The 71,669-nt window shown below is 34.9% G+C and overlaps 6 protein-coding genes, 2 long non-coding RNA genes and 1 pseudogene across 11 annotated transcripts; 7 read left to right on the top strand and 2 right to left on the bottom strand.

Annotated features, from left to right (window-relative positions):
- Positions 1–20,946: 20,946 nt before the first annotated feature.
- Positions 20,947–23,350, top strand: LOC122197428 (uncharacterized). 2 transcript variants are annotated; one of them, XR_006191045.2, is made up of 6 exons: positions 20,947–21,272; positions 21,360–21,409; positions 21,522–21,665; positions 22,092–22,163; positions 22,239–22,697; positions 23,171–23,350. It is a non-coding gene; the product is annotated as an uncharacterized LOC122197428 (long non-coding RNA). The 2 variants fall into 2 exon arrangements; XR_006191046.2 differs by having other exon boundaries at positions 23,175–23,350.
- A 487-nt stretch (positions 23,351–23,837) lies between these two features.
- LOC111884917 (40S ribosomal protein S19-3) lies at positions 23,838–25,127 on the top strand. Its single transcript, XM_023881212.3, has 4 exons — positions 23,838–23,996; positions 24,266–24,356; positions 24,444–24,627; positions 24,967–25,127. Exons 1-4 carry the CDS (start codon positions 23,913–23,915, stop codon positions 25,040–25,042), a joined length of 435 nt encoding a protein of 144 aa, XP_023736980.1. The 5' UTR covers positions 23,838–23,912; the 3' UTR covers positions 25,043–25,127.
- A 6,561-nt stretch (positions 25,128–31,688) lies between these two features.
- Positions 31,689–33,157, top strand: LOC111884919 (40S ribosomal protein S19-3-like). The gene is made up of 4 exons (XM_023881214.3): positions 31,689–31,847; positions 32,116–32,206; positions 32,291–32,474; positions 32,998–33,157. Exons 1-4 carry the CDS (start codon positions 31,764–31,766, stop codon positions 33,071–33,073), a joined length of 435 nt encoding a protein of 144 aa, XP_023736982.1. The 5' UTR covers positions 31,689–31,763; the 3' UTR covers positions 33,074–33,157.
- A 3,893-nt stretch (positions 33,158–37,050) lies between these two features.
- Positions 37,051–38,050, top strand: LOC111884921 (40S ribosomal protein S19-3-like). Its single transcript, XM_023881215.3, has 4 exons — positions 37,051–37,134; positions 37,496–37,586; positions 37,674–37,855; positions 37,973–38,050. Exons 1-4 carry the CDS (start codon positions 37,051–37,053, stop codon positions 38,048–38,050), a joined length of 435 nt encoding a protein of 144 aa, XP_023736983.1.
- A 1,082-nt stretch (positions 38,051–39,132) lies between these two features.
- Positions 39,133–40,243, bottom strand: LOC111884922 (uncharacterized). The gene is made up of 4 exons (XM_023881216.3): positions 40,116–40,243; positions 39,981–40,032; positions 39,707–39,780; positions 39,133–39,465 (listed from the first exon to the last, which is right to left on the bottom strand). Exons 1-4 carry the CDS (start codon positions 40,229–40,231, stop codon positions 39,372–39,374), a joined length of 336 nt encoding a protein of 111 aa, XP_023736984.1. The 5' UTR covers positions 40,232–40,243; the 3' UTR covers positions 39,133–39,371.
- A 9,678-nt stretch (positions 40,244–49,921) lies between these two features.
- On the top strand, positions 49,922–52,325 carry LOC128133343 (uncharacterized). Of its 2 annotated transcripts, none has more exons than XR_008231979.1 (6): positions 49,922–50,247; positions 50,335–50,384; positions 50,497–50,640; positions 51,067–51,138; positions 51,214–51,672; positions 52,146–52,325. It is a non-coding gene; the product is annotated as an uncharacterized LOC128133343 (long non-coding RNA). The 2 variants fall into 2 exon arrangements; XR_008231980.1 differs by having other exon boundaries at positions 52,150–52,325.
- A 457-nt stretch (positions 52,326–52,782) lies between these two features.
- Positions 52,783–54,072, top strand: LOC111884918 (40S ribosomal protein S19-3-like). Its single transcript, XM_023881213.3, has 4 exons — positions 52,783–52,941; positions 53,211–53,301; positions 53,389–53,572; positions 53,912–54,072. Exons 1-4 carry the CDS (start codon positions 52,858–52,860, stop codon positions 53,985–53,987), a joined length of 435 nt encoding a protein of 144 aa, XP_023736981.1. The 5' UTR covers positions 52,783–52,857; the 3' UTR covers positions 53,988–54,072.
- A 3,098-nt stretch (positions 54,073–57,170) lies between these two features.
- LOC111884926 (40S ribosomal protein S19-3-like) lies at positions 57,171–58,173 on the top strand (annotated as a pseudogene).
- A 1,261-nt stretch (positions 58,174–59,434) lies between these two features.
- Positions 59,435–66,136, bottom strand: LOC111884932 (uncharacterized). 2 transcript variants are annotated; one of them, XM_023881226.2, is made up of 9 exons: positions 65,939–66,133; positions 64,430–64,481; positions 61,740–61,813; positions 61,452–61,553; positions 61,170–61,301; positions 61,008–61,059; positions 60,734–60,807; positions 60,403–60,492; positions 59,435–59,601 (listed from the first exon to the last, which is right to left on the bottom strand). In XM_023881226.2, the coding sequence occupies exons 1-9, from the start codon at positions 66,067–66,069 to the stop codon at positions 59,553–59,555; spliced, it is 756 nt and encodes a 251-aa protein (XP_023736994.1). In that variant the 5' UTR covers positions 66,070–66,133; the 3' UTR covers positions 59,435–59,552. The 2 variants fall into 2 exon arrangements, with proteins under 2 accessions (XP_023736994.1, XP_023736995.1); XM_023881227.3 differs by lacking the exons at positions 61,740–61,813; positions 64,430–64,481 and having other exon boundaries at positions 65,939–66,136.
- Between the last annotated feature and the right edge of the window lie 5,533 nt (positions 66,137–71,669).

Here is a 71,669-nt window from a genome sequence, read left to right on the forward strand (position 1 = left end):
GTTTGGTCCAAGTGCTCAAATTTGCTCTTGTGCCTCGCGGATGAACTTGACTCTCCTGTCTTCTTTCCTGACTTCCTTGAAAAAGTTGACTTCAATTCTTGTAAGGGCGTCTTTTTCTTGTGAATTGCAGACTCGGGATCTTTAAGTGGTGGCACCAAGGGTGTGTTTGAGCCTCTGGTCATGAACTCCTACAACTTGCTAAACTAAAAACGTAAAACTGAACTAAAATAAGAAAATACTAAAAAACTGAAATCACAGCTTTCACGTCGTGAGTTTATTAAAACTCACGTCGTGAATTTTGTGACAAAAACAGAAAACAAATTTTTTGTTGTTATATGCTAATCAACTAAGCTAAGATAATAAACAAAAATAAATAACCAATTAACTTTTTTTTTTGCAGATTTTATTCCACAAAAAGGGGTCGATTAATTTAATGCAACTAAATAAACTAATAAATGTGTCGTTCCCCGACAACGGCGCCAAAAACTTGATGTGCACAAAAGTACCCACTAATTTTAATATTTATAACCTAACTAACTTAAACTAACTATGCACTTATAGGCAGTGTACCTAATCAGATTACAGTATAGCTTGGGTAAGGCGGGTGTCGATCACAAGGAACGGTGTTACTATTTAATCTATTTACTATAAAATTAACCTAATTATTAACAAGTTTAAAAGGGGTTTTATCTGATTTTACAAGATCAGATGAACTTAAATCAAATTCAATAAGTAAAAACACACTCTTGTTTAGTTTGAATCCACTTCTTCCTTATGGCTAGCTAATGATTATGGATTATTAAGTTGGTTTTTAGTTGTTTTAGTAATTTAGTTCTAACTTTACCAATAATTAACTAATTCATGTCAAACCATGTATGTTCACACATAATTAAACACATAACTAATTATGAATGTAAATATGCTATGTAAGATTTGTTATATAAACGCAATTATGGTCACAATACACGTTCTCTAGCACAACTAAGCTTATTTTCTCTAATTACTAACTAAGATTGGTCAATCCTAGCTCTAACAATTCAATGTTCACTAAATCGTTAGGTAAACAAGTTCATGCAGTTAATGGTCACTAAGCTACACAGAACATGCAATCAAGCAATTAGAAAACAAACATAAGCATGCTAGGTAATACCAATCAAACACAAGCAATTTTCACCAACTAAACATAATCCATAAAAATTGAGCTATTCATAAGTTGGAAGTTTCATCTAGCTAAACGAGAGTAGCTAGATTCAGCTGCTCATCATAGCAACTAACAAACTAACACAATTCAAAGTGTAATAAAACATGTTCTTAATTAACAAAATAAACTAAATTATGGACCTTCACTCTTTTTGATGTTGAAAGCCTTTTCCCAGAGTTTTCCTCTCCTTAAAATCGTCTTCTGGAACTCCTCTCTCCAGCCAAAAGTTGCCTCTATTCGTAATGGTCAAGGATTTATATAGTTGCTGATATCCATAAATTCACGTTGTGAATAATAAGAAATTCACGTCGTGAGTTGTAGATAACCGTGTCCGTCAAGGATTCCTTCACCCGCGTACATATCTTCTAGAACCAACGATTCACGTCGTGAATCCTTTAAATCTCACGTCGTGAATAATCTTTTTCCAGATTTTCTTCACTTTTACTCTTTTAATTCCCAAAGTTTATTTCTTTAACGTTTTTAGTCCCTTTTCTTCAAAATGTCTTCTTTTTTGCTGTAAATAACATTTAAGCTCATAAGTACCATTATTCTAAACAAATTACCAAATTTTTAATAAAAATGTACTTAAATATTGCCTAAAATTAAGTATAAATATGGCAATATCAATGTGTATTTATGTGCTTATTATTTAATTATAAATGTATAATTAATAAAGAATAAAAATAAGCGTCAAAATCAATGTGTGAGATAAGCCCGATATCTCTACATAAAGTTGCAGTGGTTGAAACAAGGATTCCGGAGATATAAAGAACGCCGAAATCCGAGTTATAACGAAAAAGTTATGACCCATCGAAGTTTCGCGACAAAACCGGCACGATACAGGGGAGCGTAAATAGTGAATTTACGATAAAGCGAGATTTAGCCTTAGCGATCTAAACGAAATTCGTAGAGTATGTTAAACTGAGAGCGTCCATAAAAAAACGCCCAAATCTGACTTCGTATGAAGACGTTATGATTTTTAGAAGTTTCGGCTTAGCAGTGTACAACCCGAAATTCAAATATTAGATCGAGCGGTTTTTAGCCGACACAACCTAAACGAGAATTGAAGATCTCGTTATTAGTAGCATAACGATAAAAAGACAGACGAAAACGGACGTCGGATGAAGAAGTTATGAATTTTTAACGGACCAATCCTGTCCCGGCCTGTTAATAATATAACTTTTAAAATAAAGTCAAAATTAGCCGACGGAGTCTAAACAAAAGTTGTAGAGTACATTCCCACCTTTGCGTGGATATAAAGAACGTCGAAAACGGAGCTCGTACGCAAAAGTCACGAATTTTTAAAGTTTAGACTTGAATTTGCGAAACTTGTTGCTCGATTGATGACGTGACATGATCTGGACCGTCGCTTACTGATCATGCCTCGCTTCAGATGGATGACACGTCGCCCTCGCATACGCCCCGCGTCCGAAGTCAGTACGCCCTGCGTACCCTCGCCCTTATCTCTTCCGATGTTGCGAGACAGCTGGTCCGAGTTGGCGATCTTATCCGAAGACTACGCCTCGCGTAGCTTCGGTACACCCAGCGTGAATCCGAGGATGCTGGCCTATAAATAGCATGCGAACTCTTCTGAAATTTTCACACCAATTCACTTCTCTCTCTAACTTCCTTTCTCTTTCTAGCCTATTTACCCCCTAAACCCTAGGAAAAATCCCTTAGCTCCTGAGGGAAGCCACGAGGCTCTCGGAGTCCCGAGAAAAAAGTTCTTTCGGTTTCGGAAACGCTGCTCCGAGCAAAGCCCGGTTTTCTTTAAAATCCGCTGTAAGTGAGTTACGCTTACACAATTTTTAATATGGCTTTCAAATAATTATAGTAATGTTATTAGGTCCTTAAAATAATTATTTGGGCCATTATTATGAGTTATATTGAGTGTTATTTAACGCTTATATAATAGTAATAATAGTCAGACTATTAATTTGTTGCGGTTATCGTTAGACTAAACCCTAGTGGTATTGATACTAGGTTTTATCAAAGGAAAATTGTTTTGAGAGTATCGAAGCGCTATCCGAGTGCTGAGTCACCACCTTTCAGGTGAGTGCATAGTTACTTTCAGTTTACACATAGATATGAAGTATTTTATCTAAATTACGTGCTATGTGTGCATATTATCTGAATACTTGCTATCTATGCTGGATGAACATTTTTATACATGTTTTCAATGATTTAAATTGTATATATATTTTATATCTACGGAAATGTTGGGGTAAAACATGGTTACATGTAATATGATGTGTGATAAAATGATGAGAGACCTCGATGTTGTTGTTGATCCAGTCATCTAGCGGAGTATAGATGACGACCACGGACTCTTCTAGACAGTTCAATGGAACGCTGGTAGGCTCGCAACCTGTAGGTGTTGTGAACGATGTGTTCACCGGTGTACTCCATCCTCCTCATGGTTGCCTTTAGGACATTTATTGCTAAGGAACCCCCTTAGCAGTAGTGTCCATCCCGATGATGATCCTTAGGATAGGTCCCTTATGATAGGTGTTTAGGGACATAATGTGAGTATAACGGGAACGGGTAATTGGGTTATTATTTGTTGATGAAATTAATAAACTTATTTATTGTGGGTTGAAAACCCTATGTGCTCACCAGGCTCCCAAGCCTGACCCACTCAGTTTTATGTATTACAGGTAGTGGCTCTCGAGCATAGTTGTGATGTGTTGGGATGAGGGATTATGGATATAGGCCTGTAGATATGAAATAATGTAGTAAGGCTTATATTGTATTGTTTATACTTATGTATTGTATCGAACATGACATCCCGAGTCTTTTAATGAAATAAATTTCTAAGGAAATGCTTTTGATAAATATTTATCATATTATTGTTTTGGGACAAATTCCGCAATTCTTTTATTAAAAGGTTACTCTGATTTTAAAATAAAGTATAAACAAAATCGGTCTTTTCTGGCCGTGATTTTGGGGATGTCACAGTCAGCGCGGCCACCTTGAGGCCTTCCGAGCCGAGATTGTTGCAGGTAAGTTAGGGGCTCCTCTAGAGCCCAATGGTTATGGATATTTGGGATACCTCGGTAAGGATGATCCTGTTATTGACTCTTGTCATCAGGAATCGAAGGTGGGTTACCTACCTTGTCTCCAGGAGGGTTCACTACTGAATTGGATCATTATGGAGGTTTCGCGAGCCGTATGCGAGGAGTTACCCGACATTATTGAGCGTGTTACTGGCAGGGTAACCGCTAGGTTTCAAGGTCAGACAGTGACTGTGCAGGCGGTTGATGGGGTAGTCGGGGTAACTCGGGAGCAAGAGATTGGGTTAGGTGTGCAGTTAGGGAAGAGGAGCGGACTTCTAGTCAGGCTCAACAAGCTGGGCAGTCGGATTCTGCCATAGCTGAAGCTAGAGACCTGAATGGTCATAGTGGATGCGAAAGGAGTAAAGGGGAACATGAGAATGGCCGTATTAGGTCTAAGTGCGGCAGGTGCGGGCTGAAGGGTCACAACGTTGGAGGTAGAGTTGTGCCATCGTTGTCATCAGCCCGGACATATCCGGGCAAGCTGCACCCGTATAGTGGTTAATGCAGCTCCGGTTTCATCACAGATACTTCGGCAGAGAGAGGGAGCTCAGGTTCCAGCGCCCATGGTTCCGCAGGAAGACAAGATCGAGCCGCAATAGATCGTTGGTATGTATTTCAAATTTAGCTTTTTTATGATTTTAATTGCTATGGTACTGCATCGATGTTAGTAAAGAGCAATTCGCAATGCAGAATATTATGTTTCCTGCTTATGATTCAGTTATATGCCATCTGCATACCATGAATGTGAGAGTAGTAGTTTGAAGATGTTTCCCTTTAGGGCAGGTTCGCAGGATGCAGTCACTGTAGCAAGTGTGAGTCGGGATCGAGAGGCGTTTTGTTAGTCTGCAAGAGTGGTTCGGGTTTGGTATTGGTTAGTTTTAGAGCTCTAGCAGTGGTAAGCGTGGTTGTTAGCAGATCGGCCTTTGCATGGAGAAAAGGATTGGGAATCCTTCCCAAGCTGGGACTTGTAAGGATCTAGTTGAATAGAAGTGGGGGAGTACTATCCTAGTAGTCAGGAGCTGGGGTAGGAGCGCAACTTGGATGCTTTCACATCCTTGCTAAAAAGGAAAGTAGCCGAGGTAGCTGTTTGGATAGAGCAACGGGAAGTCGGGAGTTTGAGAAACATCCTGACATTGAGTTCATGTATTCGGAGTAGTAGAGGATTGGTTTAGGAAACCAGGTTGATGTTTTTCCCAGTAGCACGCGAGTTAATCAGGATGTTAGATTGTGGAGCGCTCGTTGTTGGACGTTTCCAGGCTGGCAGCCAGTAGTTAGACAATGTGGGAAAGTGTTGTAAGACTGTGGGATAGTCGTAGCATTCATTAGCAACTTAGTTAGAGGAGTGTTGGCAGGGGGCATATCTCCTAGTTAGCGGAGTGTGGGCGAGGCCCGTATCTCCTAGTTAGTCGGATAGAGATCGAAGAAGGATAGTTTGTTGAGTTTCAGGATGGAGTTGGTCCTACATAGCCCTTGAAAGGTGAGACCTGTGGGGGAGGCCACTCCAAGATATAGTTTGGGTGAGACCCGTGGGCGAGGCCCGTATGACCGTAGCAAGCACAGGTGGGACCTGGTAGAGACCGTAGGGTCAAGATTGGGGATCGAGGATTCCAGGATTTATAGAGCCAAAGTGGCAAGGTAGATGGAGGAGTTTTAGATAGCCGAAGTTTCTTCGGAAGCCGCTGGGAGCGACTGAGGGTTTGAGTTGGGTTTAGTAACCGGTAGGAGTCCGGTAAACCAGAAAATGGCAGATTTGTTGGGACCAGGGTGGTCTCGGTTCATCAGGAAAGCGGATAAGAGATAGCAGGACCATCGGGCATGGGTGGCGATAAGGGAATTCTCGTATGGAGTAGTTAGTACGCCACTCATAATAGGGTTAAATAATCTCAGAGTGAAGGGTTTGACTCTTTTTCGCAACTCTCTTTTGAGTCTAACCGTTGCAGGGAGGAGTCTTTTACTCGAAGGATTATCTGATCTGGTTTCAGAGTTGGGTGTTCAACACCAGGATATAGTAAGAGAAAACATTCAGTGGGTATCAAGGAAGTGACCAGCACTGGGAGTGGCTGGAGAGGTAGATACAGCAAAGGGTATGTCCTTCATAGAGAAAGGAGAAGGTGTTGTTTTTGGAAAGTTGTCTTGGGAAGGCCAGTGATAACATAGGGTAAAAAGGGTGAACCCCTTATATGTCAAGTGTAAGTGCTCGGGAAGTACCGGTAGGGTTACTGGTTGAGTAAGAGTGTTGTACTTGAAGGTTGGAGTGTTTGGATCGTCTCAGGATGATATTCTCAAGGGTTGTTCCAAGCAGGACAGGTATGTGGCGATTAGGAATGCCGGGAGTGGATACGGGGTTATGAGCCGGAGAGGACTTCAAGGAAGAAGTCTAGTTTAAGTGGGGGAGAGTTGTAACACCCCGAATTTAGAAGGTCAAGAATGGAAAGGAAAAACCCCAAGTCAAGGAGGTCTACTCGTCGAGTTCAGGGAGGAACTCGACGAGTAGGAGCGAGTTCCGTGTCGTGGATTAAGTGGCCAACTCGGTGAGTCAGGGGACTGACTCGACGAGTCTTTCCTGGGTTAGGAAACCCTAATTTCGGGACTTGGTGCCCTATTTAAGCATCATATTCTCATTCCCTCAGCCTCATCTTCAACCTCCAGACCCCAAACCCCCACCCACGAAACCCTAGTGCACCTTGTGAGTGTTTGAGCCACCTTTGTGTGATTTGTGTACTCTTGAAGAGGAAGAAGGAGAATAAGGAAGTCGGAGGTTCAAGAAGGAGGAAGTAGATCCAGAAGATACACTCCAGTGGCTGCATTTCTTGGTAATCAAGTCTTCATCTTGGCTTTTGATTTAATAGATCTCTTTGTTGTCCCTTTTATGAAGATTTTGGTCCATGAATGGGTGCTTGTGGGATTTGGACGTCCCCAAGCAAGATCCTTTCAAATCTGAGAGTATTGTGGATAGTTAAGGCATAAAGGTGGAAGCCTTATGCCATTAGAACTCCCTATGCAAAGTATAAGAGGTTGTTATGGTCTTTTGAGCAAAAAGGGCCATGCATGGATGTAAAGGCAGTAGCTTTCCATGTTATTCCGACCCTAGAAGGTTAGATCTGGGTCCTGGACACTTTGTGCTCGACTGAAATCGTCTGAATAGATGTGGGCATAGAGTGACTCGGCGAGTCACTCATAGGACTTGGCGAGTCAGGCCGTTTCCTTGCCCAAAACCCTTCTGCTAGCAGGTATGAGTTGGGTTAGTAAGGGACTCAGTCAGTCTGGGTTCATAGTGGACCTGAAGATCATCGTACTTGATGAGTTCATGGAGGAACTCGCGCGAGTCCAAGGCAATATCCTTAATTTATGAAGGTGGAGTCGACGAGTTCAAAGGAGAACTCGACGAGTCAAATGAAGAAAGGTCCCAAAGTGTTGAAGGCGTACTCGACGAGTTCAAGAAGAACTCGACGAGTAGGATCGAAGTCCAGAAGTAACCTGTGAATTGTGGGACTGGACGAGTTGATGAGTCAAGTCGGCGAGTTGAAGTCAACTCGGAGTGTTGACTTTAACCATTAACTTTGACCAAGCTTGAACCGGTTTTACTTTTGAGGGTATTGTGGTCTAAGTGTTATTTTAGGTATTAATAGTTCGGGGAGCCGAAGGATCAACAGTTTAGGAGTCGCCTGATATCAGTCAGAAGTGTTCAGCTAGTCTTCAGCAGTGCAAGGTGAGTCTCCTCACTGTTTGTATGGGTCTAAGGCACCAATGCCAACCCAATATGTTTATGTTTATGTATAGTAGGAAGACCTGGGGGTTAGCCCTAGGCACTCATTGTTTAGGTTTCGGGTTTCGACCTGATGTCGGGTGAGGCCCGAGGAAGGTTAGAATGCTAGAGGTCTTTGTGATTCTTGCATGAGTAGGTATGATAGGTTTAGGACCGGGGGTCCGATGTCAGGGTAATCCCGTAGTATGTTAGATGATAGTATGTCTCCAGGACGGGGGTCCGATGTTGGGGCAATCCCGAGGAAGATTCTTATGTTGTAGGTTAGATTATACATGTTGTCTCTGTTATATTTGTTTGTGCCTGGTAGGGAGGTGAGTGTGGGCGAGGTTTTGTATCTCATCACTAGCTGAGTATATATGGGGTTCCATATCTCACATTAGCAGAGTAGGGACGAGGCCCGTGATAGGAAGGGAGTGACTGTGGGCGGGGGCCCGTATCTCACTATTAACAGGAGTATGGACGGGGTTCCACAACTTCAGTAGCAGGACAGGGGTGAGGCCCTAATTAGGCGAGGCCTTAGATCAGGGAGCAGTTAAAGAGTGTCTATTTATTAGTATGCTATTTGATTGTATGCATGTGTGTAGCGGGCGAGGCCCGGAGGCAGGCGGGGCCTAAGGGAGACAGATCTATTTACCGAGCGGGGCTCGATGCCAGGTGGGACCTGATGCCAGGCGGGGCCTGATGCTGGGCGGGGACCGATGTCGGGCAAGGCCCGATGCAGCAGGCGGGGGCCCAGTACGTGGTTATGTGTTCTTGGTTATGCGTGTGGTATGTGGTAGGTTGGGGAACTCACTAAGCTTCATGCTTACGGTTTTCAGTTTTGGTTTCAGGTACTTCCGGCAGTGGAGGGAATAGCTCAGGGTGATCGCATGGCACACACACAAAAGGAGTTTTAGCCTGGGATGTTTACTCTGATAAAACGAACAAGTGTTTTGAAATGATACCCTGTTGTGATATATAATCCTTTAGTTGTGGTTGAAATGACTTAATATTGATGGTTTTATTAATGTTTTAAAAAAAAATTGGTCATGATTTTTGGGATGTTACAGTGATCAGGTTGGCCACGTGAAGGCCAACTATCCGTTGCTCGTCGCCAAGCCGGCGCAGGCTCCCACGCCAGCTACACTGAGGATCTCTGACTGGAGCCGGGGTAGAGCAGAGCCCCCGAGGGCTCGGGGACGTGCATTCCAGCTCACGACCGAGGAGGCAGGACAACACCAGATGTGGTGGCAGGTATGTTTTGATCCTTTATCTTGTTGATTATGTTTATTTTATGCTCATACATAGGTACATTCTTAGTGGACTCTTTGCCTGCTCTGGTATTGTTTGACTCGGGGGCGAGTCGATCATTTGTCTCTCGATCGTTTAGTATGGGGTTCGATTTGCCCTTAGGAGATCTAGAGTGTTTGTTGCGAGTCTCCATCGCCAACGAACATGGGATTTCTGCTTCTTGAGTCTATTAGGGTTGCGTTATGGAGATCTCCGGGGTATCCTTCCCGATCGACTTGATTCCGATTCCCATGGGGGACATTTGTGTGATAGTAGGTATGAACTGGCTGAGTCGTTTCGAAGCCATGATCGACTACGAGGGTCAGCATGTGGTAGTTCGAACCACAAGTGGGGGAGAACTGGTTGTCTACAACGAGGGCACCAAGTTGGGTTTAGGGTTCTTTTCAGCCGCCAGGGCTCGACAGTATATTCAGCACATGTATGTGGGTTGTTTGGCATATGTGGTGGATACGCGGGTCAGGGATCAGGTCTCGGTTTTAGAGGTTCCATTCGTCAGAGAGTTTGTTGATGTGTTTTCGGAGGAGTTGCTCATAGTGCCTCCGGAGAGGCAGGTCGAGTTCAGGATCGACCTTGTGCCAGGTGTGACCCCTATCGCCAAGGCATCATACCGATTGGCACCACCTGAGATGAAGGAGCTGTCATCTCAGCTATAGAAGCTGCTAGGCAATCAATTTATTCGTCCGAGCAGTTCTCCGTGGGGAGCCCCGATTCTCTTTGTCAAGATAAAGGATGGTTCACACTGGATGTGCATCGATTACCGGGAGTTGAGCAAATTAACGGTAAAGAACCGTTATCCACTTCCCCATATTCATGATCTCTTTGATCAGCTACAGGGAGCATCTTGGTTCTCCAAGATAGACTTGAGGTCCGGGTAGCATCAGGTTAGGGTAAGGGAGGAGGACGCGAAGAAGACCGTGTTCCGGACTTGTTATGGACATTACGATTTCGTGGTGATGCCATTTAGGCTAACCAACGCGCCAGCTGTATTTATAGACCAGATGTGACATCTCCAAATTCACGGTCAGAAAAGACCGATTTAATTTATGTTTTTAAAATAATTTTCAGAGTAATCCTTTGATTTAAAAAAGTTGCGGAATTTGTTCCCAAAACAAAATATGATAAATAAAATTTATCAAAGCATTCCTTAAAGAAATGTATTTTTATATATAACAAAACTCAGGATGTCATGTTCCGATACAGACCAAAAGCATAAACGTCACATTATAAGCCTTACAACAGTTATATACAACTACTAGCGTATAAACAAAATATCTTCACAAGTTGTCCAACTTATGCTCTCGCGCCACTACCTGTAATACAAAGAAACTGAGTGGGTCAAGCTTGGGAGCCTGGTGAGCATATAGGGTTTTCGACTCGACAACTCTATTTCTCGAGATCTTCAGGGCTTCGGGACTTGCTTTGGGTGTCGGGGTTGATACCGGAGTTTCGGGGGTATTTATCGCATAGTAGAAGAAAGAAAAGGGGGGGGGGGGGGTGAAGAAGTGGAAATTAGCAAAAAGATCGGTAGACCTCGAGTTTTATTTATAGGGAGTGAACCCCCGATTTACGTTGGGCGTAACTTCAGGGTACGCGGGGCGTACTCCTTCGTCGACGTGTATGCGGGGCATACGCCTAGTACGCCGGGTGTACTGAGTGGATTGGATCGGATGCGTCACGACTTTGGACCCGAGACACTTGAGTGGTGGAGTAGGGCGACGTGCCCCAACCCACACCATGAACCATGAGTACGCTGGGCGTACTCTACATTTCCAAACTTCTAAAATCCGTATCTTTCACATACGAGCTCCGTTTTTGACGTTATTTGTATGCACACGTAGGTGAGATTATGCTCTACAACTCTCGTTTAGACTTCGTCGGCTAATTTTGACTTTAACTTTTATTATATTATTTTTAGTAGGCCAGGACAGGAAAACTCCGTTAGAAATTCATAACTCCTTCATTCAACGTCCGTTTTCGTATGTATTTTTACCATTGCATTAATATCGACGAGATATTCGATTTTCGTTTAGATTGTTTCGACTAGAAATCACTTGATCTCATATTCGAACTTTGGGCTGCATACTGCTAAGTCAAAACTTCGAAAAATCATAACTTCCTCATACGAAGTCAGATTTAGACGTTCTTCTTATGCACGCTCTCAGTTTAACATATTCTACGACTTTCGTTTAGATCACTAAGGCTAAATATCGTTCTATCGTAAACTCACTATTTACGTCATGCAGTGTCGTACCGGTTCTGTCGCAAAACTTCGACAGGTCATAACTTCTTCGTTATAACTCGGATTTCGACATTCTTTATATATCCGGAACCCTTGTCACGACCACTACAACTTCCTTCATAGATATTGGGCTTATCTAATATTTTATTATTACGCTTATATTTTTTTATTCTCAATTCATTTAAGCCACAAAATTAATCATAAAACACATAATATTCAAATAATACATTTCTATTATTTCGCAACGGCTTACAAAGGTTAACCTAGACTATTACATCATCATTAATGCCTAGCCTAGGAACACGAGCGTTACACCTGATGAATCTGGTATGCAGACTGATGCTCAATCACTCAGTCATTGTGTTTATAGACGACATCTTGGTGTATTCCAAGACAAGAAAGCGGCATGAGGAGCATCTCCATGAACTACTGGGAGTCTTGAGGCAAGAACGGATATATGCCAAGTTCTCAAAATGTGAGTTTTGGTTGCAAGAGGTTCAGTTCCCTCGACATCTCATTAACCAGGAGGGGATTTTGGTCGATCCGGCCAAGATCGAGGCGGTTATGCAGTGGGAGGTTCCAAAAATCTCCATCGGATATCAGGAGCTTCTTGGGATTGGCAAGGTACTACCGGAGATTCATACTGAATTTCTCCAAGATTTCAGCACACCTCACTTGTCTGACGAGGAATGGGGTGGATTTCTGGTGGGGCCCTGAGCAGCAGACTGCATTTAAGACTCTGCGACAGCGACTCTGCGAGGCGCCAATTTTGACACTCCTTGAGGGAGTTGAGGATTTCGTGGTATTTTGTGATACATCGATCACCAGATTGGGAGCAGTCCTCATGCAAAGAGGATAGGTGATAGTTTATGCTTCGCGACAGTTGAAGCCGCATGAGACGAGATATTCCACACACGATCTGGAGTTGGGAGCATTGGTATTCGCTCTCAAGATTTAGAGACATTATCTCTACGGGGTCCGTTGTACCATATACACAGACCACAAAGAGTTTGAGACATACCATGGATCAGCCGAACCTGAACATGAGGCAGTGTAGGTGGCTTAACATAGTTAGGGATTATGATTGCGAGATCCTTTACCATGCGGGTAAAGCGAATGTTGTGGCGGACGCCCTGAGCTGCAAGTCGACTGGATCTTCTGTTCCAGCGACATGTATGAGGATATAAGTAGATTCTACACTTGTGAGCTTGATCAGGGAAGCTCAGGCCGAGGGTGTACGACAGGAGAACTGGAAGCTGGAGAGGTAGGGCAAGATCACCAAATTCATGCAGGATAGTCGGGGATTGTTGATCCGTTGTGGTCGGGTATTGGTTCTGATGTCTGGTGGGGTCAGACAGATAGTACCGGAGGAGTCTCATAAGTCTTATTTCTCTATTCACTCGGGGGCCACCATGATGTACCGAGATCTGAGACTGAGTTACTGGTGGCCGTGTATGAAGAGAGAGATCGCCTGGTACGTCGAGAGTTGCTTGACCGACAGGATGGCAACCCAAAAAGATTATGCTACCATCAATTTAAGAGTATACCAATTATAGTTATGGGCTTAGACACCTAATCCAACAGTCTCCCACTTGGATAAGTCTAATAACTATAGTTGGCAGTATAACTTCTAAAACTGATTAGCAAATTGTAGCTCTTAAAAGCCGATGTCAAACTCTGACCCACTCAGTTACGTGTCCTAAGATACGTGATCAAATATTCATCCGTTCTACAAGATATCATACATACATGAAACATGGATTATAATCAATCTCATTGTCCAAGTTTTGTTTCCCGATTTCTGATTTATGATGACTGAAATCAGACTGCCAATTGAACACATCAATTTAGTCCAGGCTTGGCTAAGCACTTTAGATGTCATCATCAAATCATCGAGGGACCCAAAGATATCGCTTTTCCCGTTAGGGAAAAAGGAACAGATAAACTTCGACTTATATTATTGCATTATTTACTCATCAAATCACTCACAACAATATGTTTTATAACACCATGTTACCGATGTGTTTACGTACTATCAATGCACAACTGACTTGTAAACAACAACTCATATATCTTCGTTTCAAGAATATAAGATACTATCATCTTATAATTACTCGTGATAAAATCCATGAAGTAATTCTATGAGCGTGGGTTTATCCAACACTTAAAATCCCCATTTTCTAAGTATTCATGAACATTGCAGCAAAAAAATTGCTATGTAAAAAACTCTTCAAACAATCTATAATCCAGTTCATGACAATCTTAATTCGCTACTTACTTCCAAAAGTACGAGCAACTGTGGAATTTAGAATAATCAAAATGAGACATCCCTAAATTTCACAGCCAGAAAAGACTGGTTTGTTTATGCTTTATTTTAAAATCAGAGTAATCGTTTAAAGAAAACGGTTGCGGAATTTGTTCCCAAAACAAGATATGATAAAAACTTATCAAAACATTTCTCAAAGAGAATGTATTTTCATTAAATAATAAAACCTTGGGATGTCATGTTCCGATACAAACACAAAAACATAAACAGAACATACATTCATTTACTCTAGTGATTTACATCTCCTTTAATCTCTCAGTGCAAAGCAGCTTCGTATCGATACATGTGATACAATTAAACTGAGTGGGTCAGGCTTGGGAGCCTGGTGAGCATATAGGGTTTTCAACCCACAATAATATAATTATTATATTTAATTATCAAATAATCAATCCAATTACCCACCCCCCCCCCCCCCCCTTTATCTCCATTTATTTCTTAAATATTTATCCTAAGAACCGATTACCCTTCTCCCATTCATTCCTAAGGATCGCCCTAAGGAATTGGCACAAAGTCTAGTGTTGACATGGTTCTTGGATCACCTCTAGTGAACACACAATTCACAATAATTAAAGGACACCTAGTTTAAGAACACCTAAAGAACATTTAGTTCCAATATTACCCAATGAACCTAATTATCTAAGGAACATAGAGTATGAAAGCTCTTAATTCAAACAACGTGACAATAAAGTATATCTCGATCCTGCAAAACCACTGATATTATTAACACATATTATATTTCGAAAACAACATATCCCATCCCGTCGATCCCCACATACTGACCCTATACAATGATCTTACGAGATCTAGCCTAAGGATTCGATATGAATAACAACTGACGAAGCTGCTTCGGAAATTCCCTAGCAGCAAACGAGGATCAATAAAGACATCAAATGAGGGGAATAGAACAAGTTTCACCACGAACCTTCGTTCGTAAAAGAAAGAACCACAAGACATTTTAAGTCAGGGGTAGTTATCTAGATAACAATGCCTAGGCGTGGTCTGATTATCATGAGGTATTATACCCCCAGACTCTACCTATCCCAGCAATATAACACCAGACATACCTAGCAGTTGTCTATTACCAACACACTTTATTAGGTAGTCTACGAAGTTCCCTTAATTACTTCGTGAAAGAAAACGCTGACATATGAAGCTCGGTCGATCACTTCATAAAAGAAATGTTGACTTCAAAGCTCTCTCAAAATAAAAGTATGGGGAAATACTAATAGAGTATTCCTGTATGCTCCCGTAACCGACACACAAAATTGTCGAAAGACTTTGTACAAGATAGTACTTCTTGCACATTATAGTACTCTGGTATGCGAAAGAATCATACCTGAGAACATAATAGTACCCTGGCACAAGCAGCACCCAAGATACAGAGCTTTGAAAAATACTTCGTGCATAAAATGTACTTTTTTACGTAGGACGTACTCCACCGATCATCAATCTCACCCCACACGTACTCTTAATAAGAGACTACCCAAATCCCAATCCTATTTGAACTAAACATCCCATTTAAGTCTTAACCCATCACCAGGCAAACCTACAATGTTTATAATCAATTTTTGATACTATCTTCATTTAGGAAACGCTAACTAGTGTATACTTAACACAAGGTTTTTAAGTAATAGTATCATATATACACATCTTAACACATATTGAACCATATCTGATTCGCACGTTGTATATTATCAAATATATCTAACACGTATTTCGGACAATGACAAATACTTCACATACATATGTATATTTCATATTATAATCAATACTCGTATTTAAAATCACGATTCCTAAAAGGGACTATACACATGATACCTCATCGAATGAATATGTAGTTCTAAAATACATAATCCGTACTCCCGGATCTTAAATTTTCCTCATTACCTAATCCATATTCCTGGACCTAAAACTAACCTCTTGATCTGATCCATACCCTTGGATCTAAAACTAACCTCCTGCTCTGATCCATACCCTTGGATCTAAAACTAGTTTATCTCTTTATCCTTTTATCTCATGGTCCAACCCACATTTTATCACCTACCAACAACCTCATCTACTCATGTTCTACCCAACATATTTTTAGATACAAAATACATATATAGTTTAACTCATTAAAACTTATATACTTCTCCATTCCACAGTCATCTCAAATAAACAACAATATATTATACACATAGCACGTATTTCATAACAAATACTTAATATTTATGTGTTAGAAGAAAGCGACCACACACTCACTTGATCAGAAGATGATCGGGCAGCACTACGGCTTGTAGAAATAGTATCCTTTCGGTGAAACTGTGATCACTTCACACACCGGACTTCTCGCGGGTAGAGCTTCAGCTCGGAAACTCTTTTCTTCTCGGGATCTTCGGTGCTTCAGGACTTGCTTCGGGTCTCGGGGTTGATACCGGGCCTTCGGGATATATATATATTGCACGCAAATCGAGGTAAAACGGGAGAGAGAGAAGAGAAACTAGCAACCCTAAACGGCTGGCCCTTAAAATCTATTTATAGGGCAAAATTGGCCCTTGCCACGTCGTGACAACATTTTTCCACGTCGTGGGCTTGGTCTTCACTGCATGCGTCATCGCAAGTTGCATCTGGGGGACTCCCGGAGGTGTCAGAGGACTTGCCACATCGTGGTCTCTGACAGTTTTGGGGTTTCGCGCCCCGAACTTCAGAAATTCATAACTTTCGCATACGAACTCCGTTTTCGACGTTCTTTATATTGACGCGAAGGTAAGATTATGCTCTACAACTCTCGTTTAGAATCCATTGGCTAATTTTGACTTTATTTTTAATATATTATAAATATATTACTTATATATTATCTTTAGTAGGCCGGGACAAGAAAACTCCGTTCGAAATTCATAACTCCTTCATCTGAACTCCGTTTCGTTCGTCTTTCCGTCGTTGCACTAATATCGATGAGATCTTCAATTCTCATTTAGATCACTAAGGATATATATCTATCTACCTTAAATTCACTATTTACGTCGCGCTGGGTCGTGCCGGTTCTGTCGCGAAACTTCGACAGGTCATAACTTCTTCGTTATAACTCGGATTTTGGCGTACTTTATATGCACGGAAAGCTTGTGACATATACTACAACTTTTTTAAGATTAATCCTTCTAAATAATCTTCCATCAAAAAGTCATTTTTTATGCTTATCGTCTCTAAAATGACTAGCCCAGATCTACGGGCGTTACACAAAATATTCTAGAAGTAAAACATGTAAAGTGAAACATAATAATAACCTAATTAACTATGATCTCAAACTATTGAATATAAATAAAACCCTTATTATTTAATCACTATATTAATTAAGACTTTATTCATTGTATAATGTTTCGAGTAATCAACTAAACACTTGAATCAAACATCAGTCATGCCATGTTATAAACATGCATATTACGTCTCTCTATGGTCATTCCTTTGTGAACAGGTCGACTGAACACTATTCCAATGATGCTTATTTCACAATTACAAATTCTTGTCACTACTAGAACGCGTTAGAGTTCAACCTTAATGCAATTATCTTCTGTAATGTCGAGGCTTCAAAGTTACAGAGACTTAGCCAACAATATTATAGAATGTTCTATTGGAACTATGTTACTAAAAACAATTCCATGGTAATAAAGTCTCAAATTTAAGGTACACTCCTTAAACACATTACTTGCATTAAAGTTTTAGACATCAGAGCTCATTCAACAAATTAGGCATAGACTCCAAACAACTCAGAGTCGGTAGAAAAGCTATGCCGACAAACGTTGATCCGAGTTGGAGTTCCAGGTTGGCAACATGGTTTTGTTGAAGGTATCACCCTGGAAGGGTGTAATACGCTTCCGAAAGAGGGGCAAGTTGGAGCACCGATATATTAGGCCATTTTTGGTAATTTCCAGGGTTGGAAGGGTGGCATACAAACTGGATTTGCTTGGGGAGCTCACTCAGATCCACAGCACCTTCCTTGTTTCGCAGCTTTGGAAGTGTGTGGATGATGACTCGGCGGTTGTCCCTTTGGAGGATGTTAAGGTTGATGATCGCTTGAATTATGTCACGAGACTAGTGGCGATATTGGATTGGAAGACAAAGAACTTGCGCAACAAGGTGGTGTCTTTGGTCAATGTTCAGTGGCAACATCGGAAGGGTTCCGAATGGATGTGGGAACTCGAGTCGGAGATGAGGGAGCATTACCCTGAGTTGTTTGTAGCAGCGAACTTCGAGGACGAAGTCTAGTTCAAGTGGGGGAGAATTGTAACATGTCGATGTTGAGGTATTACTAATTTCAACCCTAAGTATGAAGATTATTTGTATTTTAGCCCTTTTGTATATGGAAAGTGTTTCAAAGTGGCCCATAGTGGCATTTTTGTAATTATTGGGCGGAACACACGTACGTTGGCTGTACGTGCCAGAACCTCAAACCCTAATTTTTAGGGTTTGGACCATATATAAGCATGATTAATTCACTAAGAATCATTCCCTCTCCAACCTCCAATCCTCATTTTGTCCATTGCAACCCTAATATCTTGTGTGTGTTCCTTTGAGCTTGAAAGTGTGTGTTTTGGTGTCTTTGAAGCAAAGCGGAGAGTGAAGAACCAGCTTGGAAGATCAAGACCACTTACATCCAGAAACACCTCACCTCCAAGCTTCATTTTGAGGTATAAAGTTCTGAACTTGATGATCATACCTCTAGATCTTGTTAATGTTAATTAGCCCCATATTCTTGGTCCTTTTGGGTATTAGCTACCCTAGACAAAATGAGTTGTCATTTTGGACGCTTTAGGGTAGTTTGAGTGATAAAAATGTGATATTGGACCTTTTTTTCACTCCATGCAAGTGTTGAGGTGTGTTAATGGGTAAAGAAGTTAGGATTTTAGCTTTTGGGCACTTGCTAGCCATGTAACACCATAAAGTTGGAAACTTTATGGTGAAGGACATTAGTTTGGGGTCAAATCTAAGAATTATACGAAAGAGCTTAAAAGGAGTAAGCTCTTATTAGAAGGATTAAAGAAGGACTACGTAAGTTGGGCGTAGGGATTGATACACTAAGCGTACTAGCCCAACTTCATGTTTTTGGTCAAGGGCTGAGTATGCCCCACGTACAGGCTGAGTACGCCCAACGTACTCAGTTGTGTTGACCAAGTTTGACTTTTTGGATGTTGACCAAGTTTGACCTAAGGGTATTTTGGGTATTTTGAGTGATATTTGAGATTGGTCATTATTTGATGAATATGTGACCGGTTGAGCTGACATTCGGAGTTGTGTTTTGTTCAGAGATATTTTTCAGACTGAGATGTGAGTTTTCTCACTATACTTGTAAATCGAAGGCACCAATACCGACCCATTAGATTATGTATCCTGGTTGAGGATGTTGCTATGTTGGATTGAAATGTTAGAATTAAGTCCTGATATATAGGATATTGCTATGCAGTAGTGATATGCTATCTATTATATATATATATATATATATATATATATATATATATATATATATATATATGTCGACATGTTATGGTTTTGGGCTTGAGGCTTTACTTCTTTGTGTGTGATCCAATATACCAAGGGGTATTCCGGTCCGATGACTGAGTGGACCCGAGGGTATTCTAGTCCGATGACTGAGTGGACTCGTTGTATATTGGCATTCCAGTCCGATGACTGATTGGGCCAGGGGTACTCAAGTCTGATGACTGACTGGACCCAACATGAAATGTTATATATGTTATGTTGTGTGGTGGTACTCTGGGGGAACTCACTAAGCTTTGGCTTACAATTTTAGTTTATTGCTTCAGATACTTTAGATGATCGCAGGAAAGCGAATGCTTAGTCGTGCACATTTTCCTATTTTTATGATATTGGATCTTGGGAAAACTCTGATTATGATTATACTTTAGAAACATTGGTTTTGTAAACACTTTATGCTTAAAATGTGTTGTTTTCGAAAACTTTAAATTACTATGATTTTTCGGATGTTACAGTTTCGTTGTGGAGCATGCAACTAATATTATTAATGAATATAATGATGTAATATATATACACACACACAAAATAGAGACCGTCCATTATACCTCTTCATGTTCGGGTGGGGAACTGGTTGGGGAATTGGACAGATACCGTCCACTATACCTCTTTATGTTCGGTTAGGCTATATAGAATGGAAGACAACACAATTCCCGCGAAGGTGCGCCACATCACCCAAAAAATCAAGTCACTTGCTTCTTACTAGGTATAGGAAATGGTATTCAATGGTCAAGTTGCTTGTGTGTGTGTGTGTGTGAGAGAGAGAGAGAGAAAGAAAGAAAGAAAGAAAGAAAGAAAAGGTTTTCCTCTCTCACTTTTGAAGGATCGTAGCCATAGTCACGAGAGGTCACACTTATCAAGATTGGGGGTGGTGTTTGGAGCCAACTTACACATGACTTGGCAAGCAAGTCACGTTACACGTCTTTTGTTATGCATTCCGTACAACCTAATGTTTCTATCCTTGTAACTAGTCCCCATCTCGAACCACTAGCATACCCTGAACCACCAGGCCTCTTTAGTCTTCCATGCTTATAGCTAAGGATGAGCATAGGTAGATACCCACCCCATTTCGTCGGAACCGAAACCGGTCTAGGCAATTATTAAATTTTTGGAACCAGCCCCGGAACCGGATAACCCAATTATGTCATTTTTGTAGTATCATTAATACAAAATAATTCTTATCCATTGAGGCAAAAAAGTAATTCATTTTAAAAGATAATCAAAGTTGTTAAATATAAATCATAAACCAAAGTTCATATTTTGACTATCAACATGTTAATATTATTTAAAATCAAATATTTTCAAAAGATATATCATCACTTATGTTCAAATTGTTTTACAATCATGTATTCACATTCACATTCACATCATATTATTTTTTTTTTTTGAAAAAAAACTACAAATATGATTTATTAGCATGTTACCTCCAAGAAGAAATTAGATAGTTCAACAAATGTCTTAGTCATCAAAGTTGTTATGACCAAATCATTTAAATATTAAGTATTTTTTAATTTTAATATTTCGGAACCTGGCATTGATCATTAAAGTTGCAAAACCTCTTCTTTCTTCACCGATATCCCCTTTCTCTCTACATGATCTGATGATAATGATGATAACGAGGGAGACTTAACTTCTTCTCCACGCAATGCCCAATTATTTATGGAAATGATTCATATTTTTATTTTTTTTTTCGATTCCTTATATGATTTCACAGTTTATGCGTTTGATTTTGATAGTCGGTTAACAATTTTTGGTACCCTTGTCAATTTCTAATCTATTTGTCCTATTATTCTTATTCTATTTTCAGTTTCAAATGGAGGAGCTTTGTTTGGGGATTAAGTGCGTCTAATTTTTCCTCAAATGCACCTGAAGTACGTACTCAATATCTTTAAGGTTTTATGGTTTTGCTTCAATATTTAGGTATTTTTTAAATCAATTGATAATTTTTATGTATTAAGATAAACAAGAATGAGGAAACTGAACTCTAACGTCAACTCGGTTGAACAGGGTAATGATTTCGAATTTTTGCTCTTAAACCTTTGATCTTTAAGCCCTAAATAGATTTGTAATTCTATTTCGTTAGCCTGTAATCATGTGAAGAATGAAGTTTTTTTTACTAGGAACCATTTATAAATCTCAAAAAATCAGCAAAAATCGGATATGATAACATGAATGGAGGAGCTGGTGGCGAATTGTAGATGACGACGTTGGCTACGGGGTTATGGAAAACAATTCCTATGAATATGACATGTCTCCATCAAAAGGTTGAGTGGAGCAATGATTTCATTTGAAAGATCTTATTTATTTATTTCAATGTAATTTTCCATGTTTGTCTTATAAAACATCGATCATGCTATAATTCTCTCATTAAGTTTCTTTCTATTGATGGTTAAGTAGATAAGCTTATATAACTAAACATTTGTATCCTTTGAAGCGATTTATCATTCATAATTCTTTAATCCAATTTTAGTTTTATAATTCTTAAAAGGGCTTTTGCAAATTTTACATCAGGGCAAAAACTCAGAATTTTTGTAAAACTTGATAACCATGATAAGGGATTTCAAAATTTTTTCTGTGCTTTAATCCAAGGATGCACCATTAGCATATTATCTGATCAGGAGGTATTTTTTTATGTTTTCATTATTGGGGATTTCAAATTTTTGTAATTAAACTAACATGTGGATTTATAGGGAGGAGATCCGAAGGATCAATGCAAATGATTCAAATAGAAGATGTAAAATAAATTTTCAATCAGTGCTTAGGTAAAATTAGACATTTTACCTATATCACATTATTCTAATTGTTGAAATGTGACTAATGAATCAAATTCTAAGCAGAGAGAAGTTTTTCTTGATCAATGTGTATGCAAAAGACAAATCTATTATGCCTCCGAGGAGGTTCTCTGCTCCCACCAACTCAATGGCAAGCCATGTTTCTAAATTGACAGCAACATAACTCCAATTACAAGAAGACGCATTCCGCCACTTTTTGGCGACTTTCACTTTCAACCCGATTCACCGCCTACATGCCCTTTACGCCCAGTCATTCCGAAGAACACTTACCCCCCCGTCTTACCGCGGCTGCTGGCACGGAGTTAGCCGGGGCTTCTTCCTCGAGTCTTGTCATGATCGCGTACTCGACGAAAGAGCTTTACAAGCGGCATTGCCCTTCTTCACTCATGCGATATTGCTGGATCGGGCTTTCGCCCATTGTCCAAGATTCCCCGCTGCTGCCCCCCGCGGGAGTCCGGGCAGTTTGAGATGTAAATCATTAAGCCAAAAGAAAATTCAAATATGGTAAGCTTTGTATTTATTTCCCTAACATAATAACCTACTTGAATTTTGTATTTACTTTTTTTTCTATAGACGGAGTGTAGGCAAGAAATAACAACATAATTTTCTTTATTTTTCTAATATATCACTGCTTTCATATTTTATTCTTACACCATTGTACTTCCACCTGATTATAGCATTTTACATTCAATATTTTTTTTTGAAATATTGTATACTTGTGTGTATCTATGTATTTATGGATATTTAAGTTTTATTTATGTGCATCAATGTTTGTATTTATGTGTATTTGTATGTATTGAGGCATAAATTTGATTATATGTTAATAATATATTTTTTAATTTCACAAGTTATGCCTTTGCATCATAATATTTTAATATAAGTTTTATGTTCCGTTGGCAGTTCTTTCCTTATAATGATTTTACAAAAATGTTGAGGCATAACTTATTATATATTTATTAATGTCTTCATTGGTGCAGGAAGATAGCGAGAAGAAAGGGAATGCAAATCAGTTTGGATTTAAGGAAAAACTTTTGACAAAGGTTTATGAAAGTGAAAACCAAATCAGGAGCTTCCAATGTCTAATTCGTCCAACCAAAGCTATCAAAGTGAACGAAAATGAAGAATAAGAGTAATTCAGGATTATATATATATATATATATATATATATATATATATATATATATATATATATATATATATATATATATATATATAACAAAAAGATATTTTATCACCCAAACGATGACCTTTATATTTTTAGCCAAAAATAATAAACCAAAATGGGGTTATATTTTTATGCAAAACAATAACGTACTTATAGTATTGAATCAAATACCAACGTTCTTTAGTTATTCTCCCAAAAATTATCATATTTTTATTTTTATTTTAAAAAATAACTAATATAATTTGTTTTTTTAACCCAAAACATATAACTATTTTTAAAATATTTTTGCAAATCTACCACTAATATTACAATTTTTAAAATTTCAATTTTATTTACTGTAACACCATGCCTATTTTGTGTTTATATGGACATCAAAACATTTAACGGCTTATGGATGGGCCCAATACTTGTCTAAAGAGCTGCTGGTTCGACCACATACCCAATATGTCAAGATGGGCCAAAATGGACACACATAAATATTGATGATATAACTATGGAAGAAAACCTAGCCAATTGCTCTTCGTGCAGGTCTAAATCGCCTCAACGCAGCTACAATGGCGACAGCGAGAACTGTGAAGGATGTTTCCCCGCATGAATTCGTTAAGGGTTACGCCGCTCATCTCAAACGATCCGGCAAGGTAAAATCGACCACACTACTGATTTTAGGGTTTGTTGATCTAGAGTAACGGAGTGGCTTTTTATTTCCCTCACAAATGCATCAATCTCGAATTTTGTATGCTTAAAAATGAACTGAACTTTTGTATTTGGTGAACTTCGGCTCTAATTCTAGTGTTTTTTTAACTGTAATTGAATTTTGATTCTGTGTTTGGTGAAACATTACCCCTAATTTCTCTACTCTAATCTTTTCATGTACAATTGATCATCTTGGTAATTCTAATTTTCATAGATGGAGCTTCCAGAATGGACTGATATCGTGAAGACTGCGACTTTCAAGGAACTTGCTCCCTATGATCCAGATTGGTATTACATCAGAGCTGGTAAGTTCTTTCTATTTCTATTTTCACACAATTATCAGAGTGAAGAAACAGTTAAACAAACCCATATTTTACAATTCCAATTTGCAGCTTCAATTGCCAGGAAAATATACTTGAGAGGTGGTCTTGGTGTTGGAGCATTACAGAGGATCTATGGCGGACGTAAGAGAAATGGAAGCGCTCCACCACATTTCTGCAAAAGCAGTGGTGGAATTGCTCGCCATATCCTTCAACAATTGGAAACCATGAAAATCATCGATATGGATCCCAAGGGGTGAGTTTCAATTTTCTTTTATCTTTTAATCAATGCATTTTCTTGTTTCAAGAATCCATTTGTTGCTCTTGAATCTTGATCATATAAAGGCTTCATATATACATGTTGTTACTTGTTACTTACTTAAGGGACTGTTTTTTAGACCTGTTAAGGTTAATGTGTTAAGCATCTGATCTGAACATAATGACTTAATGGATTAAGCACTTGTTACTTAATAACCCTTTACCTATTTGCATTTTTTTCTATTTCCTCCCAGCTTCAATACTGTGAAATTTGTTTTTTTGAAATGTAAGGGTAAAATGGTAAAATTGTTTGTTTATTTTTTTGGTTGTGTTACAGAGGAAGAAGGATCACATCTAATGGTCGACGAGACCTTGATCAAGTTGCAGGGCGGATTGTGGTTGTTGCACCTTGAAGAATTCAAATCATTTTTGATGTTATGTAGCTTTATTATGAATCTTAACTTTAAAAAAATTTAAATCAAATTTTGTTTGAAGAAATCTTGTTTTCATTTTTGAGTTGTTTGTGTTTTGGTGGTATTTCTGAGAATTTGTGGATTTGGAACATGAGTACATGTAATCAATCACTTAACTACTTAAGCTCTAATCCTGATACTTGAATTAATACACTCCAATGAGAAATGATTTTGTAGGATTATTTGAAGAGTATGGAATTGAATACTCCTGATTTTTATATACATGTACCATGGTAGATGCCTTAATAGTCTTGTTCCACTCACTTAAAATGCATGAAATATTTATATATGTTTTTGTTTGGTGTTGCCATGTTATTTGTGTAGATGATCCAATAAGAAGAGATAAGATCAAAGTCATTGAAGATTATCCTTCTTAAAATGAAGGGTTTTTTTTGACACATGTTGATCTCTCATGATTTTTGACATTTGTTATTTTATTATATTTTTAGAATAAATAATATAACATGTCAATTTATAGATTTTTCAAATTTTAAATTAAAAAGTCACATAATATTTATATATGTAAAGTATTTAATGTAATTAATAGTTTCTTCATTCCTTATTTTAAATTTTATTTAAAAAATACTTAACGTTTATATTTTAGTATTTAATATTTTGTTTAATCAACCTGTGTAATACACGGGTTTTGTACCTAGTTTGTAATATTTGTTACTAGCATCTTGCAATCCATAGATGATATATTGTATGTTGACTATAAACAAGTTAATCTTTATAAGTTGCTTGTTCTCCATTTCTTGCATCAATACGGGATTAATTGGGCACTTTGAGATTCATCGTAATGTTCTTCACCCTATTAGAATCCTTTTAAGGTTACTTGTTTGTCTTCTCACAACGCCCTAATGAGGGTAATCTTTATAAGTTGCTTGTTCTCCATTTCTTGCATCAATACGGGATTAATTGGGCACTTTGAGATTCATCGTAATGTTCTTCACCCTATTAGAATCCTTTTAAGGTTGCTTGTTTGTCTTCTCACAACGCCCTAATGAGGGTAACCATGATATTTGACGATATCTAACGACAACATATGCTTAGAATAAAAAAATAGATGAAGAAAAAAAAAGATTCTATATGATATGCCTCACAACGCCCTAATGAGAGTAACCGTAATATTTGACGATATTTAACGATAACATATGTTTACAATAAAAAATAGATGAAAGAAAAAAAAAAAGATTCCATATGATATGTCTCACAACGCCCTAATAAGAGTAACAGTGATATTTGATGAAATTTAACGACAACATATGTTTAGAATAAAAAAATAGATGAAAAAAAAAATTCTATATAACATGTCTCACAACGCCCTAATGAGAGTAACCATGATATTTGACGATATTTTACGACAACATATGCTTAGAATAAAAAAATAGATGAAAGAAAAGAAAAAGATTTCATATGATATGTCTCAAAACGCCCTAATAAGAGTAACCGTGATATTTGACGATATTTAACGACAACATATGCTTAGAATAAAAAAAATAGATGAAAGAAAAAAAAAGATTCTATATAATATGTCTCACAATGCCCTAATGAGAGTAACCGTGATATTTGACGATATTTAACGACAACATATGCGTTAGAATAAAGAAATAGATGAAAGAAAAAAAGATTCTATATATATATATATATATGATATGTCCATGCAAAAGTTATCTATGATATAAATAGTGGGGTACAAAAGAAAACCACAACCACAAAGCGAGTGCCATATTATGAGGCAACACTTAATATAAAATCTATAGATAGGCTTCTAATGAATGTGACTACCAACTTGTGAGATCATTTGAGTCTATTTATAGACATGATTGATAGATGATTATGACAAACTCATATTCTATGTGTGATTTCTCAACAACAAATATATCACTAACTCCACTACATATATTAACAAAGTAAACAAACAATTTAAAAAGCTCCCAAAAAAACAAGGATAGTATGTTAAGAGATATGAAGTTTTAATAAGCCGATAATCACACTTCCCCGATATGAATATATATTCTTGAGACAACAACTTAAAACGATTCTAAAAAGAGCTAGAATAACATATTGAGGGATATGAAAGTGTTAAATAACACGATACACATACTCTCCCTATAATGAAGATAACCTGATAACCAAAACACACATTCTTGAATGGGATCGTCTACAATAATACAATTGTAAGAGTGTGGTATCTTAGTAAGTATTTTAGGCATTATGGTTGTTCAGTATAAGATGATGAAGGTCCCGATAGTATCAATCTTATCATTTTTTAAAAATTTATATAGTAGTTAGTTAGATGTGAATAGACCCGTATCCTCACTTTCCATTGTTTCTACAGATCGTAACAATGTATATTTTCGATTATAGTATTATTAAACTGCTAGTTGGTTGATTTTATGTAATGTTATACAACAACTTGTTATATAGCAATGTATAGTAATTTATGTAAGACGTTTATTATTATAGTAGTTTATAACTCGTGGGAACCACGGTTATAAAATTAATTAGACTTTTATAGTAAAAAAATCAAAACTATTAATCATTTATTTTAAATAAATTACTAATTAAGAGATATTTTTATTAGTTATGTAAAATTATAATCGTTAATTCAAAAAAAATATGTAAAATTAATTTTTATTATATATTAGACATTTTTTATTTGTGAATTAATGAAAACAATAATATAAAATTTAAAAATTTAAAATAGAGAATAAATTTATTGACAAATAGCATCACATCAATGAGGAGGTCTAATAAATTTTAAATGGAAAACTAATAGATTGACAAGTGGCAACACATTAATTAAGAGATATAATATGGTGACACATGGCAAAATAGCTACTCTTTTATTAGTATAGGGAGATAAGACACTTGTGTATTGCTAAATAATGGACCGAAAATGTACATTCTAAGGAACAAGAAATTAAATTAGGAAGATTATTGTTGATTGATAAATAATGAACGAACAATACTAATACTATAAAACACCAAATTTGTTGAAGATATCTTCGCTGCCTAATTGGCATTCTTTACAATATTGTGGTTTTTCCTTATTTCATTGGAGGTATTCTTTTCCCTTTTATGCTAATAACCGACGACTCTTATGACCATTTTTTTGCAATGGATTAAAACCTAATGATGCTTAATGTGTATTCTTTGCACCATTAAGGCTTTTCTTATCCGAGCTTCTCTTTCTTCATGGTCGGAGATCATTATGAGTTGCTTGTTTGTATTTTTCTACGTTGATGTTCATATTAAGCGCATAGAGTAATGGGGAAAAGGATGACAAAACACCAATAATTAGAATCGATCAACCGACTTAAGGGAATGACATATTTATGTGTTGTAGGAAACATAATCAAATAGAGATCATAACGATTAACTTACAATTTAAAGGTTCCTAATAAAGACAATACAAAAACTAGACACAAACCTAAAGATATGATCTCCAAATATTTAAACATATATAGTCCCTAACGAGGCTTTACCGAGAAGAAATTATGGCTCCAATATGCATGTTTGAAGTTTACGTAGGAAACGAGCCAAACATCAATACTCACGAAGAAACAAGTTTCTTGAGAACAAGTATTGAGCCTTGTTTTGTGGGGTCGATGACAATTTTATTAATATAGTTCAAAGAAGAAATTTTAACGGCAAAAGTTTAGCGGAATTTGCTTTATTTCAGAATCAACATACATGCGAGTTTACTATTGCATTTCTTAATCAAATTCTCATGTAGATTATGGCAATATGGGCTTGGGTCTAATTCTTAAAAATTCTTGTGTTTTAGTTTGATGGTTATTTATTTTTAAATTATGGTCATTTATAATTTTAAAAACACTAGTAGTTACGACCTAGACTTCAAGATGTTTTCACTTTAGCAAAAGGGTATTTTGAACAATTAACTACATTTATAAAAGGAAAATTTCAGATTTTTAGGGATGATTAATTCTCATAATTTAAAAAAATCTGAATTTTTTAATTAATTCAATTTCAATTTTTACCGATTTTATTTTGTCAGAATATTTTTTGTTAGAATGATACTCTTTCAGAATTTTATTCTAATAGAATATTATTGAAGAAAAACAAAATTTTGAACCAAATGTTGAAAATTAACAAACATTCTGATATATTCCTATACATCCGAACTTAAATACAAATTCATACATATTCTTACAGACTAAAAGTCTCATACATTTTAATATAGTTATAAAATATTCTAAAAGAATACCAACAAAAATTAATAATATTCTTAGAAAATAACAACATTCTGCTAGAATACTCTCGTTCTCCATGTTTTCTTCATTTTTCACATCAATGACAGCCCCTTCAAAACCTAAATAAAAAAAACATAATCAACTTTATACTCCATTTGAGTACCAGACATACATACATACCGGTGATTAACAACATAAACTACAAACTTTCATATATCCAAAAGCATCCATTCACCAGCAAAAGCTTACAAAAAAAAAAGCAAAACACATCATTATAAAATTACAGAAGACAAAGGGAAGAACAAAGACAAAGAAGACGCCTTAGAAAGTGATAGTCAGCAAACAGAAATCAACAGAAATCGTGATGGACCCGAGTAATTACCTACATCCAAAATCGAAAGAGTAATTTTGAAGTCATCAGAGTCGAATTGTAGAGAGAAACACAAACCGACCTAAGCAGGGCAGGCGGTGGTGGAGAGCGATACCGTATAGGGTTGTGGTGGAGAGCGACGATGCATTAGGCGGTGGTGTAGAAGGGAGAAAGAGTAAAACAAAGAAGATGAAAGGTAATCGGTTTGGTGTAGAAAGTGGAACAATCGAGAATATAGAAGGAAGATTAAAGTAACCCCGATTGTAGAAGCTAACCTGATAAACAGTACCCGAGTTAGCTACTCTGCATAAGAGTCTTGTGCTGAATGTAAAATGGGTGAAAGGATTGACGACAATTGTAATTTTCAAGCGTAGGGTTTTTTGGGTTTGACTTTGATATCCCATATTTAAAGGGATGATAAATATATTAGTTATCTACCATATTTAAATATGTCAAGATTACTATAATACCCTTAAATGATTTATTTAATGATTTATTATTTCCTAAATTCTCATTGGTGCACACATGTACACAATAATTATCAAAAACATTTGAACCTCTCTCTCTCTCTCTCTCTTTCTCTCTATATATATACACACACACATACATACATATATATATATATATACATATATATATACATACATACACACACATACATATATATATATATATATATATATATATATATATACATACATACATACACACACACAAAATAAAGACCGTCCACTATACCTCTTCATGTTCGGTTGGGAAATTGGACAAACACCATCCACTATACCTCTTCATGTTCGGTTAGGCTATATAGAATGGAAGACAACACGATTTTCGTGAAGGTGCGCCACATCACCGAAAAAATCAAGTCATTTGCTTTTTACTAGGTATAGGAAATGGTATTCAATCATCAAGTTGCTATGGAGTTAGAGAGAGATATGGTTTTCCTCTCTCGCTTCTGAAGGATCGTAGCCATAGTCACGAGAGGTCACACTTATCAAGGTTGGGGGTAGTGTTTGGAGCCACCTTACACATAACTTGGCAAGCAAGTCACGTTACACGTATTTTTGTTATGCATTCCGTACAACCTAATGTTTCTATCCGTGTAGCCGACCCCCATCTCGAACCATTAGCATACCCTGAACCCCAGGCCTCTTTAGTCTTCCATGCTTATAGCTAAGGATAAGCATAGGCAAGTACCCACCCAATTTCGTCAGAACCAAAATTGATCTAGACAATTATTAAATTTTTGGAACCAGCTCCGAAAACCTGGTAACCCAATTATGTCATTTTTGTAGTATCATTAATACAAAATAATTATTAGCCATTGAAGCAAAAAAGTAATTTATTTTAAAAGATAACCGAAGTTTTTAAATATAAATCATAAACCAAAGTTCATATTTTGACTATCAACATGTTGATGTTATTTAAAATCAAATATTTTCAAAAGAAATTATCATCACTTATGTTCAAATGGTTTTATAGTTATCTATTCACATTTACGTCAGACCATTTTTTTTGAAAAAAAATACAAATATGATTTATTAGCATGTTACCTCCAAGATACAATTAGATAGTTCCAACATATGTCTTAGCCATCAAAAAGTTGTTACGACCAATTCATTTAAGTATTAAGTATTTTTAAATTTTAATATTTTGGAACCTGTTATGGCTGTTACCCAATGTTATGGCTGTTACCCAATGGGTAACGGTTCCTAACAAATGAAAGCCAGTATCGGAACCGGTCGTCGGTGGTTCCAATTTTTAAGAACAAGAATCGAAACCAGTGACCTCGGTTTCAGTTCCAAAACCAACGATTTCTGAGCGGTTATGATTCCAAAAACAGATACCTACTCTCTTGCTCAACCTTAATTATAGTTGAAGCCTTATATATTATAGAAAAGGTTATGGATGGGCCCAATACTTGTCTAAAGAGCTGCTGGTTCGACGACCACATACCCAATATGTCCAGATGGCCCAAAATCGACACAGATAAATATTGATGATATAACTATGGAAGAAAACCTAGCCAATTGCTCTTCGTGCAGGTCTAAATCGCCTCAACGCAGCTACAATGGCGACAGCGAGAACTGTGAAGGATGTTTCCCCGCATGAATTCGTTAAGGGTTACGCCGCTCATCTCAAACGATCCGGCAAGGTAAAATCGACCACACTACTGATTTTAGGGTTTGTTGATTTAGAGTAACGGAGTGGCTTTTTATTTCCCCCACAAATGCATCAATCTCGAATTTTGTATGCTTAAAAATGAACTGAACTTTTGTATTTGGTGAGCTTCGGCTCTAATTTTAGTGTTTTTTAACTGTAATTGAATTTTGATTCTGTGTTTGGTGAAACATTACCCCTAATTTCTCTACTCTAATCTTTTCATGTACAATTGATCATCTTGATAATTCTAATTTTCATAGATGGAGCTTCCTGAATGGACTGATATCGTGAAGACTGCGACCTTCAAGGAACTTGCACCCTATGATCCAGATTGGTATTACATCAGAGCTGGTAAGTTCTTTCTATTTCCATTTTCCCACAATTATCAGAGTGAAGAGAAGAAACAAACCCATATTTTGTAATTCCAATTTGCAGCTTCAATTGCTAGGAAAATATACTTGAGAGGTGGTCTTGGTGTTGGAGCGTTGCAGAGGATCTATGGTGGACGTAAGAGAAATGGAAGCGCTCCACCACATTTCTGCAAAAGCAGTGGTGGAATTGCTCGCCATATCCTTCAACAATTGGAAACCATGAAAATCATCGATATGGATCCCAAGGGGTGAGTTTCAATTTTCTTTTATCTTTTAATCAATGCATTTTCTTGTTTCAAGAATCCATTTGTTGCTCTTGAATCTTGATCATATAAAGGCTTCATATATACATGTTGTTACTTGTTACTTACTTAAGGGACTGTTTTTTAGGCCTGTTAAGGTTAATGTGTTAAGCACCTGATCTGAACATAATGACTTAATGGATTAAGCACTTGTTACTTAATAACCCTTTACCTATTTGCATTTCTTTCTATTTTCTCCCAACTTCAATATTGTGAAATTTGTATTTTGAAATGTAAGGGTAAAATGGTAATTTTAGTCTATTTCAGAGGCCAATGCAGTCTCAAAAAAGAGTTAGACATTATCTATGCAGCCATTTTAAATAAACAACCCTTAAGTCATATCTAAATAAAACTAAGTTCTTGTATTTTCTATTAAGTGATATCTAGATAGGATAAAATGTTTTCTAGATATGTAATGTTTGTGACAAATGATCAAAATTGTTTGTTTATTTTTTTGGTTGTGTCACAGAGGAAGAAGGATCACATCTAATGGCCGAAGAGACCTTGATCAAGTTGCAGGGCGGATTGTGGTTGTTGCACCTTGAAGAATTCAAATCATTTTTGATGTTATGTAGCTCTATTATGAATCTTAACTTAAAAAAATTTAAATCAAATTTTGTTTGAAGAAATCTTGTTTTCAATTTTGAGCTGTTTGTGTTTTGGTGGTATTTTTGAGAATTTGTGGATTTGGAACATGAGTACATGTAATCAATCACTTAACTACTTAAGCTCTAATCCTGATGCTTGAATTAATACACTCCAATGAGGAATGATTTTGTAGGATTATGTGAAGAGTATGGAATTGAATACTCCTGATTTTTATATACATGACCATGGTAGATGCCTTAATAGTTAATAGTCTTGTTCCACTCACTTAAAATGCATGAAATGTTTATATATGTTTTGGTTTGGTGTTGCCATGTTATTTGTTACTAGCATCTTGCAATTCATAGTTGATATATTGTATGTTGACAAAAACAAGTTAATCTTTATAAGTTGCTTGTTCTCCTTTTCTTGCACCAATATGGATTAATTGGACACTTGAGATTCATCGTAATGTTCTTCACCCTATTAGAAACAAACAACAACTTATCTAAGATATAAAAATAGTAGGGTACAAAAGAAAACCACAAAGTGAGTGCGATATTATGAGGCTCGCCAACCAAATCAAATTTGTCTCGCCTGCTTAACGTGATATTCTATAGGTTGTGATAATGTTATTTTTACGGCAATACTTTATGTAAAATATATAGATAGGCTTCTAAGGCCAACTCCAATGGTAAAATATTAAAATGGTGAGTTTTAAACACTAAAATGTTATAACCAATCCAACCACACACTAAAATGGTGTATTTTAGAGGCCAAACATTTTCTCCTTCATATTTGGTGTTTGAGTGTATCCCACACACTAAAATGATGTATTTTAGAGGTTGATTGGAGTGATAAAAAGAAAAACTAACACTAAAATGGTGTTTTTTAATGTTCCATTGGAGTTGGTTTAATGAATGTGACTATCAACTTGTGAGGTCATTTGAGTCTATTTACACACACATGATTGATAGAAGATTATGACAAACTCATATTCTATGTGTGATTTCTCAACAACATATATATATATATATATATATATATATATATATATATATATATATATATATATATATATATATATATATATATATTAAGAAAGTAAACAACCAATTTGAAAAGCTCCCAAAAAAAGCAAGGATAACATCTTTGAGAGATATGGAGTTTTAATAAGCCGATAATCACACTTCCCCGATATAAATATATATTCTTTAGACAACAACTTAAAATGATTCCAAAAAGAACTAGAATAACATATTGAGGGATATGAAAGTGTTCAACAACACGATACACATACTCTCCCTATAATGAAGATAACCCGATAACCAAAACACACATTCTTGAATGGGATCATCTACAGTAATACCGTTGTAACAATCATCTGGAAGGCATTATGGGTGTTTAATATAAGATGATGAAGGTCCCGATAGTATCAATGTCGTATCATTTTTTAAAATTTGTATAGTAGTTAGTTAGATGTGGAGAGGCCCGTATCCTCACTTTCCCTCGTTTCTATAGATTGTACCAATGTATATTTTCAATTATAGTATTATTAAACTGCTACTTGGCCGATTTTATGTAATGTTATACAACATTTTGTTATATAGCAATGTATAGTAATTTATGTAAGACATTTATTATTATATAAGACACTTGTTTATTGCTAAATAATGGACCGAAAATGTACATACCAAGGAACAAGAAAATTACATTAGGAAGATTATTGTTGATTGATAAGTAATGAACGAACAATACTAATACTATAAAACACCAAATTTGTTGAAGATATCTTCGCTGCCTAATAGGCATTCTTTACAATATTGTGGTTTTTCCTTATTTCATTAGAGGTATTCTTTCCCTTTTATGCTAATAACCGATGACTCTTATGACCATTTTTTGCAATGGATTAAAACCTAATGATGCTTAATGTGTATTCTTTGCAGCATTAAGGCTTTTCTTATCCGAGCTTCTCTTTCTTCATGGTCGAAGATCATTATGAGTTGCTTGTTTGTATTTTTCTATGTTGACGTTCATATTAAGCGCATAGAGTAATGGGGAAAAGGGTGACAAAACACTAATAATCAGAATCGATCAATCAACTTAAGGGAATGATATATTTATGTGTTGTAGGAAACATAATCAAATAGAAATCATAACGATTAACCTACAATTTAAAGGTTCCTAATAAAGACAATACAAAAACTAGACACAAACTAAATATATGATCTCCAAATATTTAAATAGATAGAGTCCCTAACGAGGCTTTACCGAGAAGAAATTATGGCTCCAATATGTATGTCTGAAGTTTACGTAGGGAACGAGCCAAACATCAATACTCACAAAGAAACAAGTTTCTTGAGAACAAGTATTGAGCCTTGTTTTGTGGGGTCGATGACAGTTTTATTAATATAGCTCGAAGAAGAAAATTTTAACCGCAAAAATTTAGCGGAATTTGCTTTATTTCAGAATCAACATACATGCGAGTTTACTATTGCATTTCTTAATCAAATTCTCATGTAGATTATGGCAATATGGGCTTGGTCTAATTCTTAAAAATTCTTGTGTTTTAGTTTGATGGTTATTTATTTTTAAATTATGGTCATTTATAATTTTAAAAACACTGGTAGTTACGACCTAGACTTTCAAGATGTTTTCACTTTTTAACCCTCAAAATATGCTTTGAATGCCATTGAAATGTGTTTAATCTTCTTGAATAATCTATAACCTTGGTGTATGCCATCTCAAACTTAGCTTTATGGCATTCTCCCCAATCTTAGCTCATGACATTCTCATCGCGTGTAACGTTTATTACCAATATGACTAAATATTTTTCGTAACTTGCATTTTTGGACATACTTCGGTTTGATTTGTTGTTTGAATGAGATCTCCTTGTGCCTAGATGCTCTCCAATTGTGTCTTTCTATTTCCCACCATTAGGAGAGCTTGTATCATTGGTATGTAGGTCCCTCAAGGACTTCCACATATATCTCCTAATTCGTGAAGCCCATCTCATTATCTCAACTCCAAATTAGTGAAGCCCATCTAATTATCTCAAGTTGGCCATTACATAACACAACATGGGCCGACCGTGCATGTGTCAAACCAATCACAAAACGTAGGTTCGGCTTCAAAAAACAACTCAGTAGGGGTGACAAACCATGCTATCGTTTTGTGTTTCTGTCTGACACGACACAACACGACAAATTTTTATGTAACACGAACACGATACGACACGATGTCGTGTTTTTTCTAACTAACAAGAAAACGAACGAATTAAAAAACGACAAACACGACACGACATGAAAAATATAACATATACTAAAAACTATTTTATTTAATGAATAATTTATCAAATATAACACGAAAAACACGATAAACACGAAAAAACGATAAAGAACTGCTAAATCATGTCAATTTCGTGTCGAATTTTGAAAACGAACACGACACGGCACGACATCGTGTTTTTTATAGTTAACACGAACACGACACGAGTACGAATTCAAATTTCAATTTCGTCCCAATTTCGTTTCGTTTCATGTATTTTTGTCGTATTGTGTCATAAATTGTCACCCCAAGTTTCAAAAGATTTTTTTTCATCTCTAAAATTGTGAACCTCCAACTAAATGGCTTATGGGCTGGCCCAATACTTGTCTAAACTCTAAATGCTCAATAAATCCACATGAGTATTGAATATAGAAGTATAGAACTTATCAGAACTACTGAAGAAAACCTAGGGGGTGTTTGGCTTAGTTTTTCACAGCCAAAAGTCCTTTTTGTAAAAGAAAAAAAACAAAAAGATGATTGGCAAACTAATAATTTTTGGAGTTTTAATACAAGAAAAAACAACTTTTGTTTGTAACTTTTTGGAAAAGTTCTTTTGAGCTTTTCCAAACACCCCCCTAGCGTAGGACTAAAACTCTTCAACGCAGCTACAATGGCGACGGCGAAAACTGTGAAGGATGTTTCTCCTCATGAATTCGTTAAGGGTTACGCCGCTCATCTCAAACGATCTGGCAAGGTAAAACATCGATCACATTGCTTGTTTTAGGGTTTGTTTATTTAGAGTCATGGAGCAGGATTCCTTTCAATTTCATCAATCTAGAACCTAACATGATAAAGCGTATTAACTTACTTCAGTTCTTTGATAAAGAATTGATCTTTTCCTCGGTAAACTCCGAGTCTAATTCCCATCATTTACTAGTTAGAGTGATTGTTCTATTCAGAGTTTCAAAGAAAGCTTGCACAATCACTCTTTTACGCTTGATAAGGACTCTTGATTTTGTGTTTGATGAACTCTACCCCTAATTGCCAATTTTCGTTCATTCAAAGGTTAGGCCTTTTTAGTTAGTTTTTTGTTTTCACAACGTCTTATTTTATAGATGGAGCTTCCTGAATGGACTGATATAGTTAAGACTACGACCTTCAAGGAACTTGCACCCTATGATCCAGATTGGAATTACATCAGAGCTGGTAAGTTCTTTCTATTTCCATTTTCACACAGTTATCATAGTGAAGAAACAATTAAACAAACCCATATTTTATAATTCCAATTTGTAGCTTCAATTGCTAGGAAAATATACTTGAGAGGTGGTCTTGGTGTTGGAGCATTACAGAGGATCTATGGCGAACGTAAGAGAAATGGAAGCGCTCCACCACATTTCTGCAAAAGCAGTGGCGGAATTGCTCGCCACATTCTTCATCAATTGGAAACCATGAAAATCATTGATTTGGATCCCAAGGGGTGAGTTAACAATCAACATTGTTAATTTGTTATACTGGTTTTCTCTATTAAGTTGTTCTTTATGTATTAAGTTGTTTATATGTTAATTTATTGTTTTTGTTTTTGGTTGTGTTACGGAGGGAGAAGGATCACGTCTAATGGCAGACGAGACCTTGACCAAGTTGCTGGGCGGATTGTGGTTGTTGCTCCTTGAAGAATTTAAATCATTTTTGATGTTATGTAATTTTTTTTTAATCATTTTGGCAAAAAAAAAAAATTGATGTTAGTTTGTTTGTGGTTTGTGGATTTTACTTGGTTTTAAAAAATCTTAAGCTACAAAGCATCCAACATGTCAAAAGAAAGATAGGGAGGTGTTTTTATTTTTATTTTTTTTCCTCCTTAGTTGGGTATGAAGGGGGCATTAATGGTTCAAAGGATAAAATTGACCAAACTGAAGTAACAAAAGTGTAAAAGTGTCCCATAATAGTGAAACCATAAAAGATACATTTAGAAGAAAGCAAATTCTTGCAATAATGTACTTATGCATTGGTATTAGCCATCAATAGTGGATCGCTTGTGAGCAAGTTTCATTAAAATATAAAAGATATCAAGAAACATAAAAAAAAAAGATTTTAGCAAAAAACGAATAACAAATAATGTAATAATAAGATTGGCTTATCCAATAGGGAAAATGTCTTAAGAGACCATCCAAGTTTAAATTCGTTTGAAAAAAACCATTCAAGTATTAAATGTTCAAAAAATATCATCAAACTAAGACATATGTTCAAAAAACACAAACGACGTTCTGTTCAAAAAAACACCATCTCTATGGTTTGGGGTAACTTACATATTTAGTCCTTAACTTTTTTTTTTTTAACTCGGACGGTCCCTTTAGTTTAAATTTGTTTCGACTTCGGACCCTGATCAAATTAAAAGACTAATATACCCTTATTACTTTCATTTAACATTATTTTTATTATATATTAACTATTTATACAATTTATGTTATTATTTTTTATAAATATATCAATTCCCTTTAGTTTAAATTTGCTTCGACTTCGAACCCTGGTCGAATTAAAAGACTAATATACCCTTACTACTTTCATTTAAAATTATTTTTATTATATATTAATTATTTATACAATTTATGTTATTATTTATTATAAATATATCAATTGTATAAATAATTAACAAGTAATAAAAATAAATGTTAAATGAAACCAAGAAGGGTATATTAGTCTTTTAACTCGATCATGGTCCGAAGGAAAAAAAATATAAATGCTAGGGACTGTCCGAGTAAGAAAAAAAAGTTAGGGGCTAAACATGTAAGTTACCCCAAACCATAAAGATGGTGTTTTTTGAACAGAATATGTACTTCGTTGGTGTTATTTTGTACATATATCTTAGTTTGATGATGTTTTTTGAACATGTAATACTTGAATGGTGTTTTTTGAACAAATTTGAAACTTCAATGGTCTTCTAAGTCATTATCCCTATCCAATATGGGTATACTACGTACATCCATAGGCAGCAACTTACCTGTTACTATTGTTGACAAGTACAAGGGAAATAGGCTGCTGAGGGGAGAGGTAGAACAACTGCTTCACTATGTATACACATGTAGCAATGCTGTTAAAGAGTTAAAATTTGACATAAGTAAATCAGAATATGTATTGTTATTATAAGAGTAGATGAATCTAGATATGTGTTTATATGCAATAATAAGTTGTATACACATCATTGATGAATCTTCAATTCAAAAGTGATGGAAAATAAATAGTATTAACATGTGAACATATCATTTGAAGAGAGTAAGTTATATGTTAAGTGACAAAAACAAGGTGAATAGTTGGTATAAATGCTTAATTACCTCCCACAACATACAAGTGAAAGTATCCAAAAGAAAGCACTTATCCAACTTGATTCCTTATATGCCACCCACACCTGAAAAGAAGCAAATCAAATATATTTGTTATTCATTAACGTTGAAAACTGCAACGTATTTATATTTCCAAAGTGACACTATTAAACTATATCCAAGATGAAACTACTTATTGAAACATATAGTCGTTTAAAATAGCAAAAAAATTGTTAAAAGTTTATCAACAAAATTTTGTGTATCATGAATTGAGATGGAGACCTACTGATAAAGCCACAACATGGAAATAGAAGTCAATCACTACTGCTATCATACACCTTCAAGCATTTACTATTATCAACTTTACATTCCATGAATTAAAGTATTACTTTTAAAGAAATAAAAAGAGAAGAAAATTTACGTTGAGACATGGATTGGAGATCCATAAACAACAAATGTATAAATAAAAGTTCCAAGCATCAAGAAGCCTAATGAAGAAATGATTACTCTTGCAGTTACAACAAAAGGTCTCCTCATGTGTTCTAAGGCATCCCTAAGCCAAAATATAAAGTTTAAGAAATTGTTTAATGTGATTTCAAACTCAACTACATATCATCATATTTATAACAAGAAGATATAACAAGTAAAGGATGATTGAAAGAAAAAATTTAGTTTTCATTATACAAATGAAGTTGAAAGATTCTTACCTTTTTTGATGTCTCACTAACAAAAAATATAATGGATCCTTTGAAGATTCTTCATGTGACAACTTGAAGAACCGCAAAGCGATGTAACCACATGTAACAAGACTGTACAAGGAATGAAATTGGAAAATTTTCAATGAGACTAACAATATCTTCCTTACATTTTTGGAGGATATACAAAATATGGAGTATGCTATGCCAAGAAAGTAACGCAAAGCAAATTCCACTGTTTTCAAGTGAATTGAAACGACTTCTAACATGTTACACTGCTACTTAATAAAAAGAAAAGATTACCTTCCGACAATAATTTCTATCGATATTAAAACAACTGCCTTGATCAAACTTGATTCCTTGTAGACAATCCAAGCCTAAGAATACAAGGTAGCGTATTGGTAGTGTTTGGTGAAACCATAGAAATAAGTTAGTAACTTATCGTACGTAAGGTAGCTTTTAATTGATAAGCTACTTTCAAATGGAGCTTTAAATTACATGTACATGGTGTAAGTATGTGATTCTTTAACTCATATTGCAATGGTTAATTTTCAAGGTCCACACTGTAAACTTTATAAATGATATTTCTTACCCCTATAAACGCAAAATTTATGTAAAAGTTTACGAGTGCCGCTACAAGCCACCTGCAATTAATTTGACAATTAAACTAATTAAAGAGAAAACAATAAAGTAGATAAGAAATAACATTTACGATGTTCTAATACCCTTGGATGCAAATAAAAAACAATGTTGAAATACATTTTGTTATTTCTTATATTTAGCCCATTTAGCCCATTAAAGAAATAGGGAACCGCGATTTTCCTTATATGTAACATGTTTGTTGTTAAAAAAATGGGAAGAACCCTAACTTTATAAATGAAAATTTATTTTCAAAAAGATAAAATACGAATTGTGTATACGGGAGAAAACAATTTGGGTAGACCTGGATGGATTTATTTTTGAGTAAATTACACGAATGGTCCCTATGGTTTAGGGTAATTTGCACGTTTGGTCCCTAACTTATTTTTTAACTAGGAAGATCCCTACTGTTTGCTTTTGTTACGCGCTTGGTCCCTGTATTACTTAAAAAGACTATTTTTGTCATTGATTTTTTTAATTTATTTAAATAAACATACTTCCAATCACACCTCCTCACCTTACCTTATATAACCCACTATTTTTTCCTATTTAAATAATAGTCTTTTTAGTTAAGACAGAGACCAAATGCGTAACAAAAACAAAAAATAGGGACCAAACGTGTAACAAAAACAAATAGTAGGGACCTTCCAAATTAAAAAAATAAGTTATGGATTAAACTCGCAAATTACCCCAAACCATAGGGACCATTCGTGTAATTTACTCTTTACTTTTACACAGAAAGCAACAACGTAATTCTCAACCCATTTTTTTTACTCTCACTTTCACCTTTCCAATCTTGCAACACATAAATGATAAATCTATCCGTCTCATCTCTCCCAACATACATAATTGATTTAATTCTTAAATTAAAAATTTACTAATTTAAAATTTAAAATTTAAAATAAAAAACATTTTTCAATTCCATACCGCGGAATGCGAATTACCCTGTTCCATTCCACCCTTATAATTTTATATAAACACTTATATATTAGTATTTAAATGGATCCTTCATACTACATTGACCAATTATATAAATACATACATACATCCATCCAAATCGGTTGATCCACTGAATTATTATCAATCCAGTTTATTTTAAAATTATAGTGATGAACACAAGACCAATCCAAAACCCTGGTTTTTTAAACTACAATTGATAAAGAAACTAATTAATGGACATGATTTGAGAGTGTATGATATTACAATGGGGTAACATGTACCATATAATCACACAATTTTTAGCAAAAGGGTATTTTGGACAATTAACTACATTTATAAAAGGAAAATTTTGGATTTTTAGGGATGATTAATTCTCCTAATTAAAAAAATCTGAATTTTTTAATTAATTCAATTTCAATTTTTACCGATTTTATTCTGTCAGAATATTTTTTGTTAGAATGATACTCTTTCAGAATTTTATTCTAATAGAATATTATTGAAGAAAAACAAAATTTTTGAACCAAATGTTGAAAATTAACAAACATTCTGATATATTCTTATATATCCGGATTTAAATTCAAATTCATACATATTCTTATAGACTAAAAGTCTTATACATTTTAATATAGTTATAAAATATTATAAAAGAATATCAACAAAAATTAATAACATTCTTAAAAAATAACAACATTCTGCTAGAATACTCTCGTTCACCATGTTTTCTTCATTTTCCACATCAATGGCAGCCCCTTCAAAACCTAAATAAAAAAAACATAATCAACTTTAAAATAGTATAACTTTCAGTATATTCTAACAGAATAAAACTATAATTCTAACAGAATGTGTTAGACATTAAAGTCTTTTAATTTATTCTAACAGAATGTAATCGAGTCACTTGATCAAGTATTTCCCGAATCACCTGATCCAAATTATAATTATCGACTTAATCTAATTACAATGACTACATTGTAGCTAACATAGAGGACAGTACTTTGGAAAAAGGCCAGCTTATTACAAGCTATAATGTGGTAAATATGACAGTTCAAAGATCACAAATGTTTCTGAACAAAGAGTGCTAAAAATACAGCTGTAACATCGCATGTTCGAAGGACTATAACTCAACCAATATTAATCAAATTTAAATGACTTCTGAACCTAACTTGTAGCTAACACAAAGGAGAATGTGCATAAACAAATTTCATATCATTCCAAGCTAGTATGAGAGAGATATGATAGTTCAAATATTACAAAAAAAAATTGGCTGAAATATTTGATTCAAGCATTTTAACAAACATTTGGCGGGCAAAATCAGATGCACAAATCTTTATACTCCATTTGAGTACCAGACATACATACCAGTGATTAACAACATAAACTACAAACCTTCACATATCCAAAAACAACCATTCACCAGCAAAAGCTTACAAAAAAAAAAGCAAAACACATCATTATAAAATTACAGAAGACAAAGGGAAGAACAAAGACAGAGAAGACACCTTAGAAAGTGATAGTCAGCAAACGGAAATCAACAGAAACCGTGATGGACCCGAGTAATTACCTACATCCAAAATCGAAAGAGTAATTTTGAAGTCATCAGAGTCGAATTGTAGAGAGAAACACAAACCGACCTAAGCAGGGCAGGCGGTGGTGGAGAGCGATACCGTATAGGGCTGTGGTGGAGAGCAACGACGCATTAGGCGGTGGTGTAGAAGGGAGAAAGAGTAAAACAAAGAAGATGAAAGGTAATCGGTTTGGTGCAGAAAGTGGAACAATCTAGAATATAGAAAGAAGATTAAAGTAACCCCGATTGTAGAAGCTAACCTGATAAATAGTACCCGAGTTACCTACTCTGCATAAGAGTCTTGTGCTGAATGTAAAATGGGTGAAGGGATTGACGACAATTGTAATTTTCAAGCGTAGGGTTTTTTGGGTTTGACTTTGATATCCCATATATAAAGGGATGATAAATATATTAGTTATCTACCATATTTAAATATGTCAAGATTACTATAATACCCTTAAATGATTTATTTAATGATTTATTATTTCCTAAATTCTCATTGGTGCACACATGCACACAATAATTGTCAAAAACATTTGAACCTATCTATCTCTCTCTCTCTCTCTCTCTCTATATATATATATATATATATATATATATATATATATATATATATATATATACATACACACACACAAACACACACACACACATACATATATATATATATATATATATATATATATATATATATATATACATACACACACACAAAATAAAGACCGTCCACTATACCTCTTCATGTTCGGTTGGGAAATTGGACAAACACTATCCACTATACCTCTTCATGTTCGGTTAGGCTATATAGAATGGAAGACAACACGATTCCCGTGAAGGTGCGCCACATCACCCAAAAAATCAAGTCACTTGCTTTTTACTAGGTATAGGAAATGGTATTCAATGGTCAAGTTGCTATTGAGTTAGAGAGAGATAAGGTTTTCCATTCTCACTTATGAAGGATCGTAGCCATAGTCACGAGAGGTCACACTTATCAAGGTTGGGGGTAGTGTTTGGAGCCAACTTACACATAACTTGGCAAGCAAGTCACGTTACACGTATTTTTGTTATGCATTCCGTACAACCTAATGTTTCTATCCGTGTAGCCGACCCCTAAAAGGGACTATACACATGATACCTCATCGAATGAATATGTAGTTCTAAAATACATAATCCGTACTCCCGGATCTTAAATTTTCCTCATTACCTAATCCATATTCCTGGACCTAAAACTAACCTCTTGATCTGATCCATACCCTTGGATCTAAAACTAACCTCCTGCTCTGATCCATACCCTTGGATCTAAAACTAGTTTATCTCTTTATCCTTTTATCTCATGGTCCAACCCACATTTTATCACCTACCAACAACCTCATCTACTCATGTTCTACCCAACATATTTTTAGATACAAAATACATATATAGTTTAACTCATTAAAACTTATATACTTCTCCATTCCACAGTCATCTCAAATAAACAACAATATATTATACACATAGCACGTATTTCATAACAAATACTTAATATTTATGTGTTAGAAGAAAGCGACCACACACTCACTTGATCAGAAGATGATCGGGCAGCACTACGGCTTGTAGAAATAGTATCCTTTCGGTGAAACTGTGATCACTTCACACACCGGACTTCTCGCGGGTAGAGCTTCAGCTCGGAAACTCTTTTCTTCTCGGGATCTTCGGTGCTTCAGGACTTGCTTCGGGTCTCGGGGTTGATACCGGGCCTTCGGGATATATATATATTGCACGCAAATCGAGGTAAAACGGGAGAGAGAGAAGAGAAACTAGCAACCCTAAACGGCTGGCCCTTAAAATCTATTTATAGGGCAAAATTGGCCCTTGCCACGTCGTGACAACATTTTTCCACGTCGTGGGCTTGGTCTTCACTGCATGCGTCATCGCAAGTTGCATCTGGGGGACTCCCGGAGGTGTCAGAGGACTTGCCACATCGTGGTCTCTGACAGTTTTGGGGTTTCGCGCCCCGAACTTCAGAAATTCATAACTTTCGCATACGAACTCCGTTTTCGACGTTCTTTATATTGACGCGAAGGTAAGATTATGCTCTACAACTCTCGTTTAGAATCCATTGGCTAATTTTGACTTTATTTTTAATATATTATAAATATATTACTTATATATTATCTTTAGTAGGCCGGGACAAGAAAACTCCGTTCGAAATTCATAACTCCTTCATCTGAACTCCGTTTCGTTCGTCTTTCCGTCGTTGCACTAATATCGATGAGATCTTCAATTCTCATTTAGATCACTAAGGATATATATCTATCTACCTTAAATTCACTATTTACGTCGCGCTGGGTCGTGCCGGTTCTGTCGCGAAACTTCGACAGGTCATAACTTCTTCGTTATAACTCGGATTTTGGCGTACTTTATATGCACGGAAAGCTTGTGACATATACTACAACTTTTTTAAGATTAATCCTTCTAAATAATCTTCCATCAAAAAGTCATTTTTTATGCTTATCGTCTCTAAAATGACTAGCCCAGATCTACGGGCGTTACACAAAATATTCTAGAAGTAAAACATGTAAAGTGAAACATAATAATAACCTAATTAACTATGATCTCAAACTATTGAATATAAATAAAACCCTTATTATTTAATCACTATATTAATTAAGACTTTATTCATTGTATAATGTTTCGAGTAATCAACTAAACACTTGAATCAAACATCAGTCATGCCATGTTATAAACATGCATATTACGTCTCTCTATGGTCATTCCTTTGTGAACAGGTCGACTGAACACTATTCCAATGATGCTTATTTCACAATTACAAATTCTTGTCACTACTAGAACGCGTTAGAGTTCAACCTTAATGCAATTATCTTCTGTAATGTCGAGGCTTCAAAGTTACAGAGACTTAGCCAACAATATTATAGAATGTTCTATTGGAACTATGTTACTAAAAACAATTCCATGGTAATAAAGTCTCAAATTTAAGGTACACTCCTTAAACACATTACTTGCATTAAAGTTTTAGACATCAGAGCTCATTCAACAAATTAGGCATAGACTCCAAACAACTCAGAGTCGGTAGAAAAGCTATGCCGACAAACGTTGATCCGAGTTGGAGTTCCAGGTTGGCAACATGGTTTTGTTGAAGGTATCACCCTGGAAGGGTGTAATACGCTTCCGAAAGAGGGGCAAGTTGGAGCACCGATATATTAGGCCATTTTTGGTAATTTCCAGGGTTGGAAGGGTGGCATACAAACTGGATTTGCTTGGGGAGCTCACTCAGATCCACAGCACCTTCCTTGTTTCGCAGCTTTGGAAGTGTGTGGATGATGACTCGGCGGTTGTCCCTTTGGAGGATGTTAAGGTTGATGATCGCTTGAATTATGTCACGAGACTAGTGGCGATATTGGATTGGAAGACAAAGAACTTGCGCAACAAGGTGGTGTCTTTGGTCAATGTTCAGTGGCAACATCGGAAGGGTTCCGAATGGATGTGGGAACTCGAGTCGGAGATGAGGGAGCATTACCCTGAGTTGTTTGTAGCAGCGAACTTCGAGGACGAAGTCTAGTTCAAGTGGGGGAGAATTGTAACATGTCGATGTTGAGGTATTACTAATTTCAACCCTAAGTATGAAGATTATTTGTATTTTAGCCCTTTTGTATATGGAAAGTGTTTCAAAGTGGCCCATAGTGGCATTTTTGTAATTATTGGGCGGAACACACGTACGTTGGCTGTACGTGCCAGAACCTCAAACCCTAATTTTTAGGGTTTGGACCATATATAAGCATGATTAATTCACTAAGAATCATTCCCTCTCCAACCTCCAATCCTCATTTTGTCCATTGCAACCCTAATATCTTGTGTGTGTTCCTTTGAGCTTGAAAGTGTGTGTTTTGGTGTCTTTGAAGCAAAGCGGAGAGTGAAGAACCAGCTTGGAAGATCAAGACCACTTACATCCAGAAACACCTCACCTCCAAGCTTCATTTTGAGGTATAAAGTTCTGAACTTGATGATCATACCTCTAGATCTTGTTAATGTTAATTAGCCCCATATTCTTGGTCCTTTTGGGTATTAGCTACCCTAGACAAAATGAGTTGTCATTTTGGACGCTTTAGGGTAGTTTGAGTGATAAAAATGTGATATTGGACCTTTTTTTCACTCCATGCAAGTGTTGAGGTGTGTTAATGGGTAAAGAAGTTAGGATTTTAGCTTTTGGGCACTTGCTAGCCATGTAACACCATAAAGTTGGAAACTTTATGGTGAAGGACATTAGTTTGGGGTCAAATCTAAGAATTATACGAAAGAGCTTAAAAGGAGTAAGCTCTTATTAGAAGGATTAAAGAAGGACTACGTAAGTTGGGCGTAGGGATTGATACACTAAGCGTACTAGCCCAACTTCATGTTTTTGGTCAAGGGCTGAGTATGCCCCACGTACAGGCTGAGTACGCCCAACGTACTCAGTTGTGTTGACCAAGTTTGACTTTTTGGATGTTGACCAAGTTTGACCTAAGGGTATTTTGGGTATTTTGAGTGATATTTGAGATTGGTCATTATTTGATGAATATGTGACCGGTTGAGCTGACATTCGGAGTTGTGTTTTGTTCAGAGATATTTTTCAGACTGAGATGTGAGTTTTCTCACTATACTTGTAAATCGAAGGCACCAATACCGACCCATTAGATTATGTATCCTGGTTGAGGATGTTGCTATGTTGGATTGAAATGTTAGAATTAAGTCCTGATATATAGGATATTGCTATGCAGTAGTGATATGCTATCTATTATATATATATATATATATATATATATATATATATATATATATATATATATATATATATGTCGACATGTTATGGTTTTGGGCTTGAGGCTTTACTTCTTTGTGTGTGATCCAATATACCAAGGGGTATTCCGGTCCGATGACTGAGTGGACCCGAGGGTATTCTAGTCCGATGACTGAGTGGACTCGTTGTATATTGGCATTCCAGTCCGATGACTGATTGGGCCAGGGGTACTCAAGTCTGATGACTGACTGGACCCAACATGAAATGTTATATATGTTATGTTGTGTGGTGGTACTCTGGGGGAACTCACTAAGCTTTGGCTTACAATTTTAGTTTATTGCTTCAGATACTTTAGATGATCGCAGGAAAGCGAATGCTTAGTCGTGCACATTTTCCTATTTTTATGATATTGGATCTTGGGAAAACTCTGATTATGATTATACTTTAGAAACATTGGTTTTGTAAACACTTTATGCTTAAAATGTGTTGTTTTCGAAAACTTTAAATTACTATGATTTTTCGGATGTTACAGTTTCGTTGTGGAGCATGCAACTAATATTATTAATGAATATAATGATGTAATATATATACACACACACAAAATAGAGACCGTCCATTATACCTCTTCATGTTCGGGTGGGGAACTGGTTGGGGAATTGGACAGATACCGTCCACTATACCTCTTTATGTTCGGTTAGGCTATATAGAATGGAAGACAACACAATTCCCGCGAAGGTGCGCCACATCACCCAAAAAATCAAGTCACTTGCTTCTTACTAGGTATAGGAAATGGTATTCAATGGTCAAGTTGCTTGTGTGTGTGTGTGTGTGAGAGAGAGAGAGAGAAAGAAAGAAAGAAAGAAAGAAAGAAAAGGTTTTCCTCTCTCACTTTTGAAGGATCGTAGCCATAGTCACGAGAGGTCACACTTATCAAGATTGGGGGTGGTGTTTGGAGCCAACTTACACATGACTTGGCAAGCAAGTCACGTTACACGTCTTTTGTTATGCATTCCGTACAACCTAATGTTTCTATCCTTGTAACTAGTCCCCATCTCGAACCACTAGCATACCCTGAACCACCAGGCCTCTTTAGTCTTCCATGCTTATAGCTAAGGATGAGCATAGGTAGATACCCACCCCATTTCGTCGGAACCGAAACCGGTCTAGGCAATTATTAAATTTTTGGAACCAGCCCCGGAACCGGATAACCCAATTATGTCATTTTTGTAGTATCATTAATACAAAATAATTCTTATCCATTGAGGCAAAAAAGTAATTCATTTTAAAAGATAATCAAAGTTGTTAAATATAAATCATAAACCAAAGTTCATATTTTGACTATCAACATGTTAATATTATTTAAAATCAAATATTTTCAAAAGATATATCATCACTTATGTTCAAATTGTTTTACAATCATGTATTCACATTCACATTCACATCATATTATTTTTTTTTTTTGAAAAAAAACTACAAATATGATTTATTAGCATGTTACCTCCAAGAAGAAATTAGATAGTTCAACAAATGTCTTAGTCATCAAAGTTGTTATGACCAAATCATTTAAATATTAAGTATTTTTTAATTTTAATATTTCGGAACCTGGCATTGATCATTAAAGTTGCAAAACCTCTTCTTTCTTCACCGATATCCCCTTTCTCTCTACATGATCTGATGATAATGATGATAACGAGGGAGACTTAACTTCTTCTCCACGCAATGCCCAATTATTTATGGAAATGATTCATATTTTTATTTTTTTTTTCGATTCCTTATATGATTTCACAGTTTATGCGTTTGATTTTGATAGTCGGTTAACAATTTTTGGTACCCTTGTCAATTTCTAATCTATTTGTCCTATTATTCTTATTCTATTTTCAGTTTCAAATGGAGGAGCTTTGTTTGGGGATTAAGTGCGTCTAATTTTTCCTCAAATGCACCTGAAGTACGTACTCAATATCTTTAAGGTTTTATGGTTTTGCTTCAATATTTAGGTATTTTTTAAATCAATTGATAATTTTTATGTATTAAGATAAACAAGAATGAGGAAACTGAACTCTAACGTCAACTCGGTTGAACAGGGTAATGATTTCGAATTTTTGCTCTTAAACCTTTGATCTTTAAGCCCTAAATAGATTTGTAATTCTATTTCGTTAGCCTGTAATCATGTGAAGAATGAAGTTTTTTTTACTAGGAACCATTTATAAATCTCAAAAAATCAGCAAAAATCGGATATGATAACATGAATGGAGGAGCTGGTGGCGAATTGTAGATGACGACGTTGGCTACGGGGTTATGGAAAACAATTCCTATGAATATGACATGTCTCCATCAAAAGGTTGAGTGGAGCAATGATTTCATTTGAAAGATCTTATTTATTTATTTCAATGTAATTTTCCATGTTTGTCTTATAAAACATCGATCATGCTATAATTCTCTCATTAAGTTTCTTTCTATTGATGGTTAAGTAGATAAGCTTATATAACTAAACATTTGTATCCTTTGAAGCGATTTATCATTCATAATTCTTTAATCCAATTTTAGTTTTATAATTCTTAAAAGGGCTTTTGCAAATTTTACATCAGGGCAAAAACTCAGAATTTTTGTAAAACTTGATAACCATGATAAGGGATTTCAAAATTTTTTCTGTGCTTTAATCCAAGGATGCACCATTAGCATATTATCTGATCAGGAGGTATTTTTTTATGTTTTCATTATTGGGGATTTCAAATTTTTGTAATTAAACTAACATGTGGATTTATAGGGAGGAGATCCGAAGGATCAATGCAAATGATTCAAATAGAAGATGTAAAATAAATTTTCAATCAGTGCTTAGGTAAAATTAGACATTTTACCTATATCACATTATTCTAATTGTTGAAATGTGACTAATGAATCAAATTCTAAGCAGAGAGAAGTTTTTCTTGATCAATGTGTATGCAAAAGACAAATCTATTATGCCTCCGAGGAGGTTCTCTGCTCCCACCAACTCAATGGCAAGCCATGTTTCTAAATTGACAGCAACATAACTCCAATTACAAGAAGACGCATTCCGCCACTTTTTGGCGACTTTCACTTTCAACCCGATTCACCGCCTACATGCCCTTTACGCCCAGTCATTCCGAAGAACACTTACCCCCCCGTCTTACCGCGGCTGCTGGCACGGAGTTAGCCGGGGCTTCTTCCTCGAGTCTTGTCATGATCGCGTACTCGACGAAAGAGCTTTACAAGCGGCATTGCCCTTCTTCACTCATGCGATATTGCTGGATCGGGCTTTCGCCCATTGTCCAAGATTCCCCGCTGCTGCCCCCCGCGGGAGTCCGGGCAGTTTGAGATGTAAATCATTAAGCCAAAAGAAAATTCAAATATGGTAAGCTTTGTATTTATTTCCCTAACATAATAACCTACTTGAATTTTGTATTTACTTTTTTTTCTATAGACGGAGTGTAGGCAAGAAATAACAACATAATTTTCTTTATTTTTCTAATATATCACTGCTTTCATATTTTATTCTTACACCATTGTACTTCCACCTGATTATAGCATTTTACATTCAATATTTTTTTTTGAAATATTGTATACTTGTGTGTATCTATGTATTTATGGATATTTAAGTTTTATTTATGTGCATCAATGTTTGTATTTATGTGTATTTGTATGTATTGAGGCATAAATTTGATTATATGTTAATAATATATTTTTTAATTTCACAAGTTATGCCTTTGCATCATAATATTTTAATATAAGTTTTATGTTCCGTTGGCAGTTCTTTCCTTATAATGATTTTACAAAAATGTTGAGGCATAACTTATTATATATTTATTAATGTCTTCATTGGTGCAGGAAGATAGCGAGAAGAAAGGGAATGCAAATCAGTTTGGATTTAAGGAAAAACTTTTGACAAAGGTTTATGAAAGTGAAAACCAAATCAGGAGCTTCCAATGTCTAATTCGTCCAACCAAAGCTATCAAAGTGAACGAAAATGAAGAATAAGAGTAATTCAGGATTATATATATATATATATATATATATATATATATATATATATATAACAAAAAGATATTTTATCACCCAAACGATGACCTTTATATTTTTAGCCAAAAATAATAAACCAAAATGGGGTTATATTTTTATGCAAAACAATAACGTACTTATAGTATTGAATCAAATACCAACGTTCTTTAGTTATTCTCCCAAAAATTATCATATTTTTATTTTTATTTTAAAAAATAACTAATATAATTTGTTTTTTTAACCCAAAACATATAACTATTTTTAAAATATTTTTGCAAATCTACCACTAATATTACAATTTTTAAAATTTCAATTTTATTTACTGTAACACCATGCCTATTTTGTGTTTATATGGACATCAAAACATTTAACGGCTTATGGATGGGCCCAATACTTGTCTAAAGAGCTGCTGGTTCGACCACATACCCAATATGTCAAGATGGGCCAAAATGGACACACATAAATATTGATGATATAACTATGGAAGAAAACCTAGCCAATTGCTCTTCGTGCAGGTCTAAATCGCCTCAACGCAGCTACAATGGCGACAGCGAGAACTGTGAAGGATGTTTCCCCGCATGAATTCGTTAAGGGTTACGCCGCTCATCTCAAACGATCCGGCAAGGTAAAATCGACCACACTACTGATTTTAGGGTTTGTTGATCTAGAGTAACGGAGTGGCTTTTTATTTCCCTCACAAATGCATCAATCTCGAATTTTGTATGCTTAAAAATGAACTGAACTTTTGTATTTGGTGAACTTCGGCTCTAATTCTAGTGTTTTTTTAACTGTAATTGAATTTTGATTCTGTGTTTGGTGAAACATTACCCCTAATTTCTCTACTCTAATCTTTTCATGTACAATTGATCATCTTGGTAATTCTAATTTTCATAGATGGAGCTTCCAGAATGGACTGATATCGTGAAGACTGCGACTTTCAAGGAACTTGCTCCCTATGATCCAGATTGGTATTACATCAGAGCTGGTAAGTTCTTTCTATTTCTATTTTCACACAATTATCAGAGTGAAGAAACAGTTAAACAAACCCATATTTTACAATTCCAATTTGCAGCTTCAATTGCCAGGAAAATATACTTGAGAGGTGGTCTTGGTGTTGGAGCATTACAGAGGATCTATGGCGGACGTAAGAGAAATGGAAGCGCTCCACCACATTTCTGCAAAAGCAGTGGTGGAATTGCTCGCCATATCCTTCAACAATTGGAAACCATGAAAATCATCGATATGGATCCCAAGGGGTGAGTTTCAATTTTCTTTTATCTTTTAATCAATGCATTTTCTTGTTTCAAGAATCCATTTGTTGCTCTTGAATCTTGATCATATAAAGGCTTCATATATACATGTTGTTACTTGTTACTTACTTAAGGGACTGTTTTTTAGACCTGTTAAGGTTAATGTGTTAAGCATCTGATCTGAACATAATGACTTAATGGATTAAGCACTTGTTACTTAATAACCCTTTACCTATTTGCATTTTTTTCTATTTCCTCCCAGCTTCAATACTGTGAAATTTGTTTTTTTGAAATGTAAGGGTAAAATGGTAAAATTGTTTGTTTATTTTTTTGGTTGTGTTACAGAGGAAGAAGGATCACATCTAATGGTCGACGAGACCTTGATCAAGTTGCAGGGCGGATTGTGGTTGTTGCACCTTGAAGAATTCAAATCATTTTTGATGTTATGTAGCTTTATTATGAATCTTAACTTTAAAAAAATTTAAATCAAATTTTGTTTGAAGAAATCTTGTTTTCATTTTTGAGTTGTTTGTGTTTTGGTGGTATTTCTGAGAATTTGTGGATTTGGAACATGAGTACATGTAATCAATCACTTAACTACTTAAGCTCTAATCCTGATACTTGAATTAATACACTCCAATGAGAAATGATTTTGTAGGATTATTTGAAGAGTATGGAATTGAATACTCCTGATTTTTATATACATGTACCATGGTAGATGCCTTAATAGTCTTGTTCCACTCACTTAAAATGCATGAAATATTTATATATGTTTTTGTTTGGTGTTGCCATGTTATTTGTGTAGATGATCCAATAAGAAGAGATAAGATCAAAGTCATTGAAGATTATTTGTAATATTTGTTACTAGCATCTTGCAATTCATAGATGATATATTGTATGTTGACTATAAACAAATAACATGGCAACACCAAACAAAAACATATATAAACATTTCATGCCATTTTAAGCGAGTGGAACAAGACTATTAAGGCATCTACCATGGCCCATGTATATAAAAATCAGGAGTATTCAAGTTAATCTTTATAAGTTGCTTGTTCTCCTTTTCTTGCACCAATATGGATTAATTGGACACTTGAGACTCATCGTAATGTTCTTCACCCTGTTGGAATCATTTTAAGGTTGCTTGTTTGTCTTCTCACCACGCCCTAATCAGAGTAACTATGATACATTTGATGATATTTAACGACACCATATGCTTAGAAACAAAAAAAAAAAAAAACAATTGATGAAGAAAAAGAAAAGATTCTATATGATATGAGTGCGATATTATGATGCTCGTTAACCAATTCAAATTTGTCTCGTCTGCTTAACGCGGTATTCTTAATTTTTGCAACTCTACTTTATGTCAAAGCTATAGGTCGTGATATTGTTATTTTTACGGTAATACTTTATGTAAAATCTATAGATAGGCTTCTAACGAATGTGACTATCAACTTGTGAGGTCATTTGAGTCTATTTATAGACATGATTGATAGAAGATTATGACAAACTCATATTCTATGTGTGATTTCTCAACAACAAATATATCATAAGAAAGTAAACAAACAATTTAAAAAGCTCCCAAAAAGCAAGGATAACATCTTGAGAGATATGAAGTTTTAATAAGCCGATAATCACACTTCCCCGATATAAATATATATTCTTTAGACACCAACTTAAAATGATTCCAAAAAGAACTAGAATAACATATTGAGGGATATGAAAGTGTTAAATAACACGATACACATACTCTCCCTATAATGAAGATAACCCGATAATCAAAACACACATTCTTGAATGGGATCATCTACAGTAATACCGTTGTAACAATCATCTGGAAGGCATTATGGGTGTTCAATATAAGATGATGAAGGTCCTGATAGTATCAATGTCGTATCATTTTTTAAAATTTATATAGTAGTTAGTTAGATGTGGAGAGGCCCGTATCCTCACTTTCCATCGTTTCTATAGATTGTACCAATGTATATTTTCAATTATAGTATTATTAAACTGCTACTTGGCTGATTTTATGTAATGTTATACAACATTTTGTTATATAGCAATGTATAGTAATTTATGTAAGACATTTATTATTAAATAAGACACTTGTTTATTGCTAAATAATGGACCGAAAATGTACATACAAAGGAACAAGAAAATTACATTAGGAAGATTATTGTTGATTGATAAATAACGAATGAACTACTATAAAACACCAAATTTGTTGAAGATATCTTCGCTGCCTAATAGGCATTCTTTACAATATTGTGGTTTTTCCTTATTTCATTGGAGGTATTCTTTTCCCTTTTAAGCTAATAACCGATGACTCTTATGACCATTTTTTGCAATGGATTAAAACCTAATGATGCTTAATGTGTATTCTTTGCACCATTAAGGCTTTTCTTATCCGAGCTTCTCTTTCTTCATGGTCGAAGATCATTATGAGTTGCTTGTTCATATTTTTCTATGTTGACGTTCATATTAAGCGCATAGAGTAATGGGGAAAAGGGTGACAAAGCACTAATAATCAGAATCGATCAATCAACTTAAGGGAATGACATATTTATGTGTTGTAGGAGAGATCATACCGATTGACCTACAATTTAAAGGTCCCTAATAAAGACAATACAAAAACTAGACACAAACTAAAGATATGATCTCCAAATATTTAAATAGATAGAGTCCCTAACGAGGCTTTACCGAGAAGAAATTATGGCTCCAATATGTATGTCTGAAGTTTACGTAGGGAACAAGCCAATCAGGGCCGGTCCAAACATATATGGGGCTCGGGGCGAAAAGAAAAAAAAGGTCCCCTCAAATACAAATATAATATAGATTCAGAAAAATATCATTACTCTTCAATATAGACGTTTTCAATTAGAAATAAAATGCAAACTAAATTGTTTATATTTTGAGCTAAATTGAGTTTCAACCAACTTTAGGCCCTAAAAATCATTTAAGTAATATATATATAGCCCACAAATTTTGGGCCCCCTGGAGTCGTGGGCCCTAGGCGGTCGCCCAAGTTGCCCTCCGTCTGGACCGGCCCTGAAGCCAATCAATACTCACAAAGAAACAAGTTTCTCGAGAACAAGTATTGAACCTTGTTTTGTGGGGTTGATGACTGTTTTATAAACATAGCTTGCGAAGAACAAATTTTAACCGCAAAAGTTTAGCGGAATTTGCTTTATTTCAGAATCAACATACATGTGAATTTACTATTGCATTTCTTAATCAAATTCTCATGTAGATTATGGCAATATGGGTTTGGGTCTAATTCTTAAAAATTCTTGTGTTTTAGTTTGATGGTTATTTATTTTTAAATTATGGCCATTTATAATTTTAAAAACACTAGTAGTTACGACCTAGACTTTCAAGATGTTTTCACTTGAAAGAACCTTATTTACTTTTTTCATCTTTAAAATTGTGAACCTCCAACTAAATGGCTTATGGGCTGACCCAATACTTGTCTAAACTCTAAATGCTCAATAAATCCACATGGGCTGAAAATTAAAAGAAGTAAGTATTGAATATAGAAGTATAGAACATTAGAACTACTAAAGAAAACGTAGCGAAGGACCTAAAGCTCTTCAACGCAGCTACAATGGCGACAGCGAGAACTGTAAAGGATGTTTCCCCGCATGAATTCGTTAAGGGTTACGCCGTTCATCTCAAACGATCTGGCAAGGTAAAACATCGATCACATTGCTTGTTTTAGGGTTTGTTTATTTAGAGTAATGGAGCAGGATTCCTTTCAATTTCATCAATCTAGAACCTAACATGATAAAGGGTATTAACTTACTTCAGTTCTTTGATAAAGAATTGATCTTTTCCTCGGTAAACTCCGAGTCTAATTCCCATCATTTACTAGTTAGAGTGATTGTTCTATTCAGAGTTTCAAAGAAAGCCTGTACAATCACTCTTTTACGCTTGATAAGGACTCTTGATTTTGTGTTTGATGAACTCTACCCCTAATTGCCAATTTTTGTTCATTCAAAGGTTAGGCCTTTTTAGTTAGTTTTTTGTTTTCACAACGTCTTATTTTATAGATGGAGCTTCCTGAATGGACTGATATAGTTAAGACTGGACCTTCAAGGAACTTGCACCCTATGATCCAGATTGGTATTACATCAGAGCTGGTAAGTTCTTTCTATTTCCATTTTCACGCAATTATCTAAGCGAAGAGAAGAAACAAACCCATATTTTATAATTCCAATTTGCAGCTTCATTTGCTAGGAAAATATACTTGAGAGGTGGTCTTGGTGTTGGAGCATTACAGAGGATCTATGGCGGACGGAAGAGAAATGGAAGCGCTCCACCACATTTCTGCAAAAGCAGTGGTGGAATTGCACGCCACATTCTTCAACAATTGGAAACCATGAAAATCATCGATTTGGACCCCAAAGGGTGAGTTAACAGTTAACAATTAACATTGTTAATTTGTTATACTGGTTTTCTCTATTAAGTTGTTCTTTCTGTATTAAGTTGTCTATATGTTAATTTATTGTTTTTGTTTTTGGTTGTGTTACAGAGGGAGAAGGATCACGTCTAATGGCAGACGAGACCTTGACCAAGTTGCTGGGCGGATTGTGGTTGTTGCTCCTTGAAGAATTTAAATCATTTTTGATGTTATGTAATTTTTTTTAATCATTTTGGCAAAAAAAAAAAAAAATTGATGTTAGTTTGTTTGTGGTTTGTGGATTTTACTTGGTTTTAAAAAATCTTAAGCTACAAAGCATCCAACATAGGGATGAGATTTAGAACCGGAAAACCGGACCGGAACCGGAATCGTTAGAACCGGAATATATAGAACCGGGTCCGGTTCGGGGTTTAAAAATTGGCTTTATCCGGGTTCCGGGTAATCCGGGTTTGGGTCCATTGGGTCCGAGTAAATTGGGTCTAAAATCCGGAACCGGTTTTTGGAACCGGAACCACTTTTAGGGCCGGAACCGGTTTTTGTGATACGTTTACAAGATGCATATCTTATTCGTTTCAACTCCAATTAACATACGGTTTTTTCCAACATGTAGTTTAGAGTTTGTACATGATTCTAGACTATAAATTTGTCATTTTTAGTTTTATATTCATTGACTTACAGTCCTCAAAAGTCGAGATATCAAAGCTGAAAGTTTTTAGTTTTTTAGTTTTTTTTTGTATTCGGTGAAAGTTTTAAAACATGCATATCTAATTCGTTTGAAGTCGGATTGACATGTGGTTTTTTCCAACTTCTAGTTTACAGTTTGTACATGAGTTTAGACTATAATTTTGTCATTTTTGGTTTAACATTCAATGATTTACAGTCCTTCGAAGTCGGGATATCAAAACTGAAAATTTTCAACTTTTCAGCTATTTGTTTTTGTACTTTGTATTATGTGAAAATACTAACACAAGCATATCTCATTCGTTTAAAGTCGGATTGACATGCGAGTTTTTCCAGAGTGTATTTTAGTGTTTGTACATGATTTTAGACTCTAATTTTGTTAATTGTGGTTTTGTATTCAATAAGTTACAGCCCTCCAAAGTCGGGATATCAATATGAAAATTTTCAAAGTTCAACCCACTAAGTAGTAAGTAATTACCAAAAAATTTCGGTTTTTTCGGGTTTTCCGGTTCTAAACCCACTTTATCCGGTTCCAATCTACCCACTTTGATGTTTCCGGGTTTTCCGGTTCTAGACCCACTTTACCCGGAACGATACCCGGAACCGAACCGGAACCGGTTCCTATATACCGGTCCGGTTTCCGGTTCTATAAAATCCCGTTAACCGGTTCCGGGTTTTCCTAATCCAACATGTCAAAATAAAGATAGGGAGGAGTTATTATTATTATTTTTTATTTTTTTCCTCCTTAGTTGGGTATGAACGGGGCATTAATGGTTCAAAGGATAAAATTGTCCAAACTGAAGTAACAAAAGTGTAAAAGGGTCCGATAATAGTGAAATCATAAAAGATACATTTAGAAGAAAGCAAATTCTTGCAATAATGTACTTATGCATTGGTATTAGCCATCAATAATGGATCGCTTGTAAGCAAGTTTCTGTAAAATATAAAAGATATCAAGAAACATAAAAAAAAGATTTTAACAAAAAACGAATAACCAATAATGTAATAATAACATTGGTTTATCCAGTACGAAAAATGTCTTAAGAGACCATCGAAGTTTCAAATTCGTTCGAAAAAACCATTCAAGTATTAAATGTTCAAAAAATACCATCAAACTAAGATATATGTTCAAAAAACATCAACGAGGTACATGTTCTGTTCAAAAAACATCATCTCTATGGTTTGGGGTAATTTACATATTTAGTCCCTATTTTTTTTTCTTAACTCGGACGGTCCCTTTAGTTTAAATTTGCTTCGACTTCGGACTCTAATCGAGTTAAAAGACTAATATACCCTTATTACTTTCATTTAACATTATTTTTATTATATATTAATTATTTATACAATTTATGTTATTATTTATTATAAATATATCAATTGTATAAATAATTAACAAGTAATAAAAATAAATGTTAAATGAAACCAATAAGGGTATATTAGTCTTTTAACTCGATCATGGTCTGAAGGAAAAAAATATAAATGTTAGGGACTGTCCGAGTAAGAAAAAAAAGTTAGGGGCTAAACATGTATGTTACCCCAAACCATAAAGATGGTGTTTTTTGAACAGAATATGTACTTTGTTGGTGTTTTTTGTACATATGTCTTAGTTTGATGGTGTTTTTTGAACATGTAATACTTGAATTGTGTTTTTTGAACAAATTTGAAACTTCAATGGTCTTCTAAGTCATTATCCCTATCCAATATGGGTATACTACATCCATAGGCAGCAACTTACCTGTTACTATTGTTGACAAGTACAAGGGAAACAGGCTGCTCAGGGGAGAGGTAGAACAACTGCTTCACTATGTATACACATGTAGCAATGCTGTTAAAGAGTTCAAATTTGACATAAGTAAATCAGAACATGTATTGTTATTATAAGACTAGATGAATCTAGATATGTGTTTATATGCAATAATAAGTTGTATACACATCATTGATGAATCTTCAATTCAAAAGTGATGGAAAATAAATAGTATTAACATGTGAACATATCATTTGAAGAGAGTAAGTTATATGTTAAGTGACAAAAACAAGGTGAATAGTTGGTATAAATGCTTAATTACCTCCCACAACATACAAGTGAAAGTATCCAAAAGAAAGCACTTATCCAACTTGATTCCTTATATGCCACCCACACCTGAAAAGAAGCAAATCAAATATATTTGTTATTCATTAATGTTGAAAACTGCAACGTATTTATATTTCCAAAGTGACACTATTAAACTATATCCAAGATGAAACTACTTATTGAAACATATAGTCGTTTAAAATAGCAAAAAAATTGTTAAAAGTTTATCAACAAAATTTTGTGTATCATGAATTGAGATGGAGACATACCGATAAAGCCACAACATGGAAATAGAAGTCAATCACTACTGCTATCATACACCTACAAGCATTTACTATTATCAACTTTACATTCCATGAATTAAAAGCAGAATTTAATGACCTTCTAATTTGATATTACTTTTAAAGAAATAAAAAGAGAATGAAATTTACGTTGAGACACGGATTGGAGATCCATAAACAACAAATGTATAAATAAAAGTTCCAAGGATCAAGAACCCTAATGAAGAAATGATTACTCTTGCAGTTACAACAGAAGGTCCCCTCATGTGTTCCAAGGCATCCCTAAGCCAAATATATAAAGTTAAGAAATTGTTTAATGTGATTTAAATTCAACTACATGTCATCATATTTATAACAAGATAGAAAGTAAAGGATGATTGAAAGCAAAAAAGTTTAGTTTTCAAAATACAAATGAAGTTGAAAGATTCTTACTTTTTTTGATGTCTCACTAACACAAAATATAATGGATCCTTTGAAGATTCTTCACGTGACAATTTGAAGAACTGCAAAGCGATGTATCCACATGTAACAACACTGTACAAGGAATGAAATCGGAAAATTTTCAATGAGACTAACAAGATCTTCCTTAAATTTTTGAAGGATATACAAAATATGGAGTATGCTATGCCAAGAAAGTAACGCAAAGCAAATTCCACTGTTTTCAAGTGAATTGAAATGACTTCTAACATGTTACACTGCTACTTAAAAAGAAAAGATTACCTTCCGACAATAATTGCTATCGATATTAAAATAACTGCCTTGATCAAACTTGATTCCTTGTAGACAATCCAAGCCTAAGAATACAAGTATTATATAACCACAATGGTAAGTAGAGGTGTCAAAATTTGACCCGACACGAAAGAAACGGGTTTGGGTAAGATATTTCAACCCATTTAAATAAACGGGTTGACACGACACGATACGAAAATTAAATGGGTAAGGTTAGGGTTGAGAATTTTAACTCGAAAATGACCCGTTTATTTATATGCAAGTATTTTGAATTAATTAAATAAACTAGAAAGATACAAAATCAAAACCATAAGTAAAAGAAAGCCTTCGAATTGAATTGTTTTTTAATGTTGAAATGACGTAGCCGTCTAGATCTAGACTTCATTTCAATTTTTCCATTCTCTCCCAAACTACCCAGTCTCTTTCACCACTCTCGCATCCTCATGACCTTTGTGATCCGCCTCCCCAACTTCCACTCTTTTAATTTTGTCATCTGAACTTGCTATGACTTTATCTATTCTGCCTCCAAACTATTAGCTTTTCCTTTCTGCCTACCTAACTCGTACTCTTTCAACATGCTCAATCTTTTAACTTCACATGACATGACATATTTCGAGGTATAGCCCTAACCCGAAACCCGACACGAACTCGACACGAAAATAAATGGGTTGACACGACACGAAACGTTAATTAAATGGGTCAGGTTAGGGTCAAGCACTTTCAATCCGTTTAGTGTTTCGACACGACACGAACCCGACACGAACCCGACACGATTGCCACCTCTAATGGTAAGCATCAAATGCTTACTTATTATTCCTTAACATAGAAAAGGTAAAGGTACCGAGTTGTGAATTAACTTATTTTTTGAACTTATTGTCAGTGGTGGCCTTGGGGTGTGCAAACGGTGCAGTCGAACGGGGCCTCCAATTTTAAGAGGCCTCTAACCTTAGGATAAATCTATACTTATGATATTAGTATTTTTATAAAATACAATTTTATGTATTATCATTATAGAAAATTAGCCTTGTTGGTTATATATATATATATATATATATATATATATATATATATATATACACACACACACGAAGTATCATCTATTTGCAATCTTGAAGTCATTTTACTTATGAAAAAAATGAAAGAAAATAAAAAAATCAAATCTAATCATAAATTCTAAAATTTATCACCAATTTATGAAAAACATCGACATCCAAAGAAAAATACAAATATGTTAGAGTCTCATTTTAAAATCTTTGTTAATTATAAGCTAGGAAAGTAGAATTGAATGTGTAAAAACAATAGTGACTCGAGCTCCTGAAATAGTAATATATATATATATATATATATATATATATATATATATATATATATATATATATATATATATATATATATATATATATATATATACTTGATGAAGAAACATATATAAAGATCAAAAGTGAAGCTACTTGACTGGTAGAGTATAAACTTGAAAAATTTGACCTTATAGTCGATATGGTTGTATGGTATCATATATTGACTAAAATAAATAACCTTAGCAAATAACTACAATATAAAACTATGTGTATTGCTGAGACAATACATATTGTGGGCACAATTATTGAGTTTTTTTTAAAGACTACTGAGAGAATGAGTTTGAGAATCCTTTGGATTGTTTGAGAGCTATAACTTATGATTTAGGAATTGATTCGCTATTTGTTGAGAAAAATAATAAATGACGAATTAGAAAAAAAAACATTTTGACGAGAGTGACGTTGGGTCATCAAAACCGATAAATGAATTTTCATCCCATGAGTCATTCTTGATTCAATATATTGTGTACATAGTTGACCAAGCTATTGGTTCATTGGAGGGAAGTTAAAGTCACTGATTATTAGTGAGTCAAAAGAAAGTTGCAAAAGTTTTGAAAAAAGGTTGAAAAGTTGTTATATCCCAGACATCAATATTGATGATTTATTCAACGAATTGGATTTGTTACAAAAACCTTTATCACTTGAATATAATACAGTTAACGGAATACTAAATTTCTTAAAAATGATAAACACTTATCCATTTTCTTGCCTAGCATACAAAATATTGTTGATTGTTCTCATTATAGTTGCATCAATGAAAAAAACCTTTTAAAACTAAAGCTTTTAAAATCTTTTTTGTGTTCTACTATGTCTCGAGAGAGATTAAACGTTGTGGATTTAATTTCAATCGAGAACGAATTTCTTGATAATATGTAGTATGAAAGTGTAATAAATGAATTTGCTTATAAAAATGTTAGAAGATCGATGTTTAAAAAATAGTAATCCGTTGATTTTTTATCTTTTTTTTTTCTTTTGAAAAATTGTTTGTCACAGTTACAACTTATAACTAATGAGTGAAAACATGATCTTGTGGTAGTGTATTTTACGAGATGTTTTTTTTATCAACTTTAACTAATTAACTTAATAATATTTTGCAAAGTGAAAATTATGGGGCTCACTTTGTTTTTTGCACAAGGTAGCTTATTGTTAGTGTTTGGTGAAACCATAGAAGTAAGTTAGTAACTTATCGTAAGTAAGGTAGCTTTTAATTGATAAGCTACTTTCAAATGGAGCTTTAAATTACATGTACATGGTGTAAGTATGTGATTCTTTAACTCATATTGTTTCAAGGTCCACACTGTAAACTTTATAAATGATATTTCTTACCCCTATAAACGCAAAATTTATGTAAAAGTTTACGAGTGCCGCTACAAGCCACCTACAATCAATTTGACAATTAAACTAATTAAAGAGAAAACAATAAAGTAGATAAGAAATAACATTTACGATGTTCTAATACCCTTGGATGCAAATAAAAAAACAATGTTGAAATACATTTTGTTATTTCTTATATTTAGCCCATTTAGCCCATTAAAGAAATATGGGAACCCTGATTTTCTTTATATGTAACATGTTTGTTGTTAAAAAAATGGGAAGAACCATAACTTTATAAATGAAAATTTATTTTCAAAAAGATAAAATACGAATTGTGTATATGGGAGAAAACAATTTGGGTAGACCTGGATGGATTTATTTTTGAGTAAATTATACGAATGGTCCCTATGGTTTAGGGTAATTTGCACGTTTGGTCCCTAACTTATTTTTTAACTCGGAAGATCCCTACTGTTTGCTTTTGTTACGCGCTTGGTCCCTGTATTACTTAAAAAGACTATTTTTGTCATTGATTTTTTTAATTTATTTAAATAAACATACTTCCAATCACACCCCCTCACCTTACCTTATATAACCCACTATTTTTTCCTATTTAAATAATAGTCTTTTTAGTTAAGACAGAAACCAAATGCGTAACAAAAACAAAAAATAGGGACCAAACGTGTAACAAAAACAAATAATAGGGACCTTCCAAGTTATAAAAATAAGTTAGGGATCAAACTCGCAAATTACCCCAAACCATAGGGACCATTCGTGTAATTTACTCTTAACTTTTACAAGAAAGCAAGCATAATTCTCAACCCATTTTTTTTACTCTCACTTTCACCTTTCCAATCTTGCAACACATAAATGATAAATCTATCCATCTCATCTCTCCCAACATACATAATTGATTTATTTTTTAAATTAAAAGTTTACTAATTTAAAATTTAAAATTTAAAATAAAAAACATTTTTCAATTCCATACCGCGGATTACCCTGTTCCATTCCACCCTTATAATTTTATATAAACACTTATATATTATATATATTAGTATTTAAATGGATCCTTCATACTAAGTTGACCAATTACATAAATACATCCATCCATCCATCCAGATCTGGTTGATCCACTGAATTATTATCAATCCAATTTATTTTAAAATTATATTGATGAACACAAGACCAATCCAAAACCCAGGTTTTTTAAACTACAATTGATAAAGACAATTGGTTTTTAAAAAAATATTCCCAAAAATCTGGACTCTAATTCCAGACCAGAGTATCATGTTATGCACATATAAAAACAATTCAATTCGATTTCTCGAGAAATTTGGCTGACTAAATATTGGTTTATAACTACCAATAAAAAGATAAAGATGCAATAAACAGTTTAACAAGATCCAAATCAAAATTTCATTTGAAAACGCATGCTAAACTGAAATAAACCACCGACGATGTCTACTGATAATTTTGAGAAAAAAAAAAAAATTCTGTAATTTAAGCTTTTGAAGTTGAACTTACTTATCCCGTAGGTCGATACAAGAAGCGAGGCCATCCATGGCAGTTGCCCATAAAAGCGTAGCAAACATCACACAAGCTAATATGCTAAACAGTGTCTTCATTGCGACTACCATCCATGCCGACACCGCCATTATCGTTTGTGTGTGTTTGGGTGATGGGGCCACTCTATGCTGAAAATGATGCCTTTATTTTGTAGAGTGTACACATTATATAGATGGTGTTTGTTATACTATACTACTAATTCACAACCCAATCCAAGATAATTATTCATTAAAAAATTAATTTCTATTTTTTATCCAACTAAATTCAAATTTTAACTCTTATTAACATCCCAACTAAAACCAATTTTTATTTAGTAAATAAAATTTATAATTCCTTTTTAGTTAATGATATGCACAATTATTTAAAATACTAGGTATAAAACCTATAGGAACCACGGATAAAATAAAATGTATTTTTCAACCGTATTTATTCTTAAAAGAAAAAATTCTCAGCTTTCATCTATATATATATATATATATATATATATATATATATATATATATATATATATATATATATATATATATATATATATATATATATATATATATATATATATATATATATTAAAGATATGAAGCTTAGGAATAGTAAACTTGACATTTTTTTGGCAGAAATGGTTCCTGCATTTTGTTCCTCATTTTTTACCTATTTTGACATTTTTGGTCTTTATAATCAATATTTTTACATTTTTTAGAAACATTTTAATATTTAAAGTTTTGCCACAAAACTTTAACGTTTTGACAACTTTAATCCCTTTTCTAAAAAATTGCCAATTCCTACCTCTTTAATTCTTCAACCGTTTTGAAACTTCTGATCCTTGCAGTCAAAACTTTTATATTTTTTCATAAAAACATGAAAAAAACGGTCCAGGGCAAACTCCGGGCTTTTCATCATTGCACTTTCTACGTCTGTCATATTTATCAATTCGGAAACAATATTGAAAGCTTCTGGCCCCCGCATAGCGGGGGTAACCTTTCTAGTTTCTAATTAAAATTGTCCTGAACCTATACCACATAATCACACAAATTTTGCTGAAGTTGAGATAAAAACACTTTTCTAAAAAAAAAAACTAAGAAAATTGACTATTTACATTAGTGCACCACTCTAAAATTTCCTTCCGATAAAGTTTTGGATGCTTGTTAGGATAATAATACATAATAAACAATCAACAAATTTTCGAATATATATATATATATATATATATATATATATATATATATATATATATATATATATATATATATATATATATATATATATATATATATATATATAGGGTGAGGTTCAATAGAGAACCATAATTAACCAAGGAACCAAAGAACCAATCTTTTTTTTCAACTTTTAGAACTTATTTTTTATAAAAAAAAAACCTAAAAATACAGAAATTCATAACTTTTTATCCTTTTTCCAATGATATAAAATTCAAATTTTTTTTTTTACGTCAAATTCACAATGTGAATCTTTGAAAATTCACAATGTGAATTCGGATTCACACGGTGAATCCGAAAAATATTTTTCACATTCACAATGTTAATATATGAATTTAGATATTTTTAGATTTTTTTTCGATAACGAATAAGCTTTAGAAATTGAAAAAAGATTTGGTTGCTTGAAGAACCAATAATTATGGTTCTCTATTGAACTTTTCCATATATATATATATATATATATATATATATATATATATATATATATATATATATATATATATATATATATATATATATATATAGGCTTATGTTATTTTGTTTCTACTAACTATTGTGTGCCAGAATGCACAGATCTGGACCATCGGATGGAATAGAATCAAAGGTCATGATCTGAGGGTCTATGATATTACAATAGGGTAACATGTACCATATAATCACACAAATTTTAACATAAGAACATTTTAGTCAATTGAGACATTTAAAAAAGGAAAAATCAAGATTTATGGGATAATTAATGTTTTTGATTTAAAAAATCTGATTTTTTTTCAAATTAATTCAATTTCAAACGTAATTTGTAAACATAAACCGATTTTATTCTATCAGAATGTTATTTTGTTAGAATGATATTCTGTAATTCTGTCAGAATGGTATACAACTATGAACATAATATTATAAGCACATATTATCAAGACGAATAATTTTTAATGAATACAAATTTTATATAAGATGAAGTTTAATAGTTTAGAATAAGTAATTGCATTCATTCTTAAAGAATACAACTATGAACACAAACAACATTCATTCTTGAAATCTCTTGCAAAAAAAATATCGACATTCTTGAAAGAATCCTCATTCATTTTCTTGTTTCGTTTCTAGATGTCTTGTGTATGCTTGATGTAACGACGTGAAAATTTAAAACAAATTTTCATTTTTAAAATGCATACTCTTCATAACATATCCAGGATCCTCTTAACTCTTTCTCTGGTGTGTACAATTAAGCCGGTGTCGTCCCGCGATCTAGAAAAGAAAACCTGAAACACATAACACATAACACGGTAAGCACGAAGCTTAGTGAGTTCCCCAAAATACCACATACAACACATATTAGCCACTCGAGGCTATAACTCTGTTTGAACCTTTGGTCAATGTGTCTCAGTGGGACCCTCCAGTCCCATAACTCTGTGGACCCTCTGGTCCCAACTCTGTGGACCTTCCGGTCCTAACTCTATAAACTCTGTAACATACATAACATAAATGACATGGAAATAATGCAGTGTATCACATCATATGAATAACATACAAAATACTCTGTCACATAACTCTAATTACCACTTTAGGTAAAGTATAGTGAGAAGACTCACCTCGGATGAAGAACAACTCCTATAAACACTGCTGCTACGCACCGGCCTCTAAGTCTGTGCCAAACCCACAATAATCTCAATTAGGAGCTAAGTCCAACCTCTCACTTATTGGGTCTAAAGATAGACCACCTACCAGCCCACTAATGCCCTAACCCACTGGGCCCACCAAGGCCCAATAATAAATGGGTCCACACACGACCCCATTCCCAAACAAAAAGGCAAGCCCAACCCAAGGGCCCCAAAGCACATATATACACTTCTCTGGTCCAAGACTCTATTGCATGAAGCCCAAACTCCAGGCCCAACACTCAAGGCCCAAAACATAACTCAAAAGCCCACAGAAGGAGTTACGCGGGGCGTACCTCCTTGGTACGCTCAGCGTACTCAAGCGCGCCTAAAACTCATCGGGGACCTCAACCTACTACGCCACACGTTCTGAGACTTACGACCAGCGTAAGTCCCAGACTTATCCTTCCTCTATTTTTGGTCTGAACAGGTTAAGTCATGGGTTCATATCACAGATCTAGGCTCTAGTCATAAAGTCGAAACCTTTAAGCCTTTGCATGGCTATAAAGGTCACCAACCACTTCCAACATATAACATTTTTCCCCATTAAGTCCTAATCTCATGCATGACTTAGCCTCAACGTCCAAGATTGGATTTTTATGAACCCACAACACATAATACACTGAAATAAGGTAGATTCTAGCTTATGGAGACCATTTGCTAAAAAAGTCTCCATCTTGGGACCAAAAAACCCTAAAAATTGGTCCAAGAAGCACACAACCATAATAAAAAGGAAAGTTATGAGCTTTTTACCTCCAAGTGAAGCTTCTCCCTCTATAGAACTCAGATCCAAGCTTGCACTCCAACTTCTAGCCTTCACAAGAATCTCCTCTTCTTCTTTACTAACACATAAAGGCACTTTTAGCTCCAAAAACACTCACATCAACTTAGAACGAAGGTTGGCTCTCTTTTAGGGTTTCACTCACTTAAATGGTGGCTGAGGATAAGGCCATAGCCTTCTTTATATATGTAACACCCCAAATTTCAAGACTAAAAATTTCTTTTATAAAACATTACTTAAAACACATTTATCAATCCATAACATAATCAGAGTATTAATTCCAAAACATATTTTCATTATTAGAGTAAAACATTCCCAGGCTGTCTAGTCTATGGTGTGTGCCATGCGATCACCCCGAGCTCTTCCTTCCGCTACCTGAAGTACCTGAAACCAAAACTGAAAACCGTAAGCATGAAGCTTAGTGAGTTCCCCAACCTACCTGTCACACCCCCAAAACCGATAAACGACGGAAACGTTCTGGGGTGGAGGACGTCATGTACATTATCATAACAATGCAAAGTAGTAAACAAGCAACAACATCATCCATTGCATTAATAATATAATTTCATACAAGTGTGTTCTGTCAAGTTATATAGACACCAAAAATAATATACATCAAAATAAAAGAGGAGTCTTGAACGAGCTCCTTCTTCTCAAAACCCGGCACATGTACCTGTCTACTGGTGACCTGAGAATACAAGTTATTTTGAAAGCGAGTATCAGCTTTAAAGCTGGTGAGATCATACGTATATTAGTGTATGTGTTCGTATGAAAGCATTTGTAAGATGTAATGTGTAAGTTTTGTGAAGTTTGTATTTGTTTGAACTCTCCTAGAAAACCCTATGTTTTCTACTAAAGTAGCCTTCTACCAAGGCATCTAGTGTCTGTGTGTGTCTCATGTAAGAGTGTGTATTTTCCCAATTCCGACTATCATTAACCAAAAATATAGTTTTTACATTACTGGCATCGTGTGCATGTTCACGAAGTGAATGTAATGGGGAAAATATTATAGTACTGTAGTGTTGTATTAAGTAACTACTGATGTACTAAATACCTTAAACAATTGTAAATTTTAAGGTAACATGTGATCGGCCTGTATCTTGCTACTGACTCAATAGTAAAACGACAATGTAAGATGCCGTAGAAATGACGTTTGGCACCCGTAGACTTGCAAGTTCCACTGTAGCGAGCAACAAGGTGTAGGATAGTCAATCCAGTATAGATCTATACACAAACTCATACGCTCCCCAATTAAGGAGATTCTGATACAAAAACAGTCATGGCAGGTAGTGCCATGCCCTGTTTAATGGCTCACATAACTATGTTAATGTATATGTGTGCTAGCTGTATTGTGAGTTCTTTCTCTGTGTAGCCTGTATGTTTGTTTCTCATCATAGTGTCTATCGTTTGTTTCTCGTCATAGTGTTAACATGTTTGTATACCCTTGCTACCCAAGGGCATTGTATCCTTTGACTCATGTATGAATTGACTCATTGTAGGTTTCATTGTTCTAGTAATAGTATTAGTATCTTCCTAAACTACTCCTATAGTAGTTTACTAGCAATGTATGATCATGTTTGTGTACCCTTGCTACCAAAACCGTGAACACCTTTATCTTGGTGTTCTTGGGACTTTTCTTTGATATAAACATGTATAGCAAGCTTTAAATGAGAAACTTGGCCTAAAGAATCCTCTTCTGAGGAGTTCGCTAAACTGTCTGGGAAGTTCCAGTATCTTAGTTGGAGTTAGACGATAAGGTGATTTGGCTACTGGGGTAGCCCTTGTAACTAAGTCGATTCTGAACTCGAATTGACGTTGTGGTGGTAATCCCGGTAGTTCTTCTGGAAAGGTGTTGGGAAAGTCGCGTACTTTTGGGATGTTCTGAATGTCTTTTATTTCTTGGCTCGTATCGACGATGTGTGCAAGGAATGTGTGATATTCCCTTCGTAAGCGCTTTTGAGCTTAAATACACGAAATGATGCGAAGGTTCGTACTTGATTTGTCTTTGTAAATAACAAGAGTTTCTTTGATAGGGAGGTTAAGATGAA

The sequence above is a fragment of the Lactuca sativa genome, chromosome 4, assembly GCF_002870075.4.
Source record: "Lactuca sativa cultivar Salinas chromosome 4, Lsat_Salinas_v11, whole genome shotgun sequence".
In the NCBI taxonomy this organism is placed as follows: Eukaryota; Viridiplantae; Streptophyta; class Magnoliopsida; order Asterales; family Asteraceae; genus Lactuca; species Lactuca sativa.

What these genes read in the sequence shown, in the direction of transcription:
- LOC111884932 (XM_023881226.2), bottom strand. Translation starts at nt 66,069, where the DNA reads ATGGCGGTGTCGGCATGGATGGTAGTCGCAATGAAGACACTGTTTAGC. An exon ending in TCCATGTTGTGGCTTTATCG is followed by an intron (nt 60,808 to 61,007) that starts GTATGTCTCCAT and finishes GCTTCTTTTCAG; the next exon opens with GTGTGGGTGGCATATAAGGA. An exon ending in CTTGTCAACAATAGTAACAG is followed by an intron (nt 59,602 to 60,402) that starts GTAAGTTGCTGC and finishes TATATTTTACAG; the next exon opens with AAACTTGCTTACAAGCGATC.
- LOC111884921 (XM_023881215.3), top strand. Translation starts at nt 37,051, where the DNA reads ATGGCGACGGCGAAAACTGTGAAGGATGTTTCTCCTCATGAATTCGTT. An exon ending in ATCTCAAACGATCTGGCAAG is followed by an intron (nt 37,135 to 37,495) that starts GTAAAACATCGA and finishes CTTATTTTATAG; the next exon opens with ATGGAGCTTCCTGAATGGAC. An exon ending in TTGGAATTACATCAGAGCTG is followed by an intron (nt 37,587 to 37,673) that starts GTAAGTTCTTTC and finishes TCCAATTTGTAG; the next exon opens with CTTCAATTGCTAGGAAAATA.
- LOC111884922 (XM_023881216.3), bottom strand. Translation starts at nt 40,231, where the DNA reads ATGAGGAGACCTTTTGTTGTAACTGCAAGAGTAATCATTTCTTCATTA. An exon ending in TCCATGTTGTGGCTTTATCA is followed by an intron (nt 39,781 to 39,980) that starts GTAGGTCTCCAT and finishes GCTTCTTTTCAG; the next exon opens with GTGTGGGTGGCATATAAGGA. An exon ending in TCACTTGTATGTTGTGGGAG is followed by an intron (nt 39,466 to 39,706) that starts GTAATTAAGCAT and finishes ACTCTTTAACAG; the next exon opens with CATTGCTACATGTGTATACA.
- LOC111884917 (XM_023881212.3), top strand. Translation starts at nt 23,913, where the DNA reads ATGGCGACAGCGAGAACTGTGAAGGATGTTTCCCCGCATGAATTCGTT. An exon ending in ATCTCAAACGATCCGGCAAG is followed by an intron (nt 23,997 to 24,265) that starts GTAAAATCGACC and finishes TAATTTTCATAG; the next exon opens with ATGGAGCTTCCAGAATGGAC. An exon ending in TTGGTATTACATCAGAGCTG is followed by an intron (nt 24,357 to 24,443) that starts GTAAGTTCTTTC and finishes TCCAATTTGCAG; the next exon opens with CTTCAATTGCCAGGAAAATA.
- LOC111884919 (XM_023881214.3), top strand. Translation starts at nt 31,764, where the DNA reads ATGGCGACAGCGAGAACTGTGAAGGATGTTTCCCCGCATGAATTCGTT. An exon ending in TTGGTATTACATCAGAGCTG is followed by an intron (nt 32,207 to 32,290) that starts GTAAGTTCTTTC and finishes TCCAATTTGCAG; the next exon opens with CTTCAATTGCTAGGAAAATA. An exon ending in ATCGATATGGATCCCAAGGG is followed by an intron (nt 32,475 to 32,997) that starts GTGAGTTTCAAT and finishes GTTGTGTCACAG; the next exon opens with AGGAAGAAGGATCACATCTA.
- LOC111884918 (XM_023881213.3), top strand. Translation starts at nt 52,858, where the DNA reads ATGGCGACAGCGAGAACTGTGAAGGATGTTTCCCCGCATGAATTCGTT. An exon ending in ATCTCAAACGATCCGGCAAG is followed by an intron (nt 52,942 to 53,210) that starts GTAAAATCGACC and finishes TAATTTTCATAG; the next exon opens with ATGGAGCTTCCAGAATGGAC. An exon ending in TTGGTATTACATCAGAGCTG is followed by an intron (nt 53,302 to 53,388) that starts GTAAGTTCTTTC and finishes TCCAATTTGCAG; the next exon opens with CTTCAATTGCCAGGAAAATA.